We start from the raw sequence: 72,089 nt of genomic DNA, 5'->3' as shown, positions 1-72,089 counted from the left end.
TAGAGCTACATATCCAGACCCTGTATCAAAAAGAAAGAAAGTTTATCTTGCAACTAGATGAGTAAACTGAGGCCCAGAAGTAGGAAAATGGCTAGCTCAGGAGAGTTGGTAGACAGAGGGCTTCACTCTTCACAGAGCTTTTTCCAGCTTCCGTTCTAGGTTCTAAGACTTATTGACCAATCCAAGTGGTTCAGGGGTTTGCGACAGCAACATTCACCATTTCCCATTCACTCGTTGCTTTGAAAGGAGTTCGGTTTCTGAGTTCATCACCTATTAATATACACAGTTCTTCTGATCCCTCATCAACTGCCATGAATATACTGTCTCTTGAAGTTGCAACGGTTCCACATAAACCATAGTTTCTAAACCTACATGGGATACACAAAGAGACTTTCAAAACACAGATTTCTGTTTTTATTTTGGTGGCTTTTAATTCCTGTAAGTGAAGGTGGGGCTCTAGAATCTCTATTCTTGTAATTCCTTCAGGAATTTTTCTTTGAAGCAAGACTAAGGCAGCTGACTTTTTCAGACATCTTTTTGTTTATTTGGCTTGTTTCCCCTCTTTGGATCTTTTGAAATAACTTCTCACCATATAGCCCAGGCTGGTCTCTAACTCATATGTAGGTCAGACTAGCTTCAAATTCTCAAATCTCCTGTCTCAGCTTTCTGAGCTCTAGAAGCATTGGCATGTGCCGCCACCCCCAGCTTTCTAACCTGGAGATTCTGTGCTTCTGCATAAGGTGAAATCCCTTGCTTCTGACTCACTGGTGATTCATCACTGAGAATTTTAAAAAGAAAATGAAAGCAAGATACAACCAGAAATATGGGTTTTTTCTATCCAGAGTTAAAGCAAGAAGTCAGGCATCCAGAAAGAGTGTGGAGTCATCCAAGGTCACCAGCAGACTACATTCAACAGCAGAGCCACCCAGAGATTTTTAACTCAAAGGCCACAAGGGTGCTGCTGTCCTGTAGAATAAGTAGTAAAGCAGAGAGGCCTGAGACCCTGAATGACTCAACTCTACAAGGTGAAAGCCAATTAATGCCCATGTACCATCTCTCCATCCATGATAAAGTGTATGCCCCAGCTCAGACGGTGGAGACACATAAAACGCTGAGACACTGAGCTGGTGAAGGGAAGACGGAGCTACAGTAACTTACCAATGACACTCCCTCTTAAGTGTAAAGTTCCCATTTACACAGAGCATGGTCATACGAAGAACAAGAACACTGACATCTTAAACCTCTGTTCGCTTAACTTGGGCTAAATGAGTGGCCTCTTCAGTGTAGCTAACTCAATTTATGAATAATTGAAAGTAGCCTAACACCAACACACAACTCACTGGGTCACTAGATTCTCTTAGTTTCTACCAAATCCAAAGATATCACAGATTTTGTGATAAGGACGGAGCTCCTAATCCTCTTGAACTACAAACACACTTAGCACACTGAGGAATATGCTAAGGATTATCACAGACCTCTGGAAACCTTTCTACTGTCATGTCCCAAGTCCCAGGAATCTTTGAACCAATAGGCTAGAGATCTTGGTGGGAACGCTATAGGTAGGGCCAGAAGCTTCCGAGCGACTGAAATAAGCCAGGTGTGATGAAGGTGCCCAATTGCCCTCAGGAAGTGGGAACAGAATGAATGCAAGCTGGAGGCTTCCCTAGTCTGCACAGTAAATTTAAGCCCAACCTGGAAAGACATGGTCTCAAACAACAAAACAAAGCAGGTCTAAAATAATATTCTACTAAAGATACATGAAATTTAAATAGCTACCATTATCTGGGATTTCACATCCTGTAACGCTAAGGCTGCTTGGCAACCTATGTTCTTCTACCTCCGTTTTCACAATGCTCAGTATTCTCTGTAGTTCACGGTTGGCCTGCAGGAAGGGGAGCTCTCACGTCATACACAAGCATGTGGCAAGCTACAGAGTGGACAAGTGAACAGAAATACAAAGGAGGAATAGAGATAGCCGGAGAGGCAGCAGCAGACCAGAGACAGAGAGCCACAGGATGGACAATAATTCCAGAACAAGAACCAGAGAAGCAAAGAGAAAAAATAAGAAGTGGTGGACCAGACAGAGAACACAGAGGGTAAAACACCTTCTATGCAAACCTGAAGACCTGAGCTCCGTCCCTGAAACCCACATAATATTAGAAGAAGAAAAGTTACCCTTGGACCTCCAAATGAGTATCATGGAACATATGCTCACTTTCAATAATAAAGAAAAGGACGAGAAGAAGGCCAGTGAGATCCTTACCTCTTAGTGTAAAAGGTAAAGGCAAGAAATGCTTCTGAGTTGAGGCAGTAGGAAGAGTGGGGTGGAATTTATGCTTATATGGTGGCTTAAATGTAGACTGTCCTCCACTAATGTGTTTGAACACTTGGTTGTTAGCTGGTGGTGCTGTTAAGGAAGTTTGGAGCTTGCATGAGGTAGAGCCAGGCTGGAAGCAATAGGTCATTGCAGGCACATCTTGGGGTTTTATAGTCTGACCCCACTTCCAACTTGCTGTTTCCTGAGTGTATATGCAATATAACCAACCAGCTTCCTCGACTCTGCTAGGATACCTCCTTTGCTATGTTGGACTATATCCTTCTGGAACTGTGAATCAACATAAACACTTTCCCTGGTTGCTTTTGTCAGTGTATGTTACAACAGCAATGAGAAAGAAACTAAAACAATTTGTGAGCTAAACTGGAGCATTTGATAAACATTTAGTTTTTATTTCTGCCATTTCAAAGCTCTAATGACAACTGTGTACAAGTTACTCTAGGATATAAGAACCTATTTTTAAAAAAGATACAAATACCTTCAGCTCTCAAGGAGGGTACCAAGTTGTCCATACAATGGCTCTCTCAGTACATGCTTACCAAATGTCTGTTCAGGTTACTGTTACTGTGATTAAAAATCTATATCCAAAAAGCATCTTGAGAAGGAAAGGGCTTACTTGACTGACACTCCTATATCACTGTTCATTATTGAAGAAGTCAGGGCAGGAACTTAAGCAAGGCAGAAACCTGAAGGCAGGAGTTGATTGATGATGAGGCCGTGGAAGGGTGCTGCTTACTGGCTTGCTCCTAATAGCTTGCTTAGCTTGCTTTCTAGAATCCAAGACCACCAGCCCAGGGGTGGCACCACCCATAGTGATTTGCGCCCTCCCCTATCAATCAATAATTAAGAAAATGCTCTACAGGCTTGCCTACTGCCAGATCTTTTGGAGACATGTTCTCAATTCTGGTCCCCTCCTCTCTGGTGACTTTACCTTGTGTCAAGTTGACATAAACTAGCCAGCACATGAGCAATATGTATTTTCCTTGTTTGTACCCTCCACATCCTCACCAAATTTTAGTTCTCATTAACATAATAAGTATAGATGAACACTTTTGATTTTAGTTCTCTGATAATTTGTTAGAATAGCACCAATACCTACTTTTGCCCTCTGTGAACTTTTCATTTTCCTTCTCTTCTTTTCTTGTTTGCGGGTAGATTATCAATTTTTTTGTAGATGTTCTTTACACCTTCCAGATGTCAAGCCTTTGTGGATTATATATATCAAAAAGTGTCATTCGTGTCTGGTGCTTTTTATTCACTCAAGAGTTTTATTCTTTCTCATAATCTAGTCAAGTATGCCAGATTTTCATTTATAGTTGCAATTTTGATGTTTTGTATATAAACTCTTCTCTATCTTCAGCAATTAGTCTCCTATAATTCATAGCGCTTTTTCTTACTTATAATTTGGGTTTTCAAAAACACATTTTCATGTATAATGCCCCTTTCCTTACACATCAGATCTCTGCTGACCAAGCCAGCTCAGTCAGACAACAGGGCCTCAAGGAAGGGAGTGGGGATTAAAGAAAGAAAAGACAATCAGACAGCATTATAACAGGACCCTCGACAGTTCTGAAGATAAAGTGGGTTTACTTATTTTCCAGTCTGATTTTATATCATTCTAGGTATATACAAGGAATATGATCAGTCCTAAGGCATAAACAAAGTAGTTAAAGAGCAAACAAAGAATAGAGATTTCTTGATTATTGTATTCCAGGTCGTAACAAGACCCATCAAGATACAAAGAACACATTTCTCAGCAGTATTCATCTTAAGTTTACTTCCTTGTCCTAGCCCAAGGTCAAATTCATAGAAGACAGCCACAAAACCTCTCCATACTGCATTTATTTAAACTTTATTGTCTTCTATTAGTCTTCCTGCTTTATAATCTATTGGCATTATACCAACTTTGACTAAATAGCTGATAGTTTTGATAGCTGTCACACAAGACTTCCTCATCCTCTCCTTTTTTCACTCTGCCTGGCCCCAACTCTCTTAGGTTATTTTTAGCCTCCTTATCTTCCAAATTAACTTGGGGACCAGCCTGTCAATTTCTATGTAATGCCTATTTTAGATGATGTTCACTGGGCAACGACCCCAAACATAGAACTCTTCTGAATGATAGAAATTAAAGGGCTTTCCTGGTGTCAGATATGAAATTAGCAAGACTAACACAGAAAAAAGATGAGTGAGAGATTACAGAAATAATGAAATAGAAACCCAGAAAGGTGAATCGAGGTCAGGTTTTCATCTCCCTAACGTTGTTGATAGGATGTATAATTTTGAGGGCAAGATAGCACCCTTCATCGCAGAGGGACCACACAGTTGATACAGTTATTACTGGATTTGTTGCAGCAGAGCCCAGTGCTTTACTATACTGAACTCCCAAAAACAGCTCCTGCTTTGCTTCCATGTTCCAATCATTGCTCACAATTTTCGTATAGCTTGCCTTAAGCCACAACTACCCAGTGAATGGAAATCTGAGTACCAGAGTCTCTAACTAGATAAACTGCTGCTTCTCAAAGGTACCTCACAGATTTTAGTTGGTATAGCTTAATTTATAGATCAATAAAATTGAGGTTTGGTCTTTTACTATGAATGTTAATGCTAAATACTGGCCCTCGATGCCTGATTGTCCCCAGGAACAAGAGAATCAGCACATACGCAAGTGATGCTATGTAACCTGCCCCCTAAGTTATTCCTGATTGCCTACAGCCTGTAGCTGGGCAGAACTGAGATGGGCAGAGTTGGATTCTGAGGCTTGGGGTCAGAGGAGAACCACGAGAAAGGAAAGAGAGAAGATGGAAAGAGGACAAGCTGGCATGCGGTAGAAATCACGAAAACAAGGTCATGAGTGCTGGCCAATCGAAGTTAAGAGCTGCCGAGATAGATCATGGCAAGTTATAACTTGGGTTATTGATGGAGAAGTAAATTCTAATAGCTTAGAGGGTCTCTATCTGCCCGGCTCTAGTGCATTAAAGGTTTATTACAAATATAAAAATTGTATGTCTCTTATCTGGAAACTGAATGATCAGAGGCCAGGTAGAAACCCCCAGTAATATTAAAAACATTTAACAATACAATATCAATTGCTTTACAACTTTAAAGAATTAATTCATTCCATTTGTGACATTAGCTTATGTCTTTTTTGAGTTCTTTCTTGATATTTCTCTTTTCCTCCAGAAAATTTTGTACCTATTCTAAACTTAAACACAATACATTTCTTAGTGTTTTTTTTGTTTTGTTTTGTTTTGTTTTCTTTTGTTTTGTTTTGTTTTTTGAGACGAGGTTTTGCTATATATCTCTGGATAGCCTGGTACATGAGATGTGGCCCAGACTGGTTTTGAACTCTTGGTAGTTCTCTACTTTGGCTCTCAAGTGCTGGAAATACAGACATTTTCCACTAATAAATTGTTAATGGTTTACAACAAAGACTTTATTGCTGCAAATCTGCTGAAAGTGTATCTACTAAGATTTTGAACTATCATTAGTTCTAATTGTTTTAAAACAGTTATGTTTGTTGTGTGTACATGTAGGGAAGTATGTTTGACATGATACATGACAACTTGAAACAGTTGGTTCTTTCTTTCCACCAAGTGTGTTCTGCAGGGGGCTGGAGAGAGGGATCAGAGGTTAAGAGTACTGGCTGCTCTTCCAAAGGTTCTGAGTTAAATTCCCAGTAACCACATGGTGGCTCACAACTATCTGTAATGGGATCTGATTCCTTCTTGGTGTGCAAGTGTACATGTAGGCAGAACTCTGTAATAAATAAATAAATAAATAAATAAATAAATAAATAAATAAATAAATCTTTTTATAAAATTTTATTGGATATTTTTTGTATTTATATTTCAAATGTTATCCCCATTCCCTTTCTTTACAAAATGAAATGTGTCCTGCAAATTGAAGCTAGTGAAGTTTGGCAGGAAGTTACCCCCTGAGCCATCTTACCAGCCTGATTCAATTTGTTTATATGCTTGACTTTTTTCTATTTATAACATAGTATCATCTGTAATTGTGGTCAAAGTTGCCTCTTTTCTTTTATTCCTATGTCTTTTTTTTTTTTCTCTTATCTTATTTTATTGGCCAGGTATAATGGCTTCAATGAGAATGTTCCCCATTGGCTCATGTATTTGAACACCCAGTTCCAGTTGATTGTTTTTGGGAACTTCCAGGTGGCTGTGGTAACTTGAATATGCTTGACCCAAGGAGTGGCACTATTAGAAGGTATGACCTTGTTGAGGTGGGGGAGGGGTGAAGGTTGAAGGAAGTGTGTCACTAGTGCTGAGCAATGAGACCCTCCTCCTCACCATGGGTGAGCCAGTCTTCTCCTAGAGGCCTTCAGATGAAGATAAAGAACTCTCAGCTCCTCCTTCACCATGCTTTCCTGGATGCTGTCATGCTTCTGCCTTGATGATGATGGACTGAACTTCTGAACCTGTAAGCCAGCCCCAATTAAATGTTGTCCTTAAAGAGTTGCCTTGGTCATGGTGTTTGTTCACAGCAGTAAAACCCTGACTAAGACAATGCTGAGGCTTCGCTGAAGGAAATGAATCTCTAGGGGTACATTTTGAGATTTCGTTCTCTGTACTTGCATTTGAAGATGTGAACTCCCAGTTTCCTGCTATCTTGCCTGTTGCTAGTTGCTGTGCCTCCCCACTGAGATACACTCTCATTCCTCCGGAACCATAAGGCAAAATAAACTCTTTCTTCCATAAGTTGCTTCGGTTCACGGAAGCAACTTATGTTTTATCACAGCAATGGAAAAGTAACTACGACACTAGGGCTTTTATAATCTTGACTGATGCTATTAAGGAAGTGATCTAGCTTCCTTCTATCTAATGGAAAAGCTTCTGGGAATTTTATCATCAAATGTCATGCTTCTTGTAAATTCTTGGAAGCTGTATATCAGTATAAAATTTTTTCTTCTTTTACTAATTTGGCTTTTATCACAAATACATTTTAAGTTCTAACTAATATCAATCAGTCAAATTGATCGTGTGCTCTTTCTCTTTTATTTTGATTGTTGGTAGCCTGCCTCTGAAGTGGCATCTATCAACCTCTGCCTCTGGACAGTTACACTTTTCTGTAATATTTTTCTATTTGTGGTACTGGATCTAAGACTCATATCTCAAAATAGTGTGGCTGAATAGTATGTCACTTCTGACTGCAGTCAATGATTTTTTTTCTTGATTTTGAAATAAATTGCTTTCTACCCTTTTGTTGTCCTGTAAGTAGTTTGTTCAAATAGGATTTTCTCTGTCGTTTTTAATTATGTCATTTTTTATATGTATAGAACTTAGGGGGGTTGTGAAACTTTGGGGGGGGCATTGCCTGCATATATGTCTGTGTGCCACATTCATGGAATGCTTGTGGAAGCCAGAAAGGGGTGTTAGATCATGTGGAATTCAAGTTACAAGTGATCATGCGCTACCACTCCTGGGTCTTCTGAAAGAGCAACCAGTGCTCTTAACCACTGAGCCACCTCCCTAGCAATCCTCTCTCTCTCTCTTTTTAAGTGGTTAAAATAAAAGTTTGTGGTTAGAATTAGCCAGCAGAGTTAAGTTCAGATGATCACTTTGTCTCTGCCATACTTGACCCGGAGACCACATCAATATCACCGAGTTTCTTCGCAGCCTGGTTGGTGCTTTTAGCCTTGACTTCCACAGTGAACATACGATGTCTGTCTGCTTCATGATGGTCTCAGTGGCCAGGGGGATCTTAATGCTGGCATGGTTTCACCTGGGGGTATTCTTGCAAGGGCAAAGGGGCTGCCTTCTGGCCAACTGGAGGCACATCACTTGCAGATCCTTTTTGTGGCTGTGGATGCTTTTCAGCACTACCTTCCTGGCTTTTAAGGGCTTTGTGTTGGCTTCAGCTTTGGAAGGGGCAGGTGCTCCTGCCTTCACTTTAGGTGGCATCTTAACAAGGGGGCTGTCTCTTTCTTAAGAGTTAGTAAAGCTTGCCTAAAAAAGAATCTGTGTTTGGAGTCACTAAAATGATGATGTTTAAATCCCCAAGTCAATAGCTAATAGTTACCGATGGTTATTGTTAGTTTGCTTGCTTGCTTATTTGTTTTTCTAAGACTGGGTTTCACTATGTAGCCCAGGGTGATTTCAACTAGTAATTGCCCTGTCTAGGCAGTTCTATAACAGGTGTATGACGTCACAGCTCTTTCTTGAGTCACTTTTGAGGTGGCATGTTTTCTTAAATGTTGCCCATTCTACCAGTTTAGAAATGTAGTGATATAAGCTTCTTTGTATTCATCATTCCCAACATGTTTAATCCCCGAGTCTCTACAGAATAATCTCAATAGTACTTACAGCTTTTCTCTTTTATTCTTGGACTGAGCTTGCCGGAGACATGACTATTGTATTCAAACTTCCAAGAAGTTTTGTTTGCCATGGTTTTTTTTTTAAGATTTATTTATTTATGTATGTATATAAGTACACTGTAGCTGTCATCTGACACACCAGAAGAGGACATCAGATGGTTGTGAGCCACCATATTGTTGCTGGGATTTGAACTCGGGACCTCTGGAAGAGCAGTCAGTGCTCTTAACCACTGAGCCATCTCTCTAGCTCTGCCATAATTTTATAGTTTCTTAGTTTCTATTTTACATCATTTTGGTGTTATCATTACTATTTTCCTGATTATGCTCTCTTGAGATTTACTCCTCATTATAATTCTTAGCTAACATATTTTCAAATTTTACTGGTATCTAGTAAATGAGGGGTATGCAGTAATTTCAATGCAAGTTTTAGACTAGTTAGATTCTAATGTATTTTACTATTTCATAATTTCTCCTATAAAGTTAATATTTCCATTTTATTTATTAATTTTTATAGTTTTCCATTAGCATATATTAATTACATATATAATAAGTCTCATTATACCATTTTATACATATTCAATGTATTTAAAGACAATTATTTCCCACCACCCTTTCTTGTTCCCTTCCCATCCTCTATGATCCACTTCCTCTTCTCAACTAGTCTCCCTTCTAGTTTCATAAGTGGTTTTTGTTTGTTTGTTTCATAAACAGGTGACTTCATTAGTGTAAGTTATATGAGCCTAGGTAGTGGGTTATTTACAGGAACATGGGTAAATTATCAGGGGCTACACACTGGAGAGAATGTTTGTTTCTCTCCTAGCAACCATTAACTACCTATAGATCCTCATCGAGCGAGGATGGGGCCTTCTGTAACCATCCCTCCCATCTTAATGGAGTGTTGACTGTTTTAATTCTGTTCAGATCTCCTGCAGGTAGCCACAGCAGCACAGTGACTACATCCCGGACAAAAGACAGCATCCCATAGTAATGTACCTCTTCTTCCAACTCTTACACTCTTTTTTTTTTTTTTTTTTTTTTTTTTTTTGAAACCAGAACATTTATTTTATGACTGATTGAAATCCTCAAGATGAACTGGATGCTGCAACAGCTGTCCTCTTGGGTTTAGGTGTTGTTCCTTCACGGAATCCATGTCTGAATCTGCGGTAGACAATCTTTAGGTGCCTCATGTGACCAGTCCCGGTAGTGTTTCGTCTCCAACTCTTACACTCTTTCTGCCCCTCTTCCATGACGTCCCCTTAGCCTTGGAGAGAGTGATATGAAAGTCTCATTTAGGGCTGAGCATTCAACAATCACTTGTTCTCAGCATTTTGGCCAATTAGAAGATCTCAAAGTCACCACCACCCACTTGTAAAAAGCAGGGTCTTTATCCAAAGCTGATGGCAACATTAAGATAAATGTTTAAAAGGCCAGTACATTACATTCATTTAGCAGAGCAACAACATAAGTTTTCCCATTACAGCTTATAATTTTTTCAGTCACAGCTTTTGGCCAGGCTTATAGAATCTGATGTGAATTCCCTCCTGTTGGTTAAGCCTTAAGTCCGAGGAGCATGTAATTAGTTGCATTCATATCAGCCACGCCGCTATTGTACTTGCAGACCTTGTAGCTTCTTTAATCAATTTATATGTTTGAGCAGGATATTATTCTATGTCGCCCAGGTTGGCCTCAAACTTTCAGTAATCCTCCTGCCTCGGGTTCTTGGATTTTAGAATTATGAGTGTGAGCCATTGCACGAATTTTTTTTAAAAAAATATTTTTATGTAATGTATGATTGCTCTGCTGAATGCACACTTGCACACCAGAAGAGGGCATCAGATCCCATCACAGATGATTGTGAGCCACCATGTGGTTGCTGGGAATTGAACTCGGGACCTCTGGAAGAGCAGTCGGTGCTCTTCACTGCTGAGCCATCTCCCCAGCTCTGCCTGTTGAGTATCTTAAGCACAGTTATTTTAAGTTGTTTTCAGATTAATTAATCTCTTTGTTGTTGATTTTGTCTTCCTTAAATGTTTAGCTTCAAGCTCACCTTATGTGAGCTGACACTTTTCCTTCAATATTGCAAGTCTAAAAATGTTTTGCTCATCAATCTTCAGCCCAGTCCTGTGGGGCTTCTAAACCATCGTTAGACTTTGTAATTTACAGTTCATGGCAGATAGCCTAGGACAATAACTACATTTTTGCTCTAAGTAGCTTGATTTAGATACCGGACAGGAGAGTCTATCTGCTTTTGTCTGCCTTCTTATTTTGTCTGCCCTTTGTGAACTATGCAGTGGTCAGTTTCTCTTTTTTCCTGATTCCCCCTTCTAAAGATGGAGAGGGGATGATCCTCCTCCTGGACCCCGGCTTTAACCTAGCTTTGGTTCCGTGCCTTGCCTGCACTCCTTTAGGCTCTGTTTCAAGCAAGAGCTCATTTGCTGACAGCTTTTGTCTGATCGTTGGACTCAGAAGGCCAGCTGTTTCAGTTCTCCTCATTATGCTTTTCTCTGAATGGCAAATGTGTATCCTGGTTTTCTTAGCATGACTGTGTGTGTGTGTGTGTGTGTGTGTGTGTGTGTGTGTGTTGTTTCCTTCCTTATTTTGTCTATCATTGGTACCTTAGAGCAAAGATAGTAATTGGGGCATAAACTTACAGTGCATTCCCGCCAGGAGTCTTATGCTAATTCTTCTACTGGGTCTCATGCAGAAATCTCTGTCTACGTGGAAAATTTTAACACTTGTGGAAGGAGCAAGGATGCACCTGATGTACATTTAAAGCTTGTGGTTTGCAGGCTACAGCGTTCTCTGTTAGTCCACATGTTCTCCCTAAGTAGGAGGCTGGTTTTGTTTGTTTGTTCATTTATTGACCTTGTTTCTAATTATGTGCCTGACCAAGAGTAGCAGTGTCAGGCTACCATCCCTTATGTGGTGGAATCACCCTCCTCGGTGGTTTCTAGATAAAAAAAAAAACAGAGATTATAACAACAACTAAAACAAAATTTGTGGGTCAATTTACCTTTGAATTTGTCAAGGTGTAAATCTCAAATTATGAGTATTTAATAATGTAGAAACAATGAAGATGAGAGCTAATTCGAAAGACGTCACACATACCATATTCACACATATCATATTCACACACATACCATGTTCACACACATACTACATTCACACACACCATATTCACATACTACATTCACACACACTATATTCTCACACACCATATTTACACACACTATATTCACACACATACCACATTCACGAACATTGTATTCACACACATTGTATTCACACATGCCATATTCTCACACACCATATTCACACACACCACATTCACATACACCATATTTATCAAATCATATGATTAATAATTTGGGGCAATAGGATTATTTTTACTTTTAATGTATATATGTGTGTGTGTGTATACACACATATCAATAATATTAATTTAAATGAGTATATGACACTAGCACAGATCTTCAGAGAAATCACTGTGTCCTTTGTCGAGTCCTTAGACCCTAAGAAGTTCAGGCTTCTGATTGCCCAGTGCCCTGGTGAACAATACGCAGGAGTCACCATGGGTGAGGTGAGATCAGAAGACGCAGAATGAAAATGTTCACTATTTGTACACACGCCTCACTTTCTGACTTCCTACTTAGGAACCGGGAAGGCTGACCGAAAAGCCCCTGGTTTTGGAACTGTGGAAAGCATGAGAGTTTAGTCTTCCCCTCAGACATTTTTTTTTCTTAAAATGCTGTGCAAAGCTATAAGTATACCCCCATTATAAATATTCTGCTCAAACTCCGACAACCCCAACCACTAACTATTCTTTTTAGTCCAGTCTTTCTGTGACCACCATATTCTCCAAACTAGACGCGTATCTGACTGGATGGTGAAACTGAATCTTGAAAATTAAGACGGTCCTGTAAAACACCAGATGTATATTCAGTAGACTTGGACCAGCAGAAGGTTAGTGATGGAGAGACAGACATGTGTCTAACTTTAGACCGACGCAGGAAATGGGGTCTTAGAGGGGCAGCTGGATGGTCTCATACTGACATGCTCAGAACTTGGCTTCTTTGTTCCATCATCTCTTCCATCATCACATGCTTCCCTGACTCCCCGTCCTCCCTCACAGAGGGCCCTGTCAGTTATTCATTTGTGCAGTCTTCCAGTCATGTACCCGTTTCTCCTCATTCATCTTCCGTTTGTATTTTCTTGTACGCTGGCGACTCTTGGAAATCTATGCCGCTGCCTTATTTGCAGTTTCCCTCTCCTCTCTTTTTTCCTTTCGTTGTGTTTATTTTAGCATAATAATCTTCCCACTCAAATATTCACCAAAGTCGTGAACAAGAACTAATATGCCTTCATTGAACTTTCCAAGCCTCCCCTCCCCCCTGCCCCAAAATCAGTGACTGAGGATGAAGAGATGACTCCAAAGCACTTAGGAGCACTGGCTGTTCTTCCCGAGGACCAGGGCTCAATTCCCAACACCCACATGGCAGCTCACAACTGCTTGTAACTCCAGTCCCAGGGGAATCAGACATCCTCTTCAAGCCTCCACAACTTTCATATGCACATGGTTCTGGGAGATACATGCAGGCAAATCACTCATATATGTAAAATAAAAATAAATAAAATCTAAAAAACAAACAAACAAACAAAAGCCACCAAATTTCTCAACAAGCATCTAACCATCGGGAATGTTATTTGGTACATGGTACAATATAAATTGTGAACCATGTTTGGTTAGAAGCCAAACATTTTTTTAAGATTCTTTTTTTTTTAAAGATTTATTTACTTATTTTATGCATATGAGTACACTGTAGCTGTCTTCAGACACACCAGAAGAGGGCATTGGATCCCACTATAGATGGTTGTGAGTCACCATGTGGTTGCTGGGAATTGAACTCAGGACCTCTGGAAGAGCAGTCAGTACTCTTAACCTCTGAGCCAAGGCAACAAAAACATCATCTGTGGGTTTTATGTTGTACTGAGGCAAGCACCCTTTCATTTGTGCACAAATGAAGTGGCTTTCAACCCCATGGGCTCAAGGCATCTTTCATCAGCCTGTGAAGTAGCTGAGACTACACACACACACACACACACACACACACACACACACACACACACACACTCACACTCACACACACACTCACACACTCATGCCTAGCCTAGTGGCTCATTCATTTTCCATGAAACATGCTCTGTCTCCCTGCAGATATTACTGTTTCATTGTCTCCCCTCCCCTGGCCTCCTCCCCCCTCTCTCTTCTCTGTTATTATTATTTTTTTTTTTTTCGATTTTCTAAACATGACATAGAGTCTCTGAGTAATGAGATTATGGCTTGTTTATCTGCCTGTTCTGTGGCAGAAGGGTAGGAACCGGACCCTGTCTGTGCTAAGCAAGCGTTCTATAACTGAGCTACAGCCACAACCCTGTGCATTTCAAAGCCTCGAATGTTTAGCTTTTATGTTGACCTGGAGGTATTTTTCTCTGCTCTGACTTTATTTTTAGTTCGGTGTGAGCGTAAAAGTCACCAAAAGGTTAAAAAAAATGAAAAAAAGGGAGAAAAGTACAAAATTATAATGTAATAGTTTATTTGGGCGGAAAAAAAGCCAAACTGCATTTAACTTTCAAGTTGTTGTTTGTTATTTAAATTTGTTTTTGAAGCCTGACATGCCCAGCATGTGGAAGGCAGAGGTTGGCAGATCTATGTGATTTTTGTGGGCAGTTCAGTCTGTATATCAAGTTGTAGGACAGCCAGGAATATGTTTAAGATCCTGTCTAAAAGCAAAAAGACAAATTGTAAAAATTAAATATGTTTTTGTTGTTTAATTCATATATTTTGTTTATTTAAAAAACCTGGCTATCTTTAAAATGTGCGGTTATGTTAATGTCCTTTAGATTCAGCTGATGAATTTTAAGAGGCAAATTAAAACCATCCAGTAAAGATGGGTCTTTTTTGTTCAGGGAATCCTGTAAAGCACTGGGAATCTAAGGATGAAATCAGCTCAGATCTGCCTCACCGATGCTACTCTGATTTTTAAACTGGAGGCGTAGACAACTCAGAAGCAAGGAGACAAATGCTGCTGGGAGGAGCCATGGTTTTCAGATGGATGTGAGAATTTGATGGGGAACATGGTCCAAGCCTTTTGCTTAGTCTCTCCAGAAGCAAAAACAAAAAGAATTTGCACTTGATTCCTTTAAGGTCTGCAAACTAACTATCTTGCTAAGCTCCCTGAAGTAATTTAAGGTTCTCAGTGTCTAATAATTAACACCCATCTACTAGACAACTCCACTTGATCCACCCCCAGAGACCTCAGACTCAACTTATTCAAAAGGCGGTTCTTTATGCTTGCCTAAAAACCCCTCTCACTACATATTTAGAGGCATGTTCTGGTCTGGCTTGAAATTCCCAATCCTCCTGTCTCCGCTTCCTGAGTACTGGGATCACAGGACAAAGGAACACATCTTATATCCTTCTCCTGAGACTGAGCACCTGCACCATTTACCATTACGCTTAAGTAAAGATCATGGGTAGTCAACAAACTATCTTGAACTGAGGTCAGTTTTGGTTTCTTTTCTTTCCCCCTCTTTTCTTTATTCCTTGCTGTATTAGAGATCAACCTAAAGTGCATGTATGACCAGCAAGCAAGGGTAAAGGTTAGTCCTTTAGGTCTAACCTGTGCCTGCCTTCTCCACCTCCCCAACTCCACTGCTAACTTTCCACATTATCCGTTCTTCCATTTTTACATCAAAGAAAGCTGTTGCCTCAGGAACCTTGTACTGGCTGCTCCCATTTCCTGGAATGTCAACCCTCCGCCCCATCTTTCCCTTCTTTGCTTGGCTTAATGCTACCCCGCTGCTCTCCCAGTCTCTCCGGCATGTTTTTAACAAGGTGTTATGTTTTCTTTAAGCACCTTCGACTCTCCGCCACAGTACTAACCAGGTCCTCTTGCCCTTGGTTAGTTTTCTCCCTTTCCAGACTGTGGGTCTGAGAAAGCTGATATCATTCCCGTTCTATTTTCCAGTCTATCCTTAGGCTGAAACTGGCATGCCCAACTCCAGCCAGATACCAGGGATTAGAACATCGATCTCTTCTTTTACACAGAGCTACAGAAACCTACCATGGACTCTGTGGTTTAATTCAAAGAAACAGATTATCAAGAAGCACACGTGAGTTAACTGGTACTTGTGTCTGAACTCTGCATATCTCAGAGTGAGCTTTGCTTGGTTCTTTTAGGGCTGAAAGAACAGCTCTGGGGGTTTCCTTTGAGCTTCCTCTTCTGGTCACCTCTCCGTTCCCTTCTATGAGGTCCGCACCCTGGTCCCTGCAATAGCTTTACCCATTCTCCCAAGACTGTGAAATCCTCTGCATCTTCTCTTCCCCTTCTGAAGCCAATCAAGAGCTGTTTTCTTCCAGAAGCTATGATGGGATTAGCATCTGCTGAGCCTCACAGACTCCATGTGCTAGTGAGTGTCTGACCCACAAAGTTATCGACCCCCAACAAGCTAGAGAACAAGGAACACTAACGAATAAATATGACAGACGTAAATATGACCAGCTATAGAAAAGCAAGACGATAATATATGGATTTCTTGAGAACCAGTAGGCTCCCACCTAGGTCTCTTTCTAAAGGAGTGAGACTGGAAAATGACTCATGAAAACCTTATAACCCAGCACTCTAAGTTGAAGACCTAAGAGCCTGCCTGCTTTCGGAACTATTATTACAAGCAGCGAGGGGGAAAATCTTAGAAACTTGTCTATCAGCACCAAAATCCATTTATGGTTTCCCAGGCAACTCTCTACATTGCTAAGACATTCAAGTTGTTATAAACTTTGAGGATAGCAATTGGCATACGGAGGCTCTGGCATTTTCCTCTTGGCTGTCTCGCTTCATTCATACCCCTCCATGTTCCAGTCTGTGAGACCAGCCACACAATTTTGCAGGGCGAGTGCAAAATAAAAGTGTGAGACTCCGTTTTTATATTGAAATTTCAAGGCAGTGACAAGGGAGCAATAAACCAAGCGCAGGGCTCTTTTAAGGGCGGAGCCCTGGGTGAGTTCGGTGCCCATGGCAGCGGTAGTGTTCTCCGAATTTGGGGGAGCGAGTCCCAGCAAACCCCTTTATAGGCTCCTTTGCTCTTTGCTTCTGGTTACGCCCATTGGGTAGGAGACACTGACAGAGCTGACCAGAGGGCAGGAAGGAAGAAGAAGGCATTTTGTTCCTCTGTTACTGCAGCGACCGCTGAAGCTTCCCACAACCGCAGAGCATCCTTTCAAAGATTCCACAGCTGCAGCAGCAGGTGACTCAAAGTCCAACATCCGGCTGGGATTCTAAGCAGACCTCCGTAGCTTTTACAAGGGAGATACAGTCTCAGAGCTCGTTAGCTGTCTTGGTCCTTGTGCAAACATCATTCAGTGTTCTCATAAAAACATAGACAGTCTAGCACACTACATACATAGACCATGTGGGACGCATAGGTGGCGCAGCCTATTGTTCCTAAGGCTACAGTGAACAGAAGCCTAGATTAAATCAAGCAAGGGAGAAGGTGACAGAACTAAGGGACAGTAAACTCAAGATGTACACAGCTGCTGCTGCATGCAGCTGGCTTACAGTAAATATTTTTGGATTTGGTTAATACTGGTCCCCTATGCATCCCTGTACTGTAGAATACTGTATTATGAGCACAATAGGGTGATTACAGCTGTATGACAACTCCCAGGAGCTGTTCAACTACGATGGGCAGTTCACGTTCCCTCATAGGAGAGATTGGAGAGGGCCATCAACCTCACCTGAGATTCTATCTACTCCCTCCTGAACCCCGCCCCCCAGCTGAAAGGGATTCTGCCTCTGTGCTAGGATATTTAGAGAGTGGAGGGTTAACTGAAGGGGGCATCATCCATGTTGGAGTAGGACTTTCACTGACCAGCTGCTGCAGTCACCCGTGCTCCTGTAAACAAGTCCGATAAATCCAGTCATTTGCCAACCAGAACATGCGTGGAATCATTTCTTTAGGCCATCCCTGGTGCCCAGTCTGGAGTGAGAAGACCTTTGATCCAAGTAGACTATATCCAAGGCTGATGTTAAAGTGCTTGGACTATAGGCATCTGCTACCATGGACTACTAAAACTTAAAACTGTTTTATGTATATGAATATTTTGCCTGCATGTATGCCTGTGCACTCTGTGTGTATGCCTGCTGCCCACAGATGCCAGAAGACATCATTAGAGCCCCTAGATTGGAGTTACTGAGGATTATAGCTGCCATGTGGTACTGGCAACCAAATCTAGGCTCTCTGTAAGCGTCAAGAGACGCTGAGCTATCTTTCCAGCTGAGCTATCTTAACTGCTGAGCTATCTTTCCAGCCCCAACAGTAAACATGTTTTATAAGAAAATCCCACTCTCTAGCAATGACTAGACTATTGTATGATAAATACAAAAACCACCAGCATCTTCATTTAGCACCACGATCAAGTGGTACATGGTATTCTTGTATAGCTCTGGCCACACAGTATGTGTGCCTACACCTGGACCATCACAGGGAGAAATTTATTGTCCTATACTCATGTACTTATGCTTAGAGAGACACCAAGCATAAGGGGATTTCACCTTTGTTATAATCTTTGGGACCCTGGCATATGTGCAGTCTACTGTTGATCATAAGGTCCTGTGCAGATGCCACCATAAAATGTACATTGCCATTGGTCCCGGCAGCAGGCACTGTCTTCATCAGAGAGAGCAAAGAGCGCTTTCAGGCTCTAGTGTAACTACCTTCTCCTTGATAGTCGTAAGGTTAATAACAGTTTCCTGGAGTCATTGCCCTCCACTTATTTGCCTTCCTATTTTGTTCCTTCAGCTCTTCTAACAATAGCAATTATTCCTGAAATTAAGTCCCCTGATTAAAGCAATCAGTACCATTTTCTAGTTTCCTGAGACATCGGCCGACAAAATGGCTGCATCCTTAGCAGTGTTTCCCCACCGACCCAGGCACTGAACTTGGAAGGATGCATCCTATGGGTATGACTGTGTGGTGGGAAGAGACATAACAAACCGATGCGGCAGCTGGTCTGCTGTGCCTTGCTGTGCAGAGCCTAGAAGCAACCTGATTCCTCAGACCCAACAATGCAGTTGCTGTAAGATAGGGAAGACAAATTTCATCAAGGGGACAAAGTGTAACACGAAGCCCAGAAATGGGAATTTAGTATGCAATCCGAGTGGTCTTTCAAGTCAACGTGTGGCAAGGAGCGGGGGAGAAAATTACAGACCAATAGTCTCTTACAAATAAAACATAAAATTCATTAACAGAGAAGTGGCAGATAAAATCAATAAGAGCAACCATAGGATAATGAACCATGACCCGTGGGAAGCAGATGAAGTCCTGAGTAGACGTGTGTGACATGAGCACAGTCATGTCAAGGAGCAGTGCCTCAGACCCATGAGAACAGCAAAGCCTGCCACAGGCCAGGCTCGGAGGAATGGCAGCGCCTTCCTCTCCTCCCAGTATAGACACTCATGAACTATCGGCCCTTAGCTAGAACCAGTGAATTCAGAAACCACCAGCCACAGCTTTTTTCTTCTGGGTGATGGTAACGGGATGGCTGCCCTACAGAGACCCCCTACTGAGAGAACGCTAACCTGCCTCCTCCTTGTTCCTGTTCACAGCCCACTTGGCCCACATTTTCTTATGTTTGTCTACTGTTTCTTCATTCCCTGTTGTCCCAGTTAGGTCAAACCTTAAACCTCGAAGGTCTTGGCAATGGCAGCGGGGCTTTCTTCCTCGAAACAAATTAATAGTTAAAAAGGAATAAACACTGCTGGGTATAGTGGCACATTCTTTTAGTCTGAGTATTTGGAAGGCAGAGGCAGGCAGATTTCTGAGTTCGAGGCTAGTCTGATCTACACAAGTCCTAGGATAGCCAGAGCTGCACAGAGAAATGCTGTCTCAAAAAACCACAGAAGAAAAGACAAAAACCACTGAATGCATATAATTCCAGCACCCAGGAGGCCAAGGAAAGAGGATCTTGAGCTAAAGAACATTGTGACCAAATAACCAGTCCCAGGCTAACCTGTGCTACAGACAAAGCTAGACTTTGTCTCAAGAAGAACAAAGAAACAAATAAATAATTAACACATTAACAAGACGAAGGTCAGGCAAGATGCTTCCTACAGATAAGAGAAAACCACTTGTCAAAATTGATGACAAACACTCTCAACAGGCTAATAACAGGAGAGAACTTTCTCAATATGATTGATAAAGGGCATCTGCAAAATAAAAATAAAAAAAAAAAAAAACAGCTAAGCTAGTAATTACTATTTAGAGTTTCCTAGGTAACACATAATCTGAAGAATGGTTCACATTGGAAAACAAAAAAACAAAAACAAACAAACAAAAAACCCACTGTGGATAACATTCTGAAAACACATAGCTAGGGTCAAGGAGATGGCTCAGCCAGTAAAGGTACTTGCTACTATGCCAGAGAACCTGAGGCTGATCCCGGTTAGTGGAAAAAGAGAAAAGACTCCTGTAAGTTGTCCTTTGACCTTCACATGTTCACAAGAGCAAACACATATATACAATAGATAGATAGATAGGTAGACAGACAGACAGACAGACAGACAGACAGACAGACAGATAGATAAGTAGGTAGGTAGGTAGGTAGATAGATAGATAGATAGATAGATAGATAGATAGATAGATGATAGATAGATAAGTAGGTAGGTAGGTAGATAGATAGATAGATAGATAGATAGATAGATAGATAGATAGATAAAAAGCAAATAAGGAAAACCCTCATAGTCAGTCATTGTTCACAGGTTAGGTAGAAAATGAGGCACAAGGCCCACTACCTCTCTACTAGTCAACATTTTACTAGAGTTGTAGCAAAGGGGAGAAAAAGAGATAAAAGGCACAAAGGTCAGAAAAGAAGAGCTGTCCTTACAGACCTGATGTGATCATGTACAAGAAAAGTAAAATCAAACATGGGAATAATTGGAGACAAGTAAGTAAGGTACATACCTCATACATTATTTCAGGAAATGTTTTTAATAAGTGGATGAACTGAAAAGGGCTAAGGAGCATCATGCAAGAGTTTCCATCAGAAGGTGGAAGGCATTCTCATTATAAAACAATCTCTAGACGTGTAATAGGCTAGTGAATACAAAGATTGTGTGCTGGCTGGTTTTATGTGTCAACTTGACACAAGCTGGAGTTATCATAGAGAAAGGAGCCTCCCTTGAGGAAATGCATTATGAGATCCAGCTGTAAGACATTTACTTAATTAGTGATCAAGGGGGGAGGGGAGGACCAGCCCATTGTGGGTGGTGCCATTCCTGGGCTGGTAGACCTGAGTTCTATAAGAAAGCAGGCTGAGAAAGCCAGGGGAAGCAAGCCAGTAAGTAACATACCCCACCCGCCATGACCTCTGCATCAGCTCCTGCTTCCTGACCTGCTTGAGTTCCAGTCCTGACATCTGGTGATGAACAGCGATGTGGAAGTGTGAGCTGAATAAACCCTTTCCTCCCCAACTTGCTTCTTGGTCATGTTGTTTGTACAGAAATACAGATCCTGACTAAAACATATTGTAACAAAAATGCTTGTAAAAATTTGTTGATTTTTATTTATGTGTGTGGATATTTTGCCTGCATGTATGTCTGTACATAACATACATGCCTGTTACCTAGAGAGGTCAGAACAGTGTCAGATTCCATAGCACTGGAGTTACATGGATGCTAGGAACCAAATCTGGGACCTCTATGAGAGCAACAGATGCTCTTAACCATGGGGCCACCTCTCCAGACTCTGTAACAAAGACTTTGTTTTGTTTTTTAAACTCCTAGATGGCTAGAATACAAAAAACCCAAAGTTTAAGGGCAAATAAGTTGAAAAAATATTTGTGATTCCTGTCACAGACAAAGGGCTATTATGCTGATAGAGAAGGACTCTGGAGAGGAAACGTCTATACAATCTGAGGAAAATGGAAAAGAAATGGATTAAAAAGGAAATAAGAACTCTCAACTCAGTCCTCAACCTCCCCATAGGGAAAAGATGCAGAATAAAAGCACCTCCAAAACATCATTTTTTATCAATCGAACTAACAAAAGTCAAGCACAGTTTTAAAACACTCACTGAAGAGGAAATCAGCTTAGCTGGAGATGGGATGGGGGTAATGGTAGACAACGTAATCAAGCATGTTATGTGCCTATGTGAAAACATCACAGTTAAATCCATTGGTTTGAACAATTCACACACACAAGAAAAGAAAATAGCATCTCAAAGTGTAAAACTGACATAAACTGATACAGACCCTAAGGAAAGCACTGTAACATTTACTAAGAGTACAAATGTGATCAGGGCATGTTGGTATACCAGCAATCTCAGCACTCTGGAGGCCAAGGCTGGAGGATTGCTAGTCTGAAGCCAACTCGGGTCTTGTGCAGTTTGTCTGAAAATAATACCAATGTATGTTCCTTTCACTCAGCAGTTGGGTTTCTAAAGGTTTTATCCAACAGTTTTATATTGCCCCAGTGTGAAAGGTTGTTCGTTATCATAGTCTTTGAAATTCCAAGACATTCAATATGGCCTAAAGCTATGTTAAATAAGATAATGTACATTGCTATTGGGATTCTATGGTAGTCCTTAAACCTAGGCAAACTATATATCAGTATATAGTTGACCTTCATATAGTAACTGTCAAGATTTAATATCATTAGAAAGGTAGTTTGGTCCCTTTATAATAGTGACCATCTGTGTGCAATGGGAGGATATGTATATTGGCTTAGATATCTGATGAGTATCTTGAGCAGGGTTAAAGGTGAATACAAGAAAGGAGAAGGGCTTTAAGGAAGGGATGGGGACAGAGTGTAATCGGACAGGAGGAGGAGAAAGGACTCCTGGGAAAAGGGCACATGTGTGGATGGGCAAAGATGCATGGAAGAGGTGAGTGAGGGGAGACAAGCACAAAACTTAGGAAGATGCCATTATGACCTCATGACTCTGAATATTAATTAAGAACAAACAAGCTTTCTTCTTTTTTTTCCTTAAAGATGTATTTATTCATTTATGTATGTATGTATTATATATTAAGTACACTGTAGCTGTCTTCAGATACACCAGAAGAGGAGATCAGATCTCATTACAGACGGTTGTGAGCCACCACGTGGTTACTGGGAATTGGACTCAGGACCTCTGGAAGAGCAGTCAGTGCTCTAACCACTGAGCCATAGCTCCAGCCCACAAGCAAGCTTTCTTTTGCAGTGTCCTAGTTTGTTTCCTATTGTTGCTGTGACAAATACCTACAGCCTAGAGAGGAGAGGGTTTATTTGACTTGCATGTCCAATATTGAGGGACATCAGGCAGGAACTCAAGCTTGCTTTCTTAAACAGCCCAGGCCTGCCTGTCCCAAAGTGGCACCACACATAATGGCATGGACCCTCCTACACTTGTGCCCATAAACACACACACACACACACACACACACATACATACATATACACACACTTGTGTGCCTATGAATGCATATAACAATACACAAAATAAATTAATTTTAAGATTAACTTAAGTTTTCTTTGTCAGGGAGACAGCTGCTACAGGTATACAACCCTCATGTTAGTATCCAATTGTGGACCAAGAAGAAGGTATATGTTGAGGGTTGTGTGTATACTGAACATACACATACTTTTTGAGTTATTAATTCCTTAAACAATACAGCTTAATGACCATTTGCAGAGATTTACATGGTGTTTGGTATTATAAGTAATCTATAGATGATTTAAAATGATGTGCAAAGGTCATATGTCAAAAGTATGCCACTTCACATATGACACATGAACATTCATACTTTGGTATTAGCAGAGTATTCTGTAACCAGTCCCTAGGCATACCATGGTGTCAACTCACTATTTCCGTAGACAGAACCTGCCAGATCCTGAGCACAGGTCACATGTCAGACAGGTAGTGCTACAAACTCTTGTCCCCATCATAGTCTCTCTCTCTCTCTCTCTCTCTCTCTCACACACACACACCATACACACACACACCATACACCAACTACCTCCTCCTGTTTAATAGAGAAAGCAAACACCACCAACAGTGAATTCTGAACCTTTTTAATCTTCTCCATCTCCAGACTTCTCCCATTTCCAGAGACTTAGGTTCCTGCTGCTTCAGAAGACTATGTGGCCTTCCCGTTCCTTCTCAAGCACTTGAATTTTGTTCCTTTCTGTACTTTAATCAATAATCTCATTTATGTCGATATCTTCAATTTCTTCCATTGCCTTTCCTTTGTCCTAGTTGATACCAGCCCCCAGAGTCAGGAACCTCAGCCTTGTCTGGGTTCTTCTCCGTATTCTCACCTTCCCTGAGCCCCTTGCTGCTTCCTGACCATCTCCCTAGCATGTGTTCACCTCTGCCCTGACCCTAGTTTAGGCTCTCATATCTTTAATCAAGATTTCTTGCAATTTGTTTCTGGCTTCCTAGCTCTGTCTGCCTCGGTTTATCCTCCAACTTACTCCACAGCAATTTTCTTCCATGAGGTCTGCTGTGAACCACATGCCCTCAAACTTCACACATTGTGTCTATGAGAGGATGTTAAGTTAAGAGACCTTTGGGGCGTCCCAGTCAGAAAGCTGGGTCCTTTGGGACTGGATTAGGGTGCTTACAAAAGAGGTTGATGGAGGGAATAGACTGTATTTTTTTTCTCTCTCTTCTGTTTCTTCATCTATATAAAAACACAACATCCAGGGTACCAACTTGGAAGCAGAGATGCAGATCCACATGCACCTTGGTCATCTACTTCCCATACTTCCTTGATAAAGATTCAATCTATGACACTTTGCTATAGCAACACATGGACCAATACAAGAACTTTTTTGGCAGAACCCTATTCTCTACCACTCTCAGAAGGGAAGCCCAGTGACTATTACTAACATTAAATGTGTGTGGCACTGGCTGCTTCCCTTCTGCTGTCTGTCACTCACAAGATGTCTTTTCCTCATCTTTTCATTACCCTTCAGAGTCCAGCACTACTATAGTCTCCAGGAGCAAGCTTCCCAAAAAGAGCTGTCTTGTGATGGATGGTCTGAACTTCATCTTCCTTCATTACATCATGATTTCTTTGCAACCATTTGTGCATCAGGTATACTCACAGTTCACATTATGCTACTTAGAAAACTACCAACCATATGGGTGTGCCTTACCTTTATCATAGAATCACTGGATATAATGTACTTATTATAAACTCCATAAAGCTATAATTTTGGACTTAAATACCTCATGTATGTTTTTGCTCGGTTGATTTGTGTCTTAGTTAGGGTTTTACTGATGTGAAGAGACACCATGACCAAGGCAAGTCTTATAAAGGACAGCATTTAATTGGGGCTGACTTACAGGTCCAGAGTTTCAGTCCATTATCCTCAAGGCAGGAGTATGGCAGCATGCAGGCAGGCATGGTGCAGTCAGAGCTGAGAGTTTTATGTCTTCATCTGAAGGCTGCTAGTAGAAGACTGACTTCCAGGCAGCTAGGGTGAGGGTCTTATAGCCTGCATCAACAATAACACACCTACTCCAACAGGGCCACATCTTCTAACAGTGCCGAGCATATACAACCCATCATAGTTTGTTTGGTTTGGTTTTCAATGCAGAATTCCTCTGTGTAGTTCTGGCTGTCCTGGAACTCGCTCTGTAGGCCATGGTAGCCTCTAAGTCAGAGATCCACTTGCCTTTGCCTCCCCAGTACTGAGATTAAAGGCCACTATGCCTTGCCTCTTGATATGTATTTTAAATAAAAGGTTTTAAAATCATTTGAGTTTACTCACATATTTTTCACTGCCAAGGCTGACACTCTTTCCAAAAGAGTCCATTCTACCCAGGCACGAAAGTTCATGCCTGTGATCCCAGGCCTCCTGAGATTAGGATGACTGCTATGAGTTCTAGACCAGCCTGTGCTATACAGTAAGTCCAGGCTAGCCTGGGGTAGAGAGCGAGACCTAACATAAAAAACAACAACGGGCTGGAGAGAAGGCTCAGCAGTTAAGAGCACTGGCTGCTCTTCCAGAGGTTCTGAGTTGAATTCCCAGCAAGCACATTGTGGCTCACAACCATCTGTAATAGGATCTGATGCCCTCTTCTGGTGTGTCTGAAGACAACAACTATGTTGCAGTAAATATTAAAAAATAAAATGGCTTATCTCTTTATAGGCTCTGAGGTCTCACTCTTCAGGCACAATTTTAGTATTGGGGGTAGGAACACTGAAGACCATGCCAATAAGTTTCCCATTCAGCTTTAGGGTGACCTTGCTCACAGCCTTGGCAGCACCAGTGGATGCAGGGATGATGTTCTGGGCTGCCCCACAACCATCACGCCACAGCTTTCCAGAGGGGCCATCCACAGTCTTCTGAGTAGCAGTGATGGCATGAACAGTGGTCATGAGCTATTCCAGGATGCCAAAATTGTCATGGATGACCTTAGCCAGGGGTCTAAGCAGTTGGTGGTACAGGATGCATTGCTGACAATCTTCAGGGAGTTGTCATATTTCTCATGGTTCACACCCATCACAAACATGGAGTCATCGGCCGAAGGGGCAGAGATGATGACCCTTTTGGCCCCACCCTTTAAGTGGGCCCCAGCCTTCTCCATGGTGGTGAAGACACCAGTAGACTCCACAACATACTCAGCACCAGCATCACCCCCATTTGATGTTAGCGGGATCTCGATCCTGGAAGATGGTGATGGGCTTCCCATTGATGACAAACTTCTTATTCTCAGCCTTGACTGTGCCATTGAATTTTCCATAGGTACAGTCATATTGGAACATGTAGACCATGTAGCTGAGGTCAATGAAGGGGTCGTTGATGGCAAAAGTATCCACTTTGCCAGATCCTGAGCAGAAGGCAGCCCTGGTAACCAGGCGCCCAATACGGCCAAATCACACTGACCTTCACCATCTTGTCTAAGGGATGAGGCTGGCACTGCACAAGAAGATGCAGCTGTCTGTAGAACAGGGAGAAGCAGAAAGCCCCTGGGGTGTTTCTGTACCCCCAAATCTCACACAAACACAACTCTACAGCCCGATAGCTTTTCATACATGTTTATATATTCAACTCTCAATCCACAAACCCTCTACACAATAAGATTACATCAAATAGACAAAGATACAAATTACCCTTCTATATGAGATTTTAGACCTATAAAATCCTTAATGTTCATAGCTATTTAATGCCAATCAATATCACCAGGGTCTAGCTGGTCCTTGGGAACCTCCATCTTGCCACGACCTCTCCCACCTGCCCGACCTCTGACCTCTCTTCTCTCCACCTCCCTTGCCCGCCCAGTCACCGACTTTCCTTTATTTTACTAATTAAAACGGGAAGGTTCAGATGAAGTCACCTTTTGAGTACATGACTGGGCAGCCGTTCTTGGGGAAGTAGAATTAACATTAAAATACAAACAGCTTTAGGAAAATCTACACAGCTACAGTGTACTCATCATACATATACACATACACATACATATACAAACTGAATAAAATCTTTAACAACAATAACAAAAACAAAAAACAAACTCAGAAAGAAACAAATGAAAAGCCAAATAAAACAAGAACTCTCCCCATTATAATCAGAATTCATTTCTTTTCTTCCTCAAAACCTTCTTATATTGGTCAGCTGGTGTCAGATTCTCATTTTCCTTTAACGTGAAAGTATTTTATTTTGCTTTTATCCCTGAAGAGCATTTCCAGGAGACACAGAAATCCAGCTGACAGGAAGAATTTTTTTTCAGTCCTGTAAGTTGCCATCATTGCTTCTAATGGGAAATTCGAGCTACTCAGATTCTGTTCCTGTGGTTACGGGGTGACTACTCCAACAGCTTTAAAATTCTCACTTTATCTTCACATTTCCAGAGTTTGCCTGTGATATGCCTGCTTATTATATTCTTTGCATTAATCCTGCTTAGCTTTCACTGAGGTTTTTTGTTTTGTTTTGTTTTTTGTTTTTGCATCTGTCAATGTATGTCTTACTAGATTGCTCTCTCTAATCTCCAGGGGGTATATTCCAAGACACCCAGGAGATGCTCAAAACCACAAATAGCACCGAGTCATAATATAATATAGCTATATTTTGTTGCTTATACAGATAGATAATGATGTGTGTGTTTATATCTATGATAAGAATTAATTCATTAAGAGATCAACAGCAATAGGAGCCAAGAGGCAAAATGATTGCTTAATAATAACTGATTATATAATCGAATATTCATGGATAGTAGAAGTAGTTTAGTGACAGAGATCTTGCCTAGCTAATTATGGGTTTGGCCCTCTGGACCTCTGGAAATTATAACAACATACAGTACTAAGAACTGTATGAGCTAAGTGTGGTGGTACAAAAAAAAATCTAAAGGATTATATGATTTATGTGAGTTCTCAGTCTCTCCTGACACTCTCAAAATATCTTTTGCTGAGCTAGGTGTGGCAATATACAACTGTCATCTAAGTACTTGGAAAGCCAAAGTTAAGAGGCCAGCCTAGGGCACATAGGAAGACTCTGTCTCAAATATGTAGGGCTGGCAAGATGGCTCAGTGGATAAAGGCACTTGCTGCCAAGTCTAACAACCCCAGGACTCACACTGAAGGGGGGAACTGACTCTGATCTCCACATAAATGCCATGGTGTACGTGACCCCTCCAATAAATGAGTAAGTGTAATTAAAAATATACAAACAAAACCTTATTGTATTGTGTTAAAGTTTCCTACCTGTGACTGACAGTAGGTAATACGGCTGGGTATAGGTCTTCAAATACACCACCCAGCTCATGCACCCCTATAGAATGTCTCATCCTACACAGCACATGTGTTCGATTTTTCTGATGTTGTTCACCCAGTTCCCAGAACTGTTTCTTGTTTTGTTTTTCTTTCAAGATTTTTTTCCCCCTCTCTGCTCCTCTGACTGCATAATTTCCACTGGTCTATCGGCACGTGTATTGGAGGCTCTGTTAATCACCATCTGATGTTAACCCTATACTATGACTGATTCATTCTTCTCTCCCTCCTTCGCTCCCATCCTTCCTTTCTACCTTTCCTTTCTTTCCATGTGGTTCTGGGAATGGAACCCAGGGCCTTATGCCTGCTATGAAAGCACTCTACTACTGAGCTACTCCTCTAGGCCCCTCACATGTGTTTTCCCATTTTTACTTCTCTGCTGAGGTTTCCTATCCACTCATCTCAAGTAGATTACTCCTTTCCATCTATATATATGATAGCTGCTTTAGAAGCCCTGGCTCTAGTATCCAATATCTGCTCAACCTCTATTGATGACCATCTTTTCTGGTGGTAGTTAGCTATGATGTTTCTATCCAAAAGCTGAGTTGAAATCTATTCTAGGCATTGTAAGTAATGCCTCTGTCCCAGGCTACTTCCTCCTCTGTAGCTCAGGCTAGTTCCACCTCTGTAGCTCAGGCTACATCCTTCTCTGTAGCTCAGGCTAGTTCCACCTCTGTAGCTCAGGCTACATCCTTCTCTGTAGCTCGGGCTAGTTCCACCTCTATAGCCCTCACTTATCTGGAATCTCCTCCTTAGCTTTTCATCAGCTAAGGGTGCCCCAGACTTTGTCCTCTGACTCTCAAGACAATAAGGCCAGGTGTGCTGCTTTGGGCCTATAATCCCAGTCTTTGGGAGGCAGAGGCAGGAGGATTTCTGTGTGTTCATGGTTAGCCTAAACTACAGAGTAAAACCCTGTCTTAAGAGAGAGGGGTGAGGGAGGGGGGAAAACAAGATTATTTGTGTCTACACATCCTGTTTGCATTTTAGCTACTTAAAGTGGCACAGATTCAGTACTGTCCTTTTTGGCTTTCAATTGCTGTGATAAATACCATGACTAAGAACAACTGTGGAAAAGGGTTTGTTTCTTCTTATAATTTCCAGGTCACTGCCTACTGAACTACGGAGATAGGAGGCTTACCAGCTTGCTCTTCCCCCACGTTGCTTTCCTGTACCACACAGGACCACTTCTTCCCAGGTGACCCTTGCTCATGTTAACAAATAACCATCCTAGGGGTCTATGCTCACTCTCAAAGCTGTTACCATTGAGATGGTGCCTCTTTTTAAAATTTTTGCATTTTAAATTAGTTTTTGTGATATTAGGGATAGAATTCAGAAGCTCAGCAAGCTACACCCTGAATCCCTAAATTTGGAAATATTTGATTGACAACGTGTATAGAGGCAACATGACAGCAATGACTACTCACCACAACCAAATAAATTAACACACCTGTCACCTTAGAGATCAGAAATTATTGGACTTACAAGTGAAGGTGTGTGCCTTGGATCAACATCTTTTTTTCTCTCTACCTAGGGGAGCCTCTTCACTGCCATTCCAGTCGATATACGTGTATATATATATGGTTTTTCCTTTTACAGAACTTTTTTTAAAGATTTATTTAGTTTATATACATGAGTATGTTGCTGCTCTCTTCAGACACACCAGAAGAGGCATCAGATCCTATTGCAAATGGTTGTAAACCACCATGTGGTTGCTGGGATCTGAACTCAGGACCTCTGGAAGAACAGTCAGTGCTCTTAACCTCTGATGATCCATCTCTCTAGCCCATTTGTGTGTGTGTGCATTCTTCTTCTTCTTCTTCTTCTTCTTCTTCTTCTTCTTCTTCTTCTTCTTCTTCTTCTTCTTCTTCTTCTTCTTCTCCTCCTCCTCCTCCTCCTCCTCCTCCTCCTCCTTCTTCTTCTTCCTATTCCATTTAGAAATTTTTTTATGCTTTGCTTTGTTTGAGTTTGGCCTCAAACTGGCAATGCTCCTGCCTCAGCCTCCTAGTGTTGACATTATAGACTTGTACCACAAGTCAAGTTTATTTCCATATTTTATCCAGAGTGCATAGTTTATTTTTTTCTTATATCTAGAGGAACATAAAGCAGAAGCTTACTCAGCTATGCCAGATATAGGCCCAACAACTATTTCTATCTCCCTGCCTTCTGGACATGTGGATGAATCGTGCTTTCTAGTTCTTGAGAGTAGGATGACAACATAACACGAGATGTGACTTCAGTGTTCCAGATGGTGGCTCTTTCCTCAACCTGGGCCCTGAGTTGACAGGCACATCCCCCAATCTCTGTTTAAATGTATTCTGAACAGGAAACAAATCATCTTTTATTTAAGCAGCTAGCAAGGGGAGTCGTAGGTCACCAGGGCTTTGTCATCTCACCTAATCCTGACTGATCCCACACCCCATTCTCATCAGTTCCGGGGGCTGCTGGGACACTGTACCACACAACTTTAGAGGATTAAAGATCCAGGAAACAGGGCTGGAGAGATGGCTCAGCAGTTAAGAACACTGACTGCTCTTCCAGAGGTCCTGAGTTCAAATCCCAGCAACCACATGGTGACTCACAACCATCTGTAACAGAATCTGATATCCTTTTCTGGTGTGTCTTAAGAGAGCATCAGTGTGCTCACATATATGAAATAAAATAAATCTTAAGAAAAAGATCTAGGAAACATAGCAGCTTTGAGAATCAGTGAGTGTAAAATCTGCCTGTAGAGCAGCTGCATCCCTTCAGAGCCCCTGAGGAAACATCATTCTAACTTTTGGGCTTCTGAAAGCTGCCTGTTCTTTTCCCCCCCATCTTCAAGGCTAGAACTGCGGTGTCATCCCTCCAGCCGCCTCTCTCTTTAGGTCCCTGTTGTTGGGGTTTACAGAATCCCTCAGTTACCTAGCAACAGCCAGGTATACCCCACCCCTCAATTACCCAGCATTGGCCAGGTATGCTCCGCCCCAGTGACCTGACACTATAAAGGAGCTGCTTGACCCCTCCTCTCTCTCTTGGCCTCTCCTGCCCTTGTGCTCTTGCGGCCTTGCTCTCCCCTTTCCCTTCCCCCTCTGTCCCAGGTGCTCATGGCCGGCCTCTACTCCTCTACTTCCTCTCCCTCTCTCTGTCTCTACCACCCTCTTAACTCTCCCATGACCTGAATAAACTCTATTCCGTACTATATTGTTGTGTGGCTGGTCCCTCAGGGAAGGGATTCCCAACATGGACCCCCCAGAAGCATCTCCCTTGCCCTCAGGCCTCGCTGCACCTTCATGGGCCATATGCCCCCCACTCTCTTCATCCTTCCCCTAACATTGGTGCTGTGACTCGGATCATTATCCTTTCACAACATTGGTGCCCAGTGACTTTTCCTTTCATTGGTGCCCCGTCATCTTTTCCTTACACCTGTGACTATGTCACGCTTACTCGGTTAATTCGAGATAAGCGTCCTATCTCAAGGTCCTCATCTGAAAACTTCCTTTTGCTCTGTAAGGTCATGGATTCAAAAGGCTGAGAATCCAAATGTGGATGTTTTTAGGAGACTAAATTCTCAGCCCACCAAATATAATACCAGTAGTCTCTCTAACACGGCAACTCAGAGGAGGTGCTTGCTAAATATGCATTAATTAAACAAAATTTTTGCTATTAGCATTAGCACCACTCGGGAGCTCATTAAAATGTAGCACTCTGGCCCACCCCAAACCTACTGAACCCAAATCTTCATTTTAACAAGCTCCCCAGGTGGGCCTCACTACAGTGATACATGAGTGTGCCGGGGTGATTCATCTAATCTAGTAACAATGGCTAACACCAGACTGAGACTTCGCAATTCCTGCTCCTCACGCTCTGCCTCGAACGGTAATTGACCCACCTCTAACCTCAGCTGCAAAGAATATTTCTGTGAAGTGCAAATTTAGGGCTAATTCCTGAATATTGTCTAACGCCTCCCCCCACCAGGCCTTCTTCCAAATTGAGGAGCTCAGAAATGGAGGGGCTGATAAATGTGAAAGAGACTCATCAGAGAGAAGGGAGCACTGGCGGATAAGTCTCTTTACTTCCCGTCCTTGAAATGAATAATTGTACGGTTTCCTATAGGAGGGAACGTGGTTGGCTCTCAAATGCTGGCTCTCTGGGTTCTTCCTAGTGCAAACACAGGTTTGGCTCAGCACCGGTCACTCAGGTGAATATCATTTATTACATGTTGTATTTGCAGTGGTTTTGTAAAGAGGCATCTTTTTTGGTTGGTTGGTTGGTTGGTTGTTTTTTTTTTTGGCACAAAGTTCCTCTGTGTAGCTTTTGATTTGTAGTCTAGGCTGGCCTTAGACTCACAGAGATCCACCTGCCTCTGACTCCCAAGTGATGCTGGGATTAAAGACATGGACCACTACCACCCAGCATCATTTTTACCTCTTTTTAGATGAAATTTCAAGAGCCTTCCTTCCTAACAACATCTCAAATGCCACACCTCCATTGTGACTGTAGTGCTCAGCAAAGAAACTTCACTTCTAAATGCAGAATAATAACCTAACCAATTCTAGTACCCCACCCACTTCTCTCCCCTTTCCTTCCTCCCTTCCTCTCTCCCTCCCTTTCCCACTCTCCTTTCTCCCTCTTTTTCCTTTCCTTTCTTTCTTTTAATTATAAAGACAGGGTTTTGAATTAGCAATTCTCCTGCCTCTGCCTCCCAACCACTGGGGTGACAGGTGTGAGCCAATGTATCCTGCTTTACAGTGCTTCTCAAAAGAGTCAGCACAACTGTCTTGAACATTGCTGGTACTATCTTTCTTTTCCTTGCTGTACAATTAATTAATTCCCAGCTAATAAAAGGCGTGTCATTTTGCCACCCATTAGCTTTTTTAAAAATAATTTTTAAAGGTTTATTTATTTTATGTATATGAGTACATTGCTGATCTCTTCAGACACACCAGAGGAGAAGAGGGCATCAGATTCCATTACAGATGGTTGTGAGCTACCATGTGGTTGCTGGGATTTGAACTCAGAACCTCTGGAAGAGCAGTCAGTGCTCTTAGCCGCTGAGCCATCTCTCCAGCCCCCATTAGCTTTTTAATATATTTTCCAACACCTTCTAGAAAGAACTAGTGGATCTCTAGAATCATCAAGTACCCCCTAGCCTCTGTAACAGGTCCATGGAAGTAATTTAAGTTGGCTCAATTAAGCTGAAGGAAAGACTTTTATAATCTACAGGTGTCTTCCTGTTTTTTATGGCAAGTGTGAACAAGAAGGCACGTTATACCATTGTTGCTGGCTGGCATTGTCCACAGTATGAGGAGCTGGCCCAGGAGGAAGATGGCACTGTAGATCTGTAAAGACAGAGGAGAGAGAGAGAGAGAGAGAGAGAGAGAGAGAGAGAGAGAGAAAGACAGAGAGAGAGTAATTGATGCTACGACCGTAAAGATGACAAAGATGTCGTACTGTGATCATGCTATGTCTGGGCCCTTCGGGTCAGGAGCTTTTCCTACTACTCTATGATGTCTTTCCACAAGTCTGCTCAGCTTCTTCCTGAGGAGTCGGATACTCCAGCCAAGACAAACAAACACACAGCCATGTTCTCACTCTGCAGGGCGCTCTTCCTTCAGAGTTTGTGTCTGGAGCAGGAGGAAAGGCCCCTGTGACACTCTGCTCTGACACACATACAGATGACATCTGGAAATGCCATCATGTCCTTCTGCGGCTGACTGAAGCCACAGCAGGAAGAACTTGTTTACCTTTCTCCCCCTTTACAGGCAGAGGCAGGACAACAGAGTGCTAAAAAAATGTCGCTCTGGATGCGGGGTCCTGAGAGCAAAGCCCAGCTTTGCCACTGTGTGACCTTGGGTTTGAACCTTTGTTTTCTCATCAATAAACATGGAGTGTCCAAATCACAGAGTACATAATTTAATGGTGACTGGGAAATATAAGAGTCTAAATGTTCCAGGGCTTTATCCTCTGATTTGGGCACTTGGCAAATTTTACTGGGAATGTATTATCTTCCAGGCATTGTTGTAGGAACGGAGAACATGTCAGTGAGCAGAATAGCTTGTATTCCAGCAAGAGAGAGACCCAGAATTAACAATTAATATGAAATGAGAAAACAAAGCCACGGAGGGAAGAAAAAAGACAACGAATGCTTTCATTGGAAAAGAAAATGTAAAACAGAGCCAGGGGCAGTAGGAAACTGCAGTGTTTGTGAAGATAAACTGGCCTGGGCAGCCTTCTCTCCAGAGGGGGGGCTGGTATAGTTTGCATGTCTATAGTCACAGCGTTTGGAAAGTGGGGGCAGGGAAATCCGGATGTCAAGGCTAGCCTTGGCTATATAGAAAATGAGGCCAATCCGAGACCCTGTCTCAAACAAATAAATAATGAATAAATGAACAAATGATTACCAAAAAGAATAAGGAGTGCACTTTGGGAGAGGCAAGCCATGTAGGATTGGGGAGAAGGGGGTTCCAGGATATAGAAATGCACCTCCGCTGAAGGATTCTAAGGCTGGAGAGCAATTAGTTAGCTCCCGTCAGAGTGGACTGAGGAAAAGCAAAAAAGTAGAAGTGGAGGCCAGAATGTGGAGGAGGCTAGCCCAGGCTGTCCCCTGTAGGGTTTGTTCTCAGGGTGCAGACTGCAGCACGTGCAAGAGAAGCCCCGGAACCTGATGTATAAAGGAATCTCTAGGAGTTATGTGAGAAGAGAAACTAGGGTCAGGTAGAAGCAAGGAGACCCACTGGAAGCCCAGCATGACGAGAGATGAAGTTGGCAGCAATTGGGATGATGGGAAGGGTCAGGTTGTGAAGATATCAGGGGAACTTGACTCATAGAAGTTTCTATGGAGCATAAAGTCAGGGATAGCCAGACAGAGCGATGCACACACGTAGTCCAGCAGGCCAGAGGTGGAGACAGGAAGGTTCCTGTTAGTTTTCTAGCAGCTGGAGCTACAGAGTGAGGTCCTGTCACCAAACATACAAGGAGACACCGAAGAGAAGGTGTGAAGTCTTAAGGACTTATGAAGTCACCAGTGGGATGGGGAAGATGTAGGCAGAGCTCTGGGGACACTCAGCTCCGAGAGAGTTAGAAGAGGGCTGGAGAAATGATTAAGCGGGTAAAGGCATTTACTACACAAGCCTCACAAACAATCTTATTCCCAAAACTCACAAAGTTGAAGGAGGTAATGGACCAAAACATTGTCTTACCTCCACAGACAGCGTGACATTCCTACCATAATACTTCCTCTCTCTCTCTCTCTCTCTTTGTGTGTGTGTGTGTGTGTGTGTGTGTGTGTGTGTGTCTTTCTGTGTCTTTCTTCCTTTTTTTTTTAATGGCACAGGATCTTACTGTATAGCCCTGGCTGGCCTGTAACTTGCTACCGACACCAAGCTGGTCTTGAACTCAGAGAGAGCACCTCTTTCTATCTTCAGTGCTAGTATTACAGGCAGAGCTGGCCTTTCTGTGGTTTTGTTTCAGTTTTGTTTTATGTGTTTTCCTGCACATATGTATGTTGTACCACATTCAAGGTCCCAGAGGCCAGAAGAGTGTGTCAAGTCCCCTGGAACTGGATTTACAGAGGTGTGAGCTGTCATGTGGTGTTGGGAATCAAGGGTCCTCAGGAAGAGCAGCAAGTGATCTTAACTGTGGAGCCACCTCTCCGGTTTCTTATAAATCTTTTTTTTAAAGATTTATTTATTGTATGTATATGAGTACACTGTCATCAGATCCCATTACAGATGGTTGTGAGCCATCATGTGGTTGCTGGGAATTGAACTCAGGACCTCTGGAAGAGCAGCCAGTGCTCTTAATCGCTAAGCCATCTCTCCAGCCCCATGAATATACCTTTTTAAAGAGAGAAAGAAGTGGAGGGCATTGGAAGGACAATCAAGGAATGGGCCTCTCCTTGCCTTGGCTGCTAAGGATATCAGAATCTGTTTTGTGTTCTTGCCTGCCTCTTGACTTCTTTGCTGTGAGAGAGCGAATGGGGAGAAGTAACTTCTAGAGATGTTACAGGGTGAGGGTCATTTATGACCTCAACAGAAGTAGCTCTGGTATAGAGATGGGGACAAAAGTCTGACTTGTGTCAGATGGAGGAGGAAGAGGAGATGCATGCTCAGACCGTGAATGCCACCAACCCGGGTGTGTGCAGGAGCTGTGCACAGCCAGGGTAAACAATAAGTGAAGATTACAGAGAGCAAGAGATCCTTGAAAAAATTCTCATGCACATATATACTTCTGCACAGGGAGACCGGAGCATGTGTATCAAACCTCCACACCTCAGCACAAATGATAACGTTAGAGGCACCAAGGCCCCATTTTGACTTAAGAGCCCAGGATGTAAACTACAACATCTCCCCCCCCCCACCAAAAAAAAAAAAAACAAGAACAAAGACCATCATGGTCCATAGCTCAGGGAAAGTCCTTTGTGCACTAACCTTGCTTTTTGGCTTCTGTAGTTCTGCTTACTACTAACTGTTCTTGCTAATTAAATTGTGTCTGTTAGGATATGATTTTTGTGTGTAAAAGCCAAGAAAAGTAAGCTAGTAGCTACACAGTTTGGGAGAATTCCCCCATGTACCGCACTGGTAGGCAAATAGACTTTCTATTGGCTTTAAGAGTCCCTGTGTTTTATGAAGGTACCTCATAACAAATGAATACATTTTCGCACTAAAGTGAATTATTCTGAGGGTGAGCATGAGTTGGGGCTAAGTTCGGAGGATATTAATAGATGGCTTTGGTATAAGTTCTTACCTCTAAAGCCTACTCAGGAAAGTCATATCACACACACACAGGTTCTCAGGAACCCACAGTCATGTGCACACAATAAACATACACATAATAATAATAAAAATGTTAAAACCTGTTTCATTCACCTGTTTTTCATCATTGTTTTAGTTACTATTGCTGTGAAGAGACACCATGACCACAGGAACTCTTATGAAGGAAAACATTTCATTGAGGCTGGCTCACAGTTTCAGAGTAGTTCATTACCATCATGGCGGGGAACAAGGTGGCATGCTGGCAGACACAGTGCTGAAGGAGTTCTACCCTTGATCCTCAGGCAGCAGGAGACTCTGTCACTGAGTAGATCTTGAGCGCATAAGACCTCAAAGCCAGTCCCCACAGTGACACACTTCCTCCAAAGGTCACACCTACTCCAACAGGACCACACCCACTCCAACAGGACCACACTCACTTCAACAGGGCCACACCCACTCCAATATGGACACACCTACTCCAACAGGGTAACACCCACTCCAACACCTACTCCAACAAGGCCACACCTACACCAAGAGGGCCATACCTCTTTTTTTCATTAATTAATTTACTTTATATCAGATCTAAACTTCCCCTCCCTCTTCTCCTCCCAGCCCCCCAGTCTCCTCTCCCCTCTCTGTACTCCCTTCTTCTTTTCTCTTCAGAGAAAAGAGGTCTCCCATGAATATTAACCTACCTTGGCATATCAAGCTGCAGTAGGACCAATGCATCTTCTCCTATTGAGGCTAGACAAGGTAGTTAGGGGAAAGATACTCAAAGGAAGACAGGAGAGTCAGAGACAGCTCTCGTCCCTGCTGTTAGGGGATCTACATGAAGACCAAGCAGCACGTTTGTTACATATGTGTAGGGGACATAGGTCTGTCCTGTGCATGCTTTCTGGTTGGTGGTTCAGTTTCTGTGAGCCCTGTGGGTCCAGGATAGTTGAGTCTTTAGGTTTTCTTGTGGTGTTCTTAACCTCTCTGGCCCCTTTAACCCTCTTCCTCCTCTTCCATAAGATTTCCTGAGCTCTACCTAATGTTTGGCTGTTGTTCTTTGCGTCTATTTCCATCAGTTGCTGGGTGAAGCCTCTCTGATGATGGTTATGCTGGGCTCCTGTCTGCAAGTACAGCAGAGTATCATTAATAGTATCAGGGATGGGCTCCCTCTCATGGCATTAGTCTTAAGCTGGACCAGTCATTGGTTGGCCTTTCCCTCAATTTCTGCTTCATCTTTATCCCTGTATATCCTGTAGTCAGGACAAACTGTGGGTCAAAAGTTCTATGGTTGGACTGGTGTACCACCTCCCCCAACTTCTTACTCCATTGAAGCCTTACCTGGTTACAGGAGGAGGTCATTTCAGGTTCCATATCCTCTCTTCCTAGGAGTCTTAGCCAGGGTCACCCTCACAGATTCCTGGGAGTTTCCATTGTCCTAGGTTTCTATCCCATCCAGAGATGCCCACCACCACCACCACCACCATGCACTGATTTCAGTTCTCTGGAGGGTTCGAGTCTAGGAAGGACAGAGAATAGGAGAGAGAGAATGAGGGGCGAGCCATGCCTTTTAATAGTGCCATTCCTATGGGCCAAGCATTCAAACTCACTCATTTATGGAGGATATTCTTATTTGCACCACCACAATTACTATAACAAAATAAGGCAGACTGCTTTAAAAAGAAAGGCATGGTTTGGCTGGCTCCTGATTCTAGAGATACGAGGCCTAGAAGGGCAGTATTAGTCTTGAAGGCATAGAGCTTTGCAAGAGACAAGGATACTAGAATCTGCCAGTGACTGTCCTCTGAGAGTCCAGCTATACCCCCTCGCTACAAGATTATCCCAGTTGTACTATCTGGGTGTTCACTGGGATCTTAGTAGAAGTAGGTAGACAAGCATTTATATGGCTTCTAGGGACCAACTTAACATCCTCTTGCTCATTCAGCAAGCACAACGCATAAAGAAGGACTGAGTACGGCCATGATAGTCAGACTCCCAGATTAAATGATATTCTCATGCTCTACCAATGTATTGAGCCTGGCCTATTCTTTTACAATCTCAAGTAGAGATTTTTAACTTCAACTCATGAAGCCTTGGGATCAAACAATATTCTACCCATAGCAATAGACAATGGGGAGGCACCCTGGGGAAACATCCTAGGATTGTGTGTGAAGTATGAATGGGTATCCAAGGGACAGAAATGTGGGCAGCACCTGAATAGAGAGACAGAGAGCATGGTGGTGCAGTAGGTGGAAGGTGAGGTGTTTTGTCAAATTGCCTTTATTTTCTCAGAGAAATAAGCAGCAGGGGTTTTGGCTCAGAGTGTGTTTGGAATGAGGAGGGTGTCTGAGGACAGAAGGTGCAATTTAGTTATTTCAGAGTGTGGGGAAGGAAAGTCCCTGGGGAGATGCGAAAGGACAGTGTTGAGAGCCCACCAGAGACTCGTGATCATAAATTTAGAGTGGTAACAGTTAGCCTTGTTATTTTAGCTCAACACGGCAAGTTGGAGAGAAACTGTGTCTTGCCAAGAGTTCCAGGAACCAGGTGAGCGGTGCATGCATACAGACTATGATGTCATAGCTAGCTAGGAAGGATGTAAGGACAAGAGTGAACATTGAAAAAGGAGATTGGAGGCCACAACTAAGTTAAAGAATTGTTCAAATACGGTTATTGAATCAGGTAAACTAGAGAAAGAAGTGTTGGTTGGTGTCCTAGTCAGGGTTTCTATTCCTGTACAAAACATCATGACCACGAAGTAAGTTGGCAGGGAAAGGGTTTATGCAGCTTACACTGTCTACATTGCTGTTCATCACCAAAGGAAGTCAGGACTGGAACTCAAGCAGGTCAGGAAGCAGGAGCTGATGCAGAGGCCATGGAGGGATGTCACTTACTGGCTTACTTCTCCTGGCTTGCTCAGCTTGCTTTCTTATAGAACCCAGGTCTACCAACCCAGGGATGGCACCACCCACAATAGGCTGGGCCCTCCCACCCTTGATCACCAATTGAGAAAATGCCTTACAGCTGGATCTCATGGAAGCTTTTCCTCAACTGAGGCTCCTTTCTCTGTGATAACTCCAGCTTGTGCCAAGCTGACACACAAAACTAGCCACTCCAGTTGGGAAGTAGGGTGCAGGATAAGAGTTCAAAAATGGAGGCAGAATCTGGTGTTGCCCAGGTCTAGGGTACCTGCATAACAATGGGGTGTTTCAGGGATGAGAATCTCACTCAGATGGTTCATTTACCTACCTGATTGCTAACCCCACTAACAGTGTTAACAGTTGGGAGGGAAGACTGTGAGTCAAGCATGTGGGACTCTCAGAGCGTGAAGGTGAGTAAAAGTCAGAAGACTGCCACAAGGCACCAGGTGGAGCTGAGCCTGGGACTCAGGTCTAAAGCTGCAGAGGGAAAGGAACAGACTAACATTGCACAACGCTACTGCTACCAACAGGTGCTGAATTCCACTCTGAAGGCCTCATAAACTTCATCCTCCCCTTGGGGGCTAAGAGGCCACCCAGGGCAAAGAACTTATTCAGGGTCCTGGGCTTGAAGGAAACAAGAAACAGCCAGACCTTTTATTTCCCTTTTTCTGATTCCCAAATGCCAACGCAGTGTTTTGGACATTCAAAAGAACGCTTAAAATGCCCTTGTTTCTGCCTTTGGACAACCAGTGCTGTTCAAGGACAGGGCGGTGGTAACCATGGCAGTGAGCAGAGGGTGGTGAAGAGGTGGTTTTTAAAATGGGGTGAACCTCAGACAGGCAGCAAACAGAGCTGGAACCTCTTGTCCTCCTTGGGGCCCTTTGTTCATTCAGCCCAACTGTAAGGAGAAACGGAATTCTTCCCTGCCGGGAAGCAAGCTTAAAAGGGAAGGGTTTGCCTCTCTTGAGGTGTGACCCTGGAAATAGATTTCAGGGGTGGGGAGCACTAGGAAAAGTTGGGGCAGCTGGCACAAACAGGATTGTCTGTGATGGCCAAGAAACTAGCTCTCTTGCCTCCTGGGTACAGAGTTCTTAGGACCTGTCAGCTGTCTTGCCACCTCTCCCTAGAATGGTGGCCGCTCATGGGGGTGGCCCAGTATTCCGGCCCAAAAGGCTGTCAGGCCCTGCTTTTGCAGGAAGGTATGGGCTGGGGGTGGGGGAAGGGCAGAGGAGAAGGAAGGAGAGAGAACTGACGCACTGCTGGCTTAGGAGCCTTAAGAACCTTCCTCTCCAGGACAAAGACACGCCCCAAGCGGTCACCGGGCAGGACAGGGCAGGGCAAACTGGAGAGGCACATGGGCGCAGGGAAGTCCCATGACTGCAGTGTTTTGCCGCAGGTTTTCCAGCTGCTCTGAGGAGGAGCAGAAGCAGCCCCGGTTGATGGGCGAAGGGAGGGAGAGGGAAGAGGAGGGAAGTAAACAGGAGACCACGGAGAGAGCCAGTTCCCGGTGTTCAGAGAACACCAGCCGCCTCCGGTCCCGGTGGGTGGCTGTATGTGTGGAAATGAAACAGGGAGTGGGAGGGAGAGTGAAGAACAAGCACACACACTTTTTTTTTTTTTTTTTTTTTTTTTGCCTGTCATCCACTCACCTCTTCTTCCCGACCCTGCAGCCCACGTCCCTATTCGGGTAGGGGTGGCAGGAGGTGGGAAGAAGACAGCTCGCCAAGCTCCCACCCCTAAGTACAAGCAACTGTCGCTGAATCAGAACTGTCTCAGTCGCCTGTCACCTGCGCTCGCTCGGGAGGGGCACATGGCATCAGACTTGAGATTTGCGACGAGAGGGGGTGGAGGACCCAGCAACCGGCCAGGGCGTGGGGTGTCTCTGGGGACTGGGAAAATGGGAGTGTATACCTTCAAACATCTAAGGGACATCGGGGTGGGACCAGGGTCTTGAGGGGACTTGGAAGCAGGGAGAGGTGATGAGAGAGGGCGGGAGTGTCCTGCAGTGGGAAGCACCGGGAAGCGGCGCCGGGGCTGAGGGGCGGCTGCTGCTGCCGCCAGTGCGCGGGGTTATGCGAGGTAACCGAGCCTGGAGGAGGAGGAGGGAGGCGGCGTGGGCCGCGGGCCGGGGTGTCTGGCGCTCGTTGGACAAAGAGATGATGAAACGTGAGCGCTATATTTACCAAGGGGGTGGAGACCGGTGGGAGGGGGGGTAAAAAGGACAAACTGTTCCACAACAACCACAGGAAACACAGCCCTTCTGACTCACCCAGAGGGCCGCGCCGACCCCAGAGCAGGCTTAGCCCCGAGGCAGAAGCAGAGCCGGGGGTCGCCAGCACCGGACCGAACCCCGGTGCCTGGGCTGGGGATAGATTGGCTTATAAATGAAAGGGACACCGGGTCGAAAGACTGCATGCGTGTGCGCGTAGCTTTTTGTAGGGTAGGGGAGAGCAAGGAACGACATTAATTTTTTTAGCCGGGTGGCTGGGTCATCGCGGGAGTGATGTGGTTGCAGTCGTGGAGAGCACGATTCCTGCAAAGTCATCTCCACCCGCACAGCCTGGCCGGCCGGCCCGCCCCGCCCAGGGACAGCAGCACCAGCCACCCCACCTCTTTTCCTCCTCCACCCGCCTTGCTCGCAGGGCCCAGAGTTGGGGTGCGGTGCGGACTATGTTTAGAAGCTGATGTCATCGCGACACCCTACTCTGCAGTGTTCCCAGGGGGACCGTAGGGCAGGTTTTCCTGATCTTCGAGGATGTGGGGGTGGAAAGTGGCCTGCCTTCTCAGCACACCTCACACTCATGGTGCCCCAGGGATTTAAAAAAAAAAAAAAAAAATCTCGCACGAGTTACGAAACAGGGAGGCGCGCTCACGTGGAGCGTGCAAGCCCAGTGGCTAGCGCCTCAGGGGCCAGCAACCCTCCCAGGTCGCTCCACCTCAGGTGTGGGGGCTAATTTCAAGGTTAGCTCACGCGCCCGAAGCTCCTTGCACGAGTTTGGGGCGGGTTCCTCGTCCCCCAATCTAGGGCAGTTTGTTCAACTGCAGCAAAGGGAGCTTGATGTTCCAGCAGGGAAGGGATTTCTGAGAACTGGGACTGTCCTCAGATGAACCTGCCTCCTCCGGCTGCTGCGGTGGCGGCCGCCTGCGGAAGACTTTTTAAAAGGGCGATGCCAGGCCCAGACGCTCGGCGCGCAAGTGGCTGAACCGCCCGCCACTCTGCGGCCGGAGCTGAGCACCCGCCCCGAGCGCCACGCGGGGTTGCTCTGAGCTCAGGGGGCTGCCGGCTAAACTTATCCTCCTGCATATGCATGAACGGATGGCCTTTCCGCTCTGCGATGGAAAGGCCTGGAGTTTTGCGGTAGGCTGCTTAGTGGAGCGAGAGTAAAGTAGGGCGTCGTGGAAGTTTGCGTGCTTGCCGCAGCTCCCCGCCCCCCTCCAGACACTGGGTGTTAACCTGGCCACAATCGGTTCGCCAGATCCGGCTTTATCGGATTGAGTTTCAAATCCAGGGCCATCACAATAGTGGAGAGCCCACCCCTTCATTCTTGTCAGTTTTCTTACTAAACCGACCACTTCTCGCCACCGTTCAGCAAAACGAACAGTTTTCCCCAGTAGGCCCTTTACGTGCTTGGGTGAGAATGCTAAAGCTGCTGAGCCCAGCCCGGGGAAACGGAGAGGTGAGGAGCCATCCCAACGTGAGGTCTGACACGTGATCCCCTACCCCCAGCGGGCCATCTGTTCTCCTTCCTTCCCGCCGGGAGGCTGGCAACCTTGTCCAGGCACGGTCCACGCCTCTCAGCAGGAAAAGATAGAGAAAAGCCAGAATCGGCAGAAACCTGTATCTACAGCATGTGACTTTAGGCTGAACTGGCCTGGAGCAGGGACCATACTTGGCCATCTGGGTTTTAAACTAAGTGCCAGGTGATTAGCCCCACCCAACAAGATGGGGGAAGCCCTGCTTCGGGCTAAATAAGTCTCCAGGGGAGGGGCTCAAGCGGCAGCATTAGCCTGTAAACACCTTACAGGGTTTACCTAGGAAAAAGAACAGATTCTAAGCGTCTAGGCCACTTCCTACAGAGCACTGTAAGGAGGTAGGGAGTGAGATTATGAATTAGAAAAAAATGGTATGTTAACTTTAGCTTTGGGGAGATGGAGGCAGGAAGATCTAAGATTTGGAGGCTAGCCTACACCCTGTTTTATTTATTTATTATTTGTTTAATTTTTTAAATTTAGGGGGGAAAAGCATTCTCATTAAGTACTGGCTTTAAGATTCTCCAACCTTCACTGTAAAGTGATATAAGCAGATACGGTAGTGTTTCTGGGAGAGCAAATCTAGTGTTCCCCCTTCCTCCATTTCTGTTTGGGATAGTGTCTCACATGCCTGTAATGTCCTTTTCTCCCTAGTCCTGTGATTTCAGGGGTTACCGATGTACCATTCTACACAGCCTGTCCTCTAGGAATTTTTACAGACTCCTGCATCGCTGGAGTTTTAAAGAAACTGCGGCTCTGTCAATTTAATCCCATCAGTCCCCAGATAAGAAAATGGTTCGGAGAGGTGGGGAGAGGTTACAGATCTCATTTCCGGCCCAAGAGGCCTACAGCCTTCAGGTACTACCTTGTTCCAGATCACATAACTAATTATATAGGAAGTGTTGTAAACAAGGTTCACTGTTCTGGCTACAGGTTAATAAGTCATAGCCATAGGAACTTGGAAAATAAAGCACAGACTTAGGGAGACTGTAGAAAGGAAGATAACATGAACTAGAAACAGTTACAATCTTTGGGTTCTCTTGTTCCTCTGGGTGGGAAGTAGAAATGTATAAAGACTAACTTGGGAAAGCAGGCCTCTAAGATTTATGTGGCATAGTATTAAAAGGATATTTTGCCAAAATTTAATTGAGACAACCATGTGCTGGCTAAATAGTGTAAGCTGGTTTTAATCATAAAACTATTATAGTACATTCCAATAGAGCACAGAAAATATTGTTTAAAAATACAAGGAAAAAATAATGATGTAGGAAATATCACTTCTTGTGCTCTGTGCTTTCAGACACATGTACTGTCGTCTTATAGACCACAGGCTCCCTTTGTATTTCTAGATTCCCTGCCGCCTAGTTCATTATCTGAGAATGAATAGTTGGAGGAGGCGAGCATGGTCTGCGATGCTTGGATTGCCGAATTCGAAGCGACCCTCTAAATCAAGTAGCAACTGCGCTTGCAAATCTTCCAGAGAAATTCACATAGATGACATCTGCTTTCTTGATCTTCTTTACAACTGAACGGATAGTGTTTAAGGGGCACTAGAAAGAAGGCAGCCGGAAGTAAGGGAAGTTAACTGGTTACATTACCCCCCCCACAGATAACTGTATTCAAATTCAGAATGAGAATTTTTAAGGAAAGACAAAGGCTCCTTCTCTGACAGAAATGCCAATGTTAATCTTTGGTAGTCACTCTGGCCTGGGCCTGAGGAGACTTCTTGAATATAACTAATGCCAAGGAAATACAAGTCTGGGAGGTGTGTAGGCCTTAATCATGGGGTTCCCGCCCAGATCCCTCTGGTTATCTGTACTGTGCCCTAGGGGGGCAGGCAGTGGTGCAAATTCTAAATACTCATGTATCCTAGGGACAGACAGACTTTATTCTAGGGGTGAAAAAAAAATCCTTCCCTCTCCCCCTTTTCTTTCTCTTCTTCCTTCATTTTTTTTTTTTTTTTTTTGGTCTCTCTTCCTTTTATTGTTTTGTTTTGTTTGTTTGAGACAGGATCGAGCTCTGTAGCCTCCTCAATTTTTCCATCCTGCCTCAGCCTCCTGAGTGCTGGGACTTCCAGTCTGCACCATCATGGCCAGCTCCAGTGAATCCTTTTCTGAAATTAAGGGTTTTTACAATGAAAGATTTCCAAGATGGCTTCCCTGTTACACACTATTTCCATATATATATATATATATATATATATATATATATATATAGGAAATATGTACATATATGTATATATGTATATATATGTATGTATGTATATATCACATGGATGTCATAAGATAAGGGTCTTTGGGCCTGGGCCTGACACAAAGTGTTGTTAAAAGATGGCGTCCCGGGTTTTGGCACCAATGTTAGGAAAAGGATGAAGAGAGTCAGGGAATATGACTCACGGAGGTGCAGCGAGAGGGGTGCCTCTGGGGGATCCATGTTGGGAATCCCTTCTCCCTGAAGGACCAGCCACACGACAGTATAGTGGGTATAGTGTAGAATAGAGTTTTTTAGGTCATGGGGGAGTTAAGAGGGTAGTAGAGGCAGAGAGAGAGAAGAGAGGAATAGAGGAGTAGAGACCGCCATGAGCACGTGGAGGGAGGGGGGAAGGGAAGAGGAGTGGTAAGGGGGGAGAGCAAGAGAGAGGGCAAGAGTGCATGAGAGGCAAGAGAGAGAGGAGGGGGAGCAAGCAGCCCCTTCTATAGTGTCAGGTCACTGGGGTGGAGCATACCTGGCTGTTGCCAGGTAACTGAGGGGTGGGGTTTACAGAATCCCAACACAAAGTGTATCCTCTGGTCCTCTCATGATGTGATGTGATAGCAGTAATAATTTTCCATGGGTTAGCACTTCCTTTCTACATGTTATTTTTCTAGGAAATGATCTTGTGTGGTATCTTTCCTGCATAACTTTAGTTTATTTTTTAAGATTTATTTATTTATTTAATGTATATGAGTACATTGTAACTGTCTTCAGATACACCAGAAAAGGCCAACAGATCTCATTACAGATGGTTGTGAGCCACCATGTGGTTGCTGGGAATTGAACTCAGGACTTCTGAAAGAACAAGTCAGTGCTCTTAACCACTGAGCCACCTCTCCACTCCTCCTCCCACCGAATAACTTAAAAGTCAAAATAGTTTACTCTTCAAACTGGAAGGGTTCTTCTGAGATCCCAAAGAACCAGGTAGAAGTATCTGAAACATTAAGGCTTAATCCCTAGTAGGGCTTAGATAAAGTTAGTGTCTCAGAAACAAGAGCCTTTCATCCTCAGGATAAGTGGATGGATTTTTAATCAGCAGTGCTGACAGTGTACCCCTGTTAGGGACACTGGCCCTAGATTCTTTGCTCAGCTATCAAGATGGAAAACAACCCCAGTATTCATCAAAGGAAGAAGCACACAGAGTTAATCAGACTCCCAAACCCACAGTAATTGTTCACCAAGTAGTGCCACAAGATTCCGTTGTTAAGGATCTCTGGCTGATTCCAGTTCTTAAGACTATTTAACACCGTTAATATTTCACAGGGGCGGTTCTTCTAAAGCAGAGTCAGAAAGCAGGGACCCTGTGGTTTCTTTTGAGTTGTGGTCTACCTGATAAGATAGACAAGTCTTGTTCTCCAGTTGTGAAGCAGGAGGAAGGAAATGTGCCCTGCTGGAATTGGGATGAGCCCCTAAAAAGAAAAGGATTTTTAAAAGTTATGCAAATGAAGGGTTCAGCGGGTCCTGGTTTAGGTTTATGGGTTAAGATACCTTCAAAGGAGAGTTAACTTGAGTAAACAGCTCCCGAGGAATAGGAGCCTTAAGGGTTAGCAAAATACCAAGATGGTGGTGCTTCTGTGTAAGGACCATTGAATACAGAAACAGATCTTTTGTTAACTGTTACTTTTTTTTTTTAGATGAATTTCTCTTATTTAGTGTGTGGGGTGAAAAAACTTTTTAACATCTCCAAAGTGCTGCATTCCAAACATGAACAAATTGATGTTGTCTCATCCGAGTTTACCCTTGGACAACGTGGCCTGCCACATCGAGGGTTTGTTTAAAAGTATAGATTCACATTGCGTTTTTTAAGCATCCTGTCCTTCCATCTATATTTTAGGGTTCCCACCAGCAGCACTATATGAAAGGATCTGTCCGATTTCACTACAGTTCCGCAGGTTTACAAGTGTCGAGCGCTTCCTTTTGGTACGCCCTTTTGATTGGCTGAGCCAATGCCAGTGACATCAACCAACTTACTTTTGATTGGAAGGCTGGTTGCTGGGACTGTAGCGTTTGCAGGAAGTCACTTAACTGTTTGAGGGCTGGGAACTGGAAGGTGTTTTGCTTCGTCCCTAGGGATGGGTGTAACTGCCTAGGGGAGACGCGTTCCCAAGCCACGCCAGCTGGCACGTGGGCTGGGAGGCGTGGGCGCGCGCGGTCTGGGCTGCATCTGCGGGGATGCGCAGCCGCTGGTTGCCGGGCTCCGAGCAGTTTCCCTTTTAAATGTCAGAGTTCGGGGCTGGAGGGGCAGCACGCGGCGGCGGAACGGAACGGTCGGATTGGCCGCGCGCCGCAGTTCTAGACGCACCTCTCCACCGAAGGGCCCTTCTGACTGGCAGGGGGAGAAAGTAAACAGAGTTGAATCACCCTCCCCACTGGCCAATTGGAGGGGGCCTGGATTGTGACGTGATGGGATTCTGCGAAATTGTTACTGAGCTGGAGAATGCCGGAGCGGCGCGGCGCGGCAGGACCAGGGGCTCGGTGGCCGTCGGCGGACGCGGGAAGAAGTGTCTCGTAGGCGCGGCACCCCACTCAGCCCCGGCCCCCCTCGTCCGTGTACTCGGCTGATGCCCCAGGGCGTCAGCTCGGCGGAGAGGCGGTCGAGGCGTGCGCCTGGCTAGCAGTTGGCTTTCCCCGTGACTCGGACACGTTTGCAGTCGAATAAACTTGCGACCGCCACGTGTGGCATCTCTCCAAGGAGCCGGCTCAGGAGGAGGGCGCGCCCGTCGTGGGATCGCGCGGGGTGCCGGGCAGGGCGGCGGCGACAGCGGCGGAGCCGGCCGCGGCTGCTGCGTGCGGAGGCGCTGCCGGTTACGTAAAGATGAGGGGCTGAGGTCGCCTCGGCGCTCCCGCGAGTCGCAAGCTCCCGCGCCCCCGCCCCCTCGGCCGCGCCGCACCGCGCTCGTCGTCCGAGGCCAGGGCAGGGCTAGCCGAAGCTCCGCAGCCACCGTCAAGTTTGGCCGCACCGCCCGGGCTGCCATCGCCCGCACCATGTCCGCGGCCGCCTACATGGACTTCGTGGCTGCCCAGTGTCTGGTTTCCATCTCCAACCGCGCCGCCGTGCCGGAGCACGGGGGCGCTTCGGACGCCGAGCGGCTGCGACTACCTGAGCGCGAGGTGACCAAGGAACACGGTGACCCGGGGGACACCTGGAAGGATTATTGCACACTGGTCACCATCGCCAAGAGCTTGTTGGACCTGAACAAGTACCGACCCATCCAGACCCCCTCGGTGTGCAGCGACAGTCTGGAGAGTCCCGATGAGGATATAGGATCCGACAGCGACGTGACCACCGAATCTGGGTCGAGTCCTTCCCACAGCCCGGAGGAGAGACAGGATTCTGGCAGCGCGCCCAGCCCGCTCTCCCTCCTCCACTCTGGAGTGGCTTCGAAGGGGAAACACGCCTCCGAAAAGAGGCACAAGTGCCCCTACAGTGGCTGTGGGAAAGTCTATGGAAAATCCTCCCATCTTAAAGCCCATTACAGAGTGCATACAGGTTAGCGGCGTCGCCTCTTCCCCCCTTAGCTAACCTCTGGCCAGCCAGCATTCCTGGGCGCCCAGGACACCGCACTCGGTCTAGAGGCTGCAAACATTTTGGAGGAGATGCTGTTTAACTCTTGCACTCTCTCCTTACGTGGTCCCAACCTTTAGGAGCCACCCGATCCCCCACCCCCAACTGCCTCGCTGAGCAAGTGGCTTGCGTGGCTAGGCCTGGAGCCGGCCCGCCCCTCCCTTCCCCGCCCCGCCCCCGGGACTCGGTACCCCGCTGGTGCTGGGCCGCCCCACTTGGGGGAGACGCTGGCGGCCAGGGCAGTCAGGTGGCGCAGCTTTTATTCCATTCCCTGGTGGGGTTGCAGCGGAGGGGTCGGTATGGGGGGTTGGGGGAAAAGCCGCACTCTGCGTGAATCCTTTTAGGGATGACTAAGGACTCATTTAGTTGGATGGCGGCTACTTTTCAGGGCTTGCCAAGGTGGTTTTAAATTTGGCTAAGAGTCCCCTGAGAGGTTTAAAATAAAACTGCTTCAGGCTGCAGGGGAGACTGATAAAGGAATGGATGGTGGATTAACTTCTTGACTAGTTAGCTTTCCTAAGGAACGTGATTTAGTGCTGATCTTTTCCCATGTGACTTATTTGGTCTCAAGCCTGAAGCCTAAGGAAAGAGGTGTGGTCTTTGCTGGAGTTCAAGGCCTCTGGGATGAATGTGGGGGCGTTTCTGTTAGCTTTAGGCCAGGGAGCACACCAGTGTGGCTGGAAAGCCGTCTGCTGTATCGAATGGGCTTTAGGGACTTAGTAGGACCCCAGTCAACTAGCTCTGGTGGCTCAGAAAACGTGCATAGAAAAAGGGAGACAGCATTCACATATAGACAGGTGTTGGGATCAGCTAGGGCAGGGTCGTCTTGTGACTTGTTATGGTCAGGCAGCTGGCCTTATCTTGTCCTGAGGTTTCAGAGGTTGTTGGCCTTGCGTTACAAAGGTGTTGAAGGTTTTGGTGTGAGGGTTTGATATTTTATAGAAGAGGTCCTAAACCTTTGGTCTCAAAATGATACTGGTTGGGATTTTTCGTCTTTGTTTGCTTTTGAAAAGACAGTGTAACCACCTCTCCATTTTTTAAAAAAAAATATCCTTAGGAAAGTGAGTCTGCCAGCACCAGAATAAATCTAAATTTCCCAGTGGTAATGAAAAACTAGGTGCTGTTTGGGGCCTACGTCTAGGTTGCCGTGTGAAACAGCACCTTGGTAAGTTTGTATCTATGAAGCAGTTAGGCCTGTGCCCTCAGTGGGGGGTGTGACCTTTAGTAGGGCTCTAGGAGGTCAACAGTGGTATATTAACTCAGCCTGTTACTCTCCACAGCTGTTGGGCGGGCCTGGCCTTGTCAGCCATGTTCCCAGGGCTCTGTGGTGAGCCACGGACACCCACTGCCACCTTGAGCAAAGGCGTTTTCTCCTTCAGGATGGCCGCCCAGTGAATGGTGCAGGTGGGGAGGCCCGCAGTGCCTACTGTGGCTCAGCAGAAGATCCCCAGCATTCTGGGCCATTTCGGCTGAGTGCTTTTCTCGGGCATTTATAGAAATGGCTGCTCATGTGTGCGTGCATGCGTGCTGCTCTTTAATTCTCCGTAAGGCATGTCAGTTCAGCTGTTTCAGGAGAACCTTTCTCACAGACCTCGGTGGAAAAGGAAATGTTCTTCCCATTTTAAAATGCTAGTCATTCCTTTGGCGCTAGGGGTGTGGTGTTTGAAGGGTTTTATTTATGTTTGTGGGGGGAAGGGTTGGGGATGGGGGTACCAGACTCAGTTCTGCTAGTGTGGACAAAAACCCCAGCCTCTATAGATAATGCCCAAAGTGAGGAGGTACTTGGCCAAGTTGAGTTTCTGGTGCTTCATTTACGGACAGCTTCAGGTTAGCTCCTGGTTGGGTGGGGCAAGCAGCTTTCTGATTTTTTCTCTGTGGGTTCTTAAATCCGGAAGGTGCTTGGAGACCACCTTGGACCATCTGCACCCATGAAAATCTTAAGAGCCGAAGTCCCTGCCGTACCCCTGTGCTCAGTACTGCTCCACAGTCCCCTGAGAATCCCTCCTGTTCACCCACTTCCTTATAGAGTCTTGTACAGCTAGCTCAGCTTCCATAAACCGACAGCTTTGCAAGTTGAATCATTTCAGGATTTTCTTTCTTTCTTTTTTTTTTTTTTTTTTTTTTTGTCTTTAATTCATGGAGTTCCTTCCGTGGTACCCCAAGGAAGGACACAGTGGAGGTGACTGAACTAGGCTCCGGCTTTACCTCTCTATTTTCCTGAGACCCTACATCAGGTCTTTGCAGTTTGGGCTTTGCAAACTGGAGGCCTGCTGCAGAATTTGCTTTGCAGATTTGTTTGCTGTGGACAGCACAGAGTTTATAAAAATTTCATTAGTTACCAGCATCTAAAAATCGGGATTCTGGCATAAGTCCAGATGTCTAGCTTCTCTGGAAAGATCTGGCAAATAATGGGTCCGGATTCTTGCCTAGCAACAATTGGTTCGAGCCACTTTTTATCAGGCGGGCCTCATTTGTTTGTTTATTTTTGGTTTTTGGAGATAGTACCGTGCTATATAGCTCAGCTGAACTTGAATTTGAGATGTTCCTCCCACACCCCACCCCTAATGCTGAGGTTACAGGTGTGTACACCAGACTTACACTTTTTTCCTTGGATTCTCTATGTAGCAGGAGGGGCTGGCATAGCATTTTTCAGTTTTGGAATAGAATCTTTGGCTCCGCCCTCCTGCCTGCCCCCTCCCCCAGGACTGTCCATACTGGCAGTTCTAAATTGGGTGAACAAATTTACCTTCCAAGATACTCAGCCTCTTTCACTACTCTCTGTGGCTTTGGAGTCACTGTTTGTCCAAGAAGTGTTATTAGAAATGGGATATGTCTGATGTGGTAGCACAGGCCTTTAGTCCTAGCACTTGGGATGCAAAAGCAGATGGATCTGAGTTCAAGGCCAGCCTGATCTACAGAACAAGCTACAGGCCAGCCAGGGTTATATAGTGAGACCCCGTCTCAAAGAAGTGAGATATGAAGCCACTTACAGGGACTACAGATGCTTAGTGGCAAAAGGCATGCTTAGCATGCCCAAGGCTCTGGGTTCATTCTTAGCACCCAAACAAAAGCCCAAGGAGTCTAGATTTCAGGGCTGGAACCAGTTCTGGCTGTGACCCCACACATTATAGACCTCGAGGCCTTTGTGGCTGAAGTGTTGTCACCTGGTCCCTCTGATCACTTTTTATGAGTACAAGGAAACCCTGTGTTCTGGTCCTTAAGGACATGTACTCTTTGCCACAGTATTAATGGGATAGATTTCATAAACTGCATCCTTCCTCCAGGATGTGGTTCCATCTAAACCTGACTGAGAGGGGAGGGGTGACTTGCCTCTGGAACAGTTTCTCCACTGGTTTCTCATTCTATGTCCCCTAAGGAGACTTGAGATGATATTTTTCTATAAAAGCCTACCCTACACCCTATGGTATCTTAACACAGGGAGCATGAATTCTAGAGCTATTTAGGGACTGTGCCCCTTTAGAAGGCCACAGAGCATTCTAATGCATACATACCTAAGGTTATTTTCATCTTTTAAAGAACCAATTTTTGGGATGATGTTAACCCACCCACCCATCCCAGTGGGAATGTCTTGATCCATTTTCAAGTGCCCTGTGTGGAGAAATATCATTGGATTATAGAGAGGTGGGTGCAGAGCCTCATGCGGCTTCCCGTTGAGAAGATGGGTTCCTGAGTTTGTTGGGTTCTCATGGGTTTGCTTGTGAATCATGGACAAGGTCTACTTCTCTTGAGTCCTGAGGCTATTTGGCCTAGTAGAAATCTATCTCCCTTCAAGATGGAGACCCACCCTGGAGGCTCTTGTTTGTTCCTTGTCTGGAAGAGAAGGACTCATTGAGTGAAGGAGCCCTCCTTCATCTCTTAAAAGCAGGGTGGCCTTGGGAGCTTCAGCAGCTGGCAAGAATCCCTGCTTCACACAGCATGAAATGCAAATGGGGTACAATTACAAAGCACATGGTTGTTTCCCTGCTTTCCCTCAGAGGAGTGTGAGTGGGTCCAGGGTTGCAGGGGGGAGGCACTGGAGGAAGCAGAGCCCTCTGGATGGTAGCATCCCGTGGCCTGCAGACACAGTGCAAGAAGGGCAGGGATGGGCGGTTGGATCCCATTGCTGTCTCGGTTGATGCTTATCCCAAGAACCAGTCAGTCATTCCGCAGTATCTGTGGGAAACTCCCTAAGTGAACTTCCCAGGGAGAAACATCTTAGGACACACTGGGAAAGTGGTTGACAACGATCTTCCCTAATAAGTTCATTGAGAGGAAAAATGCACAGATGATTTCTTGTGCTCTTTCAGCAGGCCCTAAAACCACAGGGCTCTAGCTCTGCTTCCCAGCCCTTCAGCTTGGTTTCTGGATGCCTTCTGATCATTAGCATTGTTGCTATTGAAAAACAACACCCAGGCTTGTTGTGTTTCTTACTCTGGTTTTTATTTTCTCTCATTCTTGCCTTATCTGTTCTCAGGGTTGGGGGAGCTAGCTTTCAGCTAGAAACCTCCCCCACATCACCCTCCCACCCTGCCTTAGTGTTTCTCCAGAAAGCCCAGCGCCCACGGAAGAGCGTAAATTAATGCCTAGTAATTGGTACAAAGGCACTTTCTGTTTCTATGCAACACACGCAAAAGGGGGAGAAAAAAAACCCACTGGTGTTAAAAAGGGAAAGAGAGATCCTCCCAGCAGTGGTCTTGGGTAATCCTGGCTCCCAGTCCGCCCCACTTTTTGTTGGAAGTTAGTCATAGGCCTACGCCTAGTGCACTTGGTGGAGGTAGTTGTTGGTCGAAAGAGAATAGACCTTGGAGGTTGGAAGTGACCTTGAAAGGTCACAGCATCCTTCGTTTTGTCTGTAAAAGAGCATGTGCCCACCCTCTGAGATGGGCTGGTTCTGCAGAATTACTTGGAGGAACTTGGAGGACTTGGAGGCACATTGCCAGGAGACAAAAGCCCTCTAGCCTTCACTAGCATGTGACTCTGGGCTTCTGGAATCTTCTAGTGCCTGTAGTTTCAGTAGAAAATGTTTAAAGCCTGTGGCTTTCAGCTTCTATGAGTGCACAGTTCTCCCTCCCTTGTGAGCTCCCGAGGCTTTGAATCTGTGATTAACAAGGTTTTATTTATACTGTTGTTTTAAATCTGCTTGAACTGCTGCTTAGAGGAATTAATCAGGTAAAGGGGCTTGATGGAGTGGCCCAACTTCTTCCCTTTTGTTCCTAGCCAACCTTACTTCCTGAAGCTGCTCCAGGCAAAGCTCAGAGACAGTCCTGGCTTTCCCCTCTTGGAAGGCCACTAGTCAGTATTTGTCTTGTCTTGGCCTGAAGTAGCCTCCTCAGTAAGTGAAGGACTAACAGTGATATTGGGAGAATAGGGTCCCCAACTACCAACACAGGGAGAGACTTTTCCCCCCTTGGGTTTTTCTGGGCATTCATTTCTACTTGTTACTAAACACACGAACATTTGTGATGTGTGTGTCTTCAAGCCCTTTTTTGTCTCAGCTACCCACTTTTCCTGGGTGCACGGGACTGTGGAAACCTGTGGTAAGAATTGAGAATCTGGACCTGGAAGCCAAAGGTTCCCACATGGACATCCCAGGCCAGAGCTGCTGGCTCTTTCAGTGAATGAATGTGCTCTCTGGAATTGGGGGGATGGAACCTGGACCCCCTGAGTACTGGTAGCACTATGTCTAAGGCCCCTGGATTTCTTTTTAAGATAAGATTGAGAATGATCAGGACTCTGAACAGGAGAGTGGGATTTGTCCCCGACTGAGTCCTTTGAGAAAAGTGAAGACATTGTTTAAATAGATAAAACCATGGGAGCTTATACCATACAACATTAATGACTGGGTTTTGAAATGCAGACAGTGTCTTCAGGGAAGTTTAGACACGTTTTGGAAGCTCCCTCTTAGTGGAAGTGAATGAACGCCTCTGAGAGGGAGCCATAGGTAGGCATGGGGATGTGGCTCACCCTGAGACGAGAGACATTTTATTTTTCATCATGTGAAGGTGTGTGTCTGCCTGTGTGTATGTTCATGTGAGTGCAGGTGCCGACAGAGGCCAGTGTGTCCGATCCTTTGGGGAAGGAGTTGCATAGCTTGTTTTGAGCTGCTTGATGTGGATGTTGGGAGTGGAACTAAGGTCCTCTGGAAGAGCAGTAGTAAGTGCTTCTAACCACTACGCCATTTCTCCAGCCTAGACGATAGACAGGTTAAAATGAAAAGCCTTTTACAGATCCTTGTGGCTCAGTAAAATGGGAGAAAGGTAGGGGAGCTTCACCACCTGCCCTTTCCAGGGGGTCAGCTCTGCTAGGGTTGCAGTTAGTAGAGAGGAGGCCCTGGCCCATCGGAGTAGTGGCTTCTTAGAAGCCACATCTAAGGTTCCACAAGAGCCTTTACCTTCAGCAGGGAGACAGGGGTACCATGATCTGAGCATGAGCCTTTAGTATACTCTGCACAGGCCTACCCTAACCCTGACTCCCTAACTCTCATCACAAAGACTCAGGCTTCTCACCTGTAAAATGGGGTTCCATAATTATATATTCATGAAGTTACCAAGTTCAGATGAGTCATTTAAAAGATTATGCCTGTTAACCTTATGCTGAGTATTACTAAAATTAAAAAAAAAAACATATTTTACATATATATCCCAGACATCCTTGACAGTCTTAGAATTCTTGTTTAAAATTCAAGGTGGACTCAGGATCATTAGATGATTGGGAGCAACTGTTACAAGTGAAAAGTGTGTTAGATGCTGACAGCCATTGGGCTTATCAGTGAGTGCTCTCATATTGAACATGTAGTATGTCTCAGGTCCTGAGCTAAGTGGCTTACATGCCAAGGTTATGCTAGTTAACCTAGTCCAGGGTTATGCTGGGACATTCCTATTGTCTCTAGCTCTAAGTTGTATGTGAGGACTACTGAGTGGCTTTTTCCCAGTGAGAAGAGAGTCTCTATTCTTATGGTTCTTTTGGGTTTGGCCCTAGAGCCACCATCTTAAGCTGTCTTCCCTGTGTCCTTCCCTGTGTGAAGATGAGTCTTAGGAAAAGTCATCAGAAATAACTGACTCTAACCTGGAACCATTTCCTTCCAAACAGTAAAAGAACCCAATTTTTCATTATTGTTTCGATGTGCACTTTTCGGTTTTTTTGTTTTGTTTTGTTTTGTTTTGAGACAGGATCTGGCTGTCTGGCTCATGCCAGCCTGAAACTCCGTTGTCTTGGTTTGTCTTTCTGCCTCAGCTTCCAGACTGCTGAGATTACAGGCCACTACACCTGCCAGAGGCTGGGTTTGGGATCCATAAATAGGTTGCAAGCAAGAAAGTCCAGACTTGGACTTGCTTAACAGAAACCAGCCTCTGAGCAGGGTGTTGTGTCTCACACCTATAATCCCAACACTCTATAGGCTTAGGCATGAGACAACCGCCTTGTGTTAGAGGGCATCCTAGGCTACTTAGCAAAACTTAAAAAAAAAAAAAAGATTAAAAATAGAGCTCTAGGTTCAGGTGTTGCTGAATGTAGACATTCAGTGCCCCCTCTTTCTATGGCTTTGCCACCTTCTTGCTGGCTCTGGCTTCATTCATGAGCAGGCTGTCACTGATGGGACTAAAATGGCTGCCAAGCAACACCAGACTCACTTCCTGCCAATTCAGCAAAGCCACACAGAAAGACTACTTCCCATTCCTAATGATTCAGGCAAACAACCCAGGCTGAAAGCCATGGCTAAGCTTAAGTTGTGTGTCCCTTATGCAAGCAGTCACCCTGGAAGGACTGGGTTCAATCACACCCAAGACTCAAGTCTGAAGGTGTGGGTTGCAAAGGGAAGCAAGGTGTGCTGTTCCTTACCAGTGGAGGACATGCGGGCCAGACAAGGCAAATCCAACACCAATGTCCACGTAGGATGTGCCAAAGAGCAGCATTTCTTTCCTCTGCTCTCCTGAGATTAGCAGCAAAGATAGGCCGTGAGAGAATGGAAAGCGGGGACCTGGCAGAGCACAGATGATTTCAACATATTTTACAAGTGCTCACACACTCACGGGCTCTCCTGAGGATCTGGGAACCAAGGCCAAACACTTGACATGGGACAAGTTTTTATCAACAGCAGTGTGATCTTCAGGGGTTTCACACCATCTTTGCTCCATATCATCCCTTTTGGTGCTTGGAGGGGTGAAATGAATCACATTTACTATAATAAATAATGAGCGTTTATTGTCATGGCTGCTACTTCATTAATAGAGGTCTGTGTAAAGATGAGCCATTTATATAGTGGTTCCTATTGAGATTCCAAAGTCCTTTCAGTGTGCACAGTATTCAACAGAAACACCACAATAAATACAAGGAATGGAAAACAGAGCTTAAGGGGAAAAAAAAACACACACACACATCAAAGTGACTTAAATTCCTGGGCTGCCTTAATTCCATTGTAATTTTTGTATCATTACAGTTTCAAAGACAGGCAGGATGAAGCTGGACCTGAAGGGCATACCTCTAATCTGAGCATTTGGGGAGGGTTAGGCAGGAGGCATGAATTCTGAGAGCATCCAAGGCTAGCCTGGACCACTTGTCCAGATCCCGTGGGCGCCATCATGTTGAGGGGGTGCTTCCTGTTCTGAGAGCTCAGGCCTCTTCATGGTATCTCATGCTGAACAGTAAGCTAGGGGAATCTCTGACTCACTTTGTCGCAGGAATGGGTGGTTCAGTGGAGTAAGACTCTGCCACCACAGACACACATGCCCTGGGAGCAGCAATGTGAAGTCCCCTCTGGGGAAGCTGGAAACAAATGATGACATACCACTGCATGTCACTTTTAGTCTTCACCTGTCACAGACTGGTTAGCTGGTGGAGTGGGCATGCTTAGTAAGCCCTCCCCCCACCCCCTACCCCATTTCTGCTGTCCGAGGAAAGCTCCATCTGGCAGTATGAGTCCTTAGTCACTTCTCTAATTAGGGCCATCGAGTTTTTTAAGATACGATTCTATAGCCACACTGGCCTCAAACTCGTGGTGATCCTTCTGCCTCAGCCTCCCAAGAGCTGGAAATATAGACACGGCTTGTTACCTTGTATTCTGAGGGAAAGCTCAAAACAGCCATGCTACTTTGGGATCCCTTGCTTTCTCTCCCTGAGTAATAATCTGGACTAGCAAGCTCACAGGCTGCTCTGGCGTCATGAAGGGTCATCTGTGTGGCAGCCCTTCCTGCAGCGTGGTGGTCTTCACTGGCTGTCACACACCCCGCTATATGCCACATCTGATGCTAAAGAGTGAGATTATGGGCACTGTGACATTGTTTGCCGCCAGTGACACCTAGTCCTTTCTTAGTCCATTTGGAAGGGAGGAAACCCAGGTCTGAATAGAGACATGTCCTGCTCGGCCACAGCGGTCAAGCCCCTCAGGTGGTCCAGTAGGACCTTCCTAATCCGGGCTTGCACAGCTTTCCACTTGTGCTCTGGTGAGGCCTGAGGATGGCAGCCTTTTCCCGAGCACTTCCTGGTCTGACTTTTAAAAGGAAAGAGCTCTGGCGCTCCCTAGGGACCTAACATCTGCACAGACACTGTTGCTGTTCTGCGAACCCCATTCAGATCTCGTGGGTTGAAAATCGTAACGTATCGAGTAGAGAAGACCCACGTAAGCCTCAGCAGCACAGCCCACTATGGACCTCAGAGCTTCGTCCGTGATGGTGGCTGGCATCGAGCCCAGGAAAAGAGCAAAATACCAAGTACAGTCTGTACCGAGGCCTGTTGCTTTTGCAGTTTCACAAAGTCGACCAAGCAGAGGTCAAGGGCCGCGTGCTCTCCAAGGTCTTGAAGGTGCTGGCAAATTCAGAGGGAGTTTAAGCTTAAGGTGCATGGCTTTTTGTTTATTGAGACAGGGCTTCATGTAGCCCAGGCTGGTCTGAAATTTATTAGGCAACCAAGGGTGACTTTGAACTCCATCCCCCTACCTCAGCCTCCCAAGTATTATAATTGAGATGTGAGCTACTGCTCCTGGCTTGGAACTCTACGTAAAACAAACAAACAAACAAACAAACAGAAAACAAAACAGCAACAAAAACCCACTACTTAGAAACTGAAAGTTGGGGGATTGGTGGTGGCCCCTTAACTGCCTTAAGAATGAATGGCAATGTATATCCAAAGAGGGCCAGGAAGACTGAGTACAACCCCACCCCACCCCCAGGCATGAAAGGTTCTTTTAGGTCAGGCCTTGGCTCATTTCTCATCTTCTGTCTTTGTGTGCCCCAAACGGAAGCAATCATCGGAACTTGGTTTGAAACTGGGCTTGCACTGTTACCCAGTGTCTCTGGGCTAGCTGCTCCTGAAAGCCGACCAGTGAGAAAGCTCCATGCCAGGTGCTTCCAGCTGCTTCTGTGACTGACTTAGCAATGCCTTCTAGCGAAGTGTACCAAGAGGCAAGCCTTCCTGTGTTTAAAAAAAAAAACCTGTGTGTGTGTGTGTGTGTGTGTGTGTGTGTGGTGTGTGTGTGTGTATGTGTATGCATGTATATGTTTGAGGTTCATACTTTGCTTCTGCACTAGTTTTAGAATTTCTGAGGTGAGGCCACGAGACTCAGTTCCTACTGTGCTAAGTACCTGAAGGCTCAAGAATCTTGTCTGTCCTCTTTCCTTGGAGTTTCAAGGAACACAGGAGGCCTGTGTGTTTCTCACAGATCTAATTGAGTGTGGGGTTCATGCAAGCAGTAGCAGGCAGGTTTACCCCACAGATACCAAATGGCTGGCAGGAAGTATGCCCAGGGACAGTCCTGTTTCCTTTTAATAGCCTATACTGGTCCACAAGCTGTTTTCCACAGGGACCCGGCAGCAATATCTCACATCAAAGCAACACAGCAAACAAAAATAGAGAAACCAAGGCTACAGGAGAGAGATGGAATAGGTAGCTGTGGGGCAGGATTGTTCTTCAGAGGCCAACAGGCATCCTTGATCCTTCAGAAGATCTTTGGGTGTGGCAATACCGAAAAGGTGAGCAGGAGGCTTACGGTGTCTTGATTTTTGAGTCCAGGGTTCCTGAACGCCGTTTATTCAGGAGAAGGTGGAATTCTGTCTGGGATGTTCACAAGCTCTAGGTTGGATTTGAAAACACTGGAGTTGAAACACTGAAAACACTAGAGGATGGAGGCGTCTGTTCTGCCCTGCAGATCCACTATGGGTGGAGGGAACAGAGGACTATGGGTGGCAACGGACAGCCAGGGATGGGAGCGGGTCTTAGTGGGGACCCATCACGTCAAGCACTGTGATTGAGGCTGTGTTTATGGACTGGCCCTCTTCTTTGGAAGGACGGCAGTTGTTGGACAGCCCTGAGGATGCAGGGTATGACACACCTCTGAGGAGGATGGGTGCCTTTTGTCTGTTCTCACTATGGGCTTTTCTAGGTCATTGAAAAGGAGGAGAGGAGGTGGGAAAATGGGTGAGAAGGCAGATGCATATCCTGAAAGGTTCTTCACTTTCTAATGAGTTTGAGTGACTTCCTCTTTCTTGTCTCCAGCGCTTAGAGTACCCACCAATTTCTCCATAGAAACTCTACATCTCTGCTCCCACAGAACACAGTTTGTTTTTGGGTGGGTTCTTGTTTTGTTTTAAGACCGGGTCTCATCACATGGCCTTCCCTGGCTGTCCTGAAGTTCACTCTGTAGTTGACCATAAACTCCTAAATCCACTTGGCTTTTTTTTTTTTAATTTTATAATTTAATTTTTTCTCTTTCCATAATTTATTTTTTTATTCACAATTTATTCATGATTTATCCCATTCACATACCTCTTTCCCCTTGCCCAGTCCGGCACTTACAAATCTCTCCCCCACTACCCTCTTCCGTCTGTACTGAAGCCTGTTGCTTCTGCACTTTCACAAAGATGTCGGGGCAGAGCTATCCAAGGTCAGGGGCATGTGCATGCCAAGGTCTTGGAGGTGCTAACAAATCCAGAGAGAGCACACTTAAGGTGCATAGCTTTTTGTCTTTGGTACCATTCTATCCTGGGACCTCTAGTCCCAGCAGGACTACGCCCATCCTCTCCACTGAGACCCAACCAGGCAGTCCAGGTAGGGGAAGGGGCTGCAGTGTCAGGCAACAGAATCAGAGACAGCCCCCCTCTAATTATCAACTAGAGTCTCACTGTGTAGTCTAGCCTAGCCTCAACCTCCATCCTCCAGTTTCAGCTACCCGAATGCTGATTAATAGGCACGTACCACTGTGAGCAGCCTTGGAATACTTGGTAATCTGTGGAATAACTTAATTTTAAATGCATCATTATTTTCAGTAAGAACATACTGGGTTTTGAAATGATGTCTTATCAAAACTCAGTCTGGCCTTGAATTTACCAGGTAAACCAGAATGACTTTGGATTTCTAAGCCTCTTGTAGCTTACAAAATTCGAAGGGCATGAGTATGTGTCGCCATGCTCATCTCTTAAATATTAGATAACTATCTCCATCAAATCCGGCATCTGGGCACAAGCACACTGGGGAATAGAGATGGCTGCCCCCTTTCTGCCTCTGCTGACCTCAGGCTCCCTAGGTCGTCTAGAAAGATGAGCTTGGGTTTCTGACCTTCCTGCCTCTGTCTCCCAAATGCTGAGAGGACAAGTTCGGACCTGGTTCATGTGGTTCTGGAGGTCAAGCCCTAGGCTTTATGCCTGCTGAGCAAGCAGGTGCTCTTCTACTGGTGAGCCCCATCACACCCCAGGCCTCTTCCCTTCCCCCCTCTTTCCCTCCATCCCCCTCGTTTCTTCCTTCTCTCTCCTCTCTCTTCTTCCTTCTTCATTTCTTTTTCTTTCTTTTTGGGATAAAGTCTCACTAAGTAGCTCAAACTGACCTCAAACTCATGGTGGTACTCTTGTCTCCGTATCCCAGGTACTGGAACTGTAGACGTGAGTCACATCCCTGGCTTATTGGTGCGTTGGCTAACATGTTTTGATGGCTTTATAAAATTTAATTTCTTTCTTTTATTGTGTGTGTGTGTGTGTGTGTGTGTGTGTGCGTATGTGTGTGTGTGTGTGTGTGCGTATGTGTGTGTGTGTGTGTGTTGTTTTGAGACAGGGTCTCTTTATTTCCAAGCAGCCCCTGAATTTATGGCTATCTTCCTGGATGTTGGGGTTATAGGTCTTCACCACCATGCCTAGTCATTCCACATTACTATTATCATATTAACATTTATTCTTCTCTCATACAATGCATCCTGGCCATTCCCACCTCCCTTCATATCTGTTTGTCTGTCATCTATCTATCTATCTATCTATCTATCTATCTATCTATCTATCTATCTATATATCTATCTATCTATCTATCTATCTATCGGGTCTCTTTACACATACCAGGCTGTCCTGGAACTCACAGAGACAGGCCTATGTCTATTGAACCTGGAGCTCAGCAACTCAGCTAGACTGCTAGCTAAGGAGCTTCGGACCCTCTTATCACCTCCTTCCCAGTGCTGGATTTCACAGGCAAATTGCTATACCCTGGGTTTTTGTTTTGTTTTGTTTTCTCATGTGTGCCAGAGATAGAACTCAAGTCTTCATGTTTACATAGCAAACAGTTTACTATCTACCAATCACACAAAAGTGTCTGATATAATGATGTAATTACAACATTTCTCCAGTCCTTTTTCTCTCTTCAAGCCCTCTCATGCATCCTTCCCCACTGTCCTTTAAATTCACAGCCTGCTTTCACTAATTGTATATATACATATGTCTATAATATGCATATCTGTGCAATACATGCATATTTCTACATATGACCTGTTTAGTCTGTATAATGTTATTTGTATCTATATTTTCAGGGCTGACCATTTGGCCCTGGAAAACCAATTGGTGTGCTCCTCCCTGGGGATTTCCATCTGTCCCATTCCCAGCTTTCTTCAGTTGCCTAAAGTCCTTTGTGTAGTGTCTTGTTAATTTACTAAAAATGTGTATGTATTGTGTGTATAGTGTGTGTGGGTGGGGGAGTGGGACAGAGGTCATCTCTTAGGAGTTGGCTTTCTTCTTTGAGCATGTTGCAGATAGTCTCCTTTGTAACTTCCACATGCTGCCTACTATGGGCAAGATGGCCCCCAACCTTACGTGGTTCTTTTATCTTTACTCCCATCTTTCTGGGAACATGGGGACTACAGATGGAAGCTGCCGCATCCATCTTTTTTCCTAGGTCCTGGACACCAAATTTGGGTGGCTAGTCTTGCATAGTAAGCAATGTTACTGGTTGAGCCAACCTGCCAGTCCCCCGAAATTTTATTTGCAAGTGTCATTAATTGTATGATAGATTTTAATCTTTATCATATGCTGTAATTTCATGAAAGCATTGATCAAGCTCTTAAGTTTCATAAAGTTTTATAATGTATATAAAGTTGCATACAAACATTGCCATGTAGAATCTGAGGTAGATGGATAGTGAACTTGAGGCCAGAGTAGATGACTCCAAGAGAGACCCTGTCTCAAAGACAAAAACTAAGAAGAAAAAAAATCCTTACATTTTGCTTCCTCTATTCCACCCTGATTGAAAAACATTTATCTGTGGTTTCTTTAGTTTTTACCTTAATGGCCATTTAGAATTCATTTAAGTAAAAAGTATAGGACAGAATTGCACATATTTTGCCTGATGTTTCTGTTATAAAAAAAAGTAGTCACCAGTTTGAAATATTCCATGTACAGAATCTCTGCAGATTGGGTTTGCTATGTGCTCGATCCCAATGGTTTCTTGGGTTTGTTTTCAGTTCTTCTGTCACCGAGCGAGCCTGTGTCTCACAATCTTAATTATTATAGCTTTAATGATACATTTTAATAAGTAGCCTTGCAAGTACTTACTGTTCTGCACAATTTTCCTGGCAAGCCAGACATATTTATTCTTCCAAATGAACTTCAGAAATTGGTCAAGTTTAAGAAAACGAAATCCTTACAGCATGTGTGAATGTCATAGATGTGTTTGTGCCAAACTGTGGTATTTCTACCACCAGGCTTCACTCTCCAAGGAGACGAGAACTATTCCATTATGTGTTTTCTTTGATTCTTCTAGTTTGTTTTAAAGGTCCCAAGTCTTCATTTTTAGGACTGTCCTGAGTATTCCTGATCAGATCATAACAAAGCCCTGGCTCCTGCTTTCAAAAGATATGGGAGGGGGCTGGAGAGATGGCTCAGTGGTTAAGAGCACCGACTGCTCTTCCAGAGGTCCTGAGTTCAATTCCCGGCAACCACATGGTGGCTCACAGCCATCTGAAATGGGATCTGATGCCCTCTTCTGTGTGTCTGAAGACAGCAACAGTGTACTCACATACATAAAAGAAATAATTCTTTTTAAAAAAAAGAATTTATATGGGAATTCCACCCCACCCTGTTATCTTGACTTCTCAATCAGAAAGTTCTATCGACAGAAAATCATAGACTTCATTCACTCTTATTTTCTCTTCTCCTAATGCCTCCACTTCCATCTGCTGAACAGAGAGAGACTGACCTCTTGTAATGACAGGCCAGTGTTGCTGAAGGGGAAGGACCTGTATTTTACTGTTGACCTTGATGAAGGAAGGTTTCAGATTTGCAGTCTTTAAACTTGCTAAATGATTGTTTCTGTTTTCCTGAAAGCCTTTATTAGGGATGAGTATTAAGTTTTATCAAGTGTTCTGCATCTATTAAGGTGTGCATTTATTTGTAAGGACACAAGCAATAACATATTTTCCAGTGCCAAAGTATCCTTTTTTTCCCCCATAGACCTTTAGACTTGGTTTTACACCCTTGCTGGAAGCTATGATTCTTGATTGACACTTGGAGAGTTCCATTCTAAAACAGAAGCTCTCCCTACCCTTAGATTTGCTCTTTACTGAAATGGTTGGCTTTGGCCAGAAGCCTCGAGAGTATTTGATTGTGGATTTGGAACCATGACATGACAAGGCTAAGGAAGGAAAGGTGAGAAAAACCAGGGAGAATGAGGTATTGAAGGCAAAGGCCTCTCTGACTCTGGGCTCAGGTCTCAGTGGCAGCCTTGTCTCCGAGAACCCAGGGGATCCTGCATGGGAAATTCAGTGTGCAGGCTTTGAACCTGCGAAGCACTGTGGCCTGTGTCCTGTATGGAGTCTCAGCTCCATTCACCTCAGCACTTTCCCAATAAGAATGAGCTAGATTCATCGTCAACTGTGTCAACCGGCTTTCTGTCACCACAACACGATGCCTGAGATGTGTCAGTTTCAAGTTGAAAATGTTTTATCTTGGCTTATGATTTCAGAGGGTTCAGCCCATGATTGCTTGCCTGGGTTCCTCTCTTTGAGCTCGTGGGGCAGGGCATCATGGTGGAGATGTGTGGGATAATGGAGGATGTTCATCTTTTAGTAACTGAGAAACTGAGAGAGAAGAGAGCCCAGGGTCCCAATGTGCCCTTCAAGGACATCCTGTGGGTAACCTAACTTCCCGAAGAGGCTCCATTTCTCTTTTTGGCTGACCTACCCCCTCTCAACAGCACCGTTAGCTGGGGACCAACACAGAAGCCTCAGAGAAACATTTGAGACCGGGCCCATCAGGACTGACTAATTGCTAGTAGACAGGAAATTTCTTCTCAGGTGTGGGCCCCTTGTAACTGTGGTTGGAAGGCACAGCCCGGCCTGTCTTGTGCCATGGTGGTCCAGGGAGCACTCCGGAGGCCTGGTAGTTTCCACAGAGCTAGTCTGTTTCTCATGCCATGCCAAATTCAGTAGCATTTTTTGGTCAAGTTTTATTTTATACTCTGAAGAATCTGTCGGAAAGAGGTGCTCAGGCTGCGCTGCTAGGGGCGGGAGTGCAGTGTAAGTGAGGATTCAGAAGCTTGGGCTCTGCAGCTCTGCTCCAGTAAGGCAGAGTTTATTGTGTTGTCTTTGGAGTTTGTTTTTCTGAGAAGGACAGAAACTACACTCTAGTACCAGCCTGCTTTCCCCCAGGGGAATGGTAACTCTCATTAGCACTGGAGAAGGGGCTAAAAGGCTCTCTGACTGATGCTTGTGCTGCCTTGAATGCCATGGAGAAGGCAGGCCATTTGCCCTTTGATCCCAGCGCTGAGTCGAAAGAGTAGACCTGACTTAGTTTCCCCCTCAGAATGGAACTGTGGCAGGACAGCTCACAGTTCCTCCGCCTTCTTCCCTTCTCTTGACAAGGTCTATGCTCCCTTCAGCTGCAAGCTCCTCTCCGCATGGTTTCTTTCTCCCACTCCTCTGTTTTCTTTTGTTTGAGATAGGGTCTTGCTATATACCATAGGCTTATCTCACTGGCGGCAAACCACCTGCCTCAGCCTCCTCAGAGTCAGTGTTGCAGGTTTGCCCTAACATGCTGAGTTTCTCTCTGTTTTACACTTTCTTAGGTGTGAACCTTGTATCACTTTGTCAGTAAAACTTTGTGTCTGCCGTTCACACATCATCATGTATCCCATAATTTGTTGTATGCCCATTCTCACTGGGGTGAAGGGAAGCAAGTAGTAGGCTCTTATGCCAAGTCAGGCCTGTATGTGTGTCACTGGCTGGTGTTGGGTTAGCATGGCTGTGGGGAGAACTGTGGACATCACCACAACCATGAATCCTGAACTCGTCCCATGTTCTCTGCCACGAGGTGCTCATCTCTTGTTCTCAACCATTTGCTCTTGGCTTCTGGCAGGCCAGATTTGGCTTGTGGTCTATAGGTTGCTAGGTTCTGCCTGATGCTTTTCCAAAGTACTCCATAAGGCTCAGACCTGCTATTTACAGCTGCAGCTTTGTTAACTGCTCATGGACGGTCAGCTCTGGTGTACAAGTTAAATGAATCCAACAAAGGCTCTCCTGGCTCTGGGCTAGCTCTGGACTCTGGGCTTGCCTGTCTCTTTTCTCTGAAACACTGGGGGATGAGGAAGCTCCCCAGTGACAGCACCTGGATTTAGGAGCAATGGGAACAGACACAAATAGTGACTAGCCATAAATTAGATTGGCAGTGAGTCAATGAACCCTAAGTATCCTTGCAGTTCTCTCTTTCTATGTCAGTGTAAGCAGGAAGAGTGTTTCCGTGTCCCTCATCTGACTTGGCTTTGTGACACTCCACTGGGACACTTATATGAAACCATCTTTGAAATGAGGAAAGTCCCTTTCTTCTTGGCATCTCTGCCAGCAGAGTGGCCCTTGGAGTCCATTTTTCCCTGGATCTAGATAGGGATATTGGGGTTAACCTCCCTTTCTTGACCTAGTTGATTGGAAACCACAGGCGCCAGTGAGGAAGCTAAGCCTTATGGCACACTGACGAGAGACACTTCACTAGCTCTGGGAAGACAGAGTGTTGCTTGAGGCCTTCTCACCATTTTCCTGAGCAGTAAAGGGTAAAAGCAAGAGCTTTGTCTCTGTTGCTTGCAGCTTATTCTATAGATTCTGTCATATTTTCCCATTATATAAATTATGTATTATATTATGTATATGTGTGCATATACGTTTTTGAAGACAGGATAAACACTATGTAGCCCAGGCTGCCATGAACTCTAAATTCTGCCCCAATCTCTTGGCTGCTGGAATCCCAGGCCCAGCTTGACTTTTTAATCTTCTCTCTGTTGGTAGTACACTTTTAATACACCATTGTTTAGAAAAACAATTTCTTTTAAATTGTCTTTTTGGGGTTAGGATGGCCTGCTAAAGGCTAATCCCAGAATGTTCAAAGTCTGCTCAATTGATATAACTTCTGAGGTGGTTTTGGTCAATATTAGTTGTCTGGAAACACACACACACACACACACACATACACACACACACATGCACGAGCAGGAACAAACACATCTACACTTACATACCTGGCCCCATTTGTGGCTTCCATGTCAGTTGATTCAATCTAATACAGTTAAAAAAGTATTTAGGAAGAATGTGTTTCTGCTAAGCATGTATTGACTTTTCCCCTTATCAATGGTCCCTAAACAATGAAATATAACACCTGTTTAAGGGATCGTTTAGAGTATATATGATGTGCTTATGACATATTAAAATATAAATTTATACAACTTTATACAAGGAACTTGAAAGTCTTTAGATTATGGTATCCCTGTGTAGGTAGGGGTCTTGGAGCCCATCCTCCATTGATACTGGGCATCCACTAAATGCTTAGCATAATAAATAATATAAAAGTCACATAGAATATTTTGCTCACTGTAAGAAGTTCACTCATAGAAAGTTGTTACAATCTGGATTTCACCTTGTACTCAAAGATCCGCTCAAGTGGGTGCAAGCTTTTTTGTTCAGCAGGAGTAACATGTTTTAGCCCCTGACTTTGCTGGATTGTTCAGTGCAAGCTTTCTGGCTGCCTTTTCTTCTTGCCCTTCCTCCCCCTCGGGAACTCTCTGTGCAGGACCTCTCCTGGTTCTCTACCCTCATTCTGTGCTTGGCTCCAACATATTTGCTGTGAGGATTTAGCCCTAAGCTTGCACGTAGCTTTGCTTTTGCCCAGCAGAATTACCCTCAAGGCTGAGTAGGCTGCAGTGTTAGACCTGGGCGTAGAAAACACCGCCTGTATAGATTTCTGCAACGCTGGACAGTTGCCTGGCTTGGCTTCATTTTTTCGTGCATCTCATTGGTGTAGGTGAAGAGAGGAGAGAGTGACTTTCCCATGACTCAGATGCATCGAGCTGGACAGCTCCCAGCCTCTGCAGTGTCTTTCCAGCTTCCAGCAAGCCTGGGACAGGAGTGAGAAAATGATCGCTCCTCACACCTACTAAAGGCATGTCTGCAGAGTGCTGTGGAAGGAGCCTGTGTGTCCGAAGCAGCTGGTTTGGATTGTGCTTGCAACAGTGTGAATGGCAGGCAGGTGGTCCCAGAGCGGGGTGATGACACATTGCTTGCAAGAGTAACTGAGGTCCCTGTCTTAACCAGCAGAGTCTGATTTTGTGCTGGTAGGTGTTTTTCTCAGGTGATGACATAGTCCCATCCCCCTGGCTGGCATCTCGGAGTGTGTGTGTGTGTGTGGGGGGGTATCTCTTACAGAAGCATGTCTTCCAGATGGGACTTTGCTGCATTCTAAGTGTGTGACACAGTTATGGTGCGAGTCCAACCAAGGAAAGCAGTCAGAACCAGGAGAGATCTGGAAAGAATGCTAGGTCTTCCTGACCCACTAGAGGCAGGGCAGCCGAGCAGCTAGGAGCCCAGGGCTTGACATCAGGCAGACTGAGCTCATGGCTCTGCCTTTTAATGGGATGCTCTCCAGTAAGTAACCTAACCCTCCAAGTCTCCATACTCTCAATTGCACTATGGGCAACACGTAGGACTCTTGAGAAGCCAGCGGAAAGGTGAACGGGTAGGCCTAGTTCTCTCCCTGCACTTGACAGGAGCGACATGGAGGTATGGGGGTCATGTAATCTGAGGAAGAGTAAGAAGTGACAGCTGGAACCTGAGACACTATGACTTGGAAGATGGCTTTGCAGGAGGGCACAGTTCACAGCATAAAAAGAGTCTGCACAGCTTGTCTTCAAGCCCCGCCAGGCTGCCTCCCCCGGGTAGTGGTGACAGTCCCGGGGAGGGCTAAGGGACATGCCTGTTGTTGGGAGCGAGGGTGGCCTCTCAGTCTTCTCCCTTTCTCTCTGCAATGCCAGGAATTGTAGCAAAGGTCTTGGCCTTTGGCCTGATCTGAAGATCTCATGAGACCAACAATTGTATAGGATAAAACTAGAAGAAGGGGAAGGGAAAAGGCTTTCGAATGATCATTGGGTGCAAAGTACCAAGCCTCTTTGTTTGGAGGATTCTTGGCAATTTCCGAATTGCTTAGCTTGCCAGGGCTGCCAGAAGACACCGCAGACATCCTCTGGGTGACTCAGTGTTTCTGGGCGTCTAGGTACTCATTAAGTCTCTCTTATGGTTGCTTCTCACTGTGCTTTCATGTCCCTGTCCTATTCCCCTCTTACGAGGACACCACTCATGGGATGAAGGTCTATCCCCCAGCGACCCCATTACCCCTTTAAAGACTCAATTTAGGGACCAATCCCCTTTCCACTCCAGGATTCTTAGGTGCACAGTCCTAAACAAAAATGTGTAGGCTGGTGTGATGGCTGAGCCCTGCACACCTGGTGACTGGAGTTTAATCCCAGAGCCCCTGTAAAAATGGAAAGAGACCTGGCTCCGCAAACTTGTCCTCTGACCTCCATGTGAGTGTCAAGGCACACATACCCAAGTGCACAGCTTAATTTTTAAAAATTCAAGTGTGTGTACAGAATGAATGTCTGTATCAGCATCTCCTACAATATCTAATGGGGTGTAAGTGCTGTACCACGCCATCATGAAGAAGGTGACAGTAAAAATGTCAGTACACGTGACACCTTTTCCTTTCCAGATATTTTTCCATCCATGATTAGTTGAATCCAGATATGGACCCCATAGTTAGGTGGGACAACGATATAGCCAATTGAGAGTTTGGGGGAGCTGGGGAGAAATACAACAATGCCCATAAAACTCCTGACAAAGAGATTATCCTTTGTGTCTGTTTGTAGGGATTGTCCCCCATAGATGGTCTTCAGAATGTTTCCAACATATCCTTTCAACAGTGTTATGTCTTGATTTTCTTCTTTTAGGTGAACGGCCCTTCCCCTGCACGTGGCCAGACTGCCTTAAAAAGTTCTCGCGCTCGGATGAGCTGACCCGCCACTACCGGACCCACACTGGCGAGAAGCAGTTCCGCTGTCCGCTGTGTGAGAAGAGATTCATGAGGAGTGACCATCTCACCAAGCATGCCCGGCGTCACACCGAGTTCCACCCCAGCATGATCAAGAGATCAAAAAAGGCTCTTGCCAGCCCCTTGTGAGGTGCATCCCAAGGCAGCCAGGCAGAGATGGTCCCCGGAAGAACAGAGCTCCCAGGAAACAGACGGACACAAGGAAATCTGCCACATCAGAGGCGCTCTGGCCACAGGAGGAGGTCACTGCTCTTTGGTCAACATTCTGATACTCTCCCTGCGCTGTTTCCAAAAAGCACACGGTAGCCTAAGATCAAAATCAACATTTGGTCCCCTTGCAGAGGCAACTCTGAACTGTCCCTGACTGTTGGAGGGCAGGCAAATAAATGCTTTTGGTATTTTTTCCTTTGTTTCGGGGGTGGGGGGGTGGGGGAGGGGGCAAGGCCCAGACTGGGGTAGGATTTTTGAAGATTCAGACTGGTGTACATACGTCTGACTGGGTGAGTTGACCCCTGGCCTCCCACAGTGACTCTGGATCCTTGATGCTTGCTGACTCTCAGAATTGTTTTTCTTCTCTTTTAATGTAACGACCAGTGTGCTTCCGTTTGTTTAGCAGAACCACTCTCTTGAATCACGTTAACTTTTGAGATTTAAAAAAGAAAAAAAAAAAAAAACCCCTTCATAGCACAGCTGTCTTTTATGCAAGCCAGAGCACACCCACTCCAGCATGATCTGTCATCTAAAGACTTGAAAACAAAACAAAACAAAAAAAAAAAAAATGTTACTTATAGTCAATGGACAAGCAGAG

General features: G+C 44.9%; 1 protein-coding gene across 1 annotated transcript; it reads left to right on the top strand.

The window, feature by feature from the left end:
• The first annotated feature begins 49,099 nt into the window (after nucleotides 1–49,099).
• On the top strand, nucleotides 49,100–71,692 carry KLF9 (KLF transcription factor 9). The gene is made up of 2 exons (XM_080912032.1): nucleotides 49,100–49,610; nucleotides 71,181–71,692. The coding sequence occupies exons 1-2, from the start codon at nucleotides 49,106–49,108 to the stop codon at nucleotides 71,408–71,410; spliced, it is 735 nt and encodes a 244-aa protein (XP_080768158.1). The 5' UTR covers nucleotides 49,100–49,105; the 3' UTR covers nucleotides 71,411–71,692.
• The last annotated feature ends 397 nt before the right edge of the window (nucleotides 71,693–72,089 follow it).

The sequence above is a fragment of the Micromys minutus genome, assembly GCF_963924665.1.
Source record: "Micromys minutus genome assembly, chromosome: 2".
In the NCBI taxonomy this organism is placed as follows: domain Eukaryota; kingdom Metazoa; phylum Chordata; class Mammalia; order Rodentia; family Muridae; genus Micromys; species Micromys minutus.
This window is presented reverse-complemented; position numbering and strand designations above follow the sequence as displayed.

Coding starts and splice junctions, on each gene's coding strand:
- KLF9 (XM_080912032.1), top strand. CDS start 49,106: ATGTCCGCGGCCGCCTACATGGACTTCGTGGCTGCCCAGTGTCTGGTT. Junction 49,611..71,180: donor CCATTACAGAGTGCATACAG/GTTAGCGGCGTC, acceptor TTCTTCTTTTAG/GTGAACGGCCCTTCCCCTGC.